Source organism: Tachyglossus aculeatus, chromosome 1 (assembly GCF_015852505.1).
Source record: "Tachyglossus aculeatus isolate mTacAcu1 chromosome 1, mTacAcu1.pri, whole genome shotgun sequence".
In the NCBI taxonomy this organism is placed as follows: Eukaryota; Metazoa; Chordata; class Mammalia; order Monotremata; family Tachyglossidae; genus Tachyglossus; species Tachyglossus aculeatus.
Genome location: NC_052066.1, coordinates 156,973,367 through 157,034,314, shown reverse-complemented (window position 1 = coordinate 157,034,314; position 60,948 = coordinate 156,973,367). Strand labels below are relative to the sequence as shown.

Genomic DNA, 60,948 nt, shown 5'->3' with positions numbered 1-60,948 from the left:
GCACAGCACTGTTCTGAGCACTGGGGAGGTTGCAGGGTGATCAGGTTGTCCCACGGGGGGCTCACAGTCTTAATCCCCATTTTACAGATGAGGTAACTGAGGCCCAGAGAGGTGGAGTGACTTGCCCAGGGTCACACGGATGACAACTGGCGGAGCCGGGATTTGAACACACGACCTCCCTCCCTCTGCCCATCCGCCCTCCCTCTGCACATCCGCCAAGCTAGCTCTCTTCCTCCCTTCAAGGCCCTGCTGAGAGCTCACCTCCTCCAGGAGGCCTTCCCAGACTGAGCCCCTTCCTTCCTCTCCCCCTCGTCCCCCTCTCCATCCCCCCCTTCTTACCTCCTTCCCTTCCCCACAGCATCTGTATATATGTCTATATGTTTGTACATATTTATTACTCTATTTATTTATTTTATTTGTACATATCTATTCTATTTATTTCAGTTTGTTAGTATGTTTGGTTTTGTTCTCTGTCTCCCCCTTTTAGACTGTGAGCCCACTGTTGGGTAGGGACTGTCTCTATATGTTGCCAATTTGTGCTTCCCAAGTGCTTAGTACAGTGCTCTGCACATAGTAAGCGCTCAATAAATACGATTGATTGATTGATTGACCTCTGACTCCAAGGCCCGGGCTCTTTCCGCTGGGCCACACTGTGGCCTTCCCAGACTGAGACACCTCCTTCCTCTCCCCCGCCTTACCTCCTTCCCCTCCCCACAGCACCTGTATGTATGTTTGCTTGTATTTATCGCTCTACTTATTTTACTTGTACATCTTTACTATTCTATTTATTTTATTTTGTTAATATGCTTTGTTTTGTTGTGTGTCTCCCCCTTCTAGACTGTTAGCCCGCTGTAGGGTAGGGACCATCTCTATATGTTGCCAAGTTGTACTTCCCAAGCGCTTAGTACAGTGCTCTGCACACAGTAAGCGCTCAATAAATACGACTGAATGAATGAATGAATGAATGAAAGAGGGCGGTCGGCGGGCCGCTCACTGAGGAGCCGCCTTCTCTCCCGATTGTAGCCCTTCTCGCTTAGGAAAAGTCAAAGACCATTATCTGTCGTCGTCCCAGAACGCGGTGACGGTTAGAAGCCCGTCCTTAAACGGCCCGAGTTCCCCCCCGCCGGCCCTGTCAGATGGTAGCGCCCTGGTTTCCCCGCCTCCGTCCCCCTCAGGCCGGGCCAAGATGGCGGCCGGCGGGACGCTGAGGCGATTCTATAACGCGGCCGGGCTCGCGCGAAGATGGCGGAAGGGAGCGACTGAGGAGAAGGCGGAGCGGTGAGGGCGGCCCGACACGGTGGGTCATGGCGGCGGCGGCGGCCCTCTCAGCCCCACCGCCCGCCCTCCTCTCCTCCTTTGGGGGCCGACCCCTGGACGTCGTAATCATCACCACCATAATAATAATGATGGCATTTGTTAAGCGCTTACTACGTGCCAAGCACTGTTCTAAGCGCCGGGGAGGATACAAGGTCATGGGTTCGAATCCCAGCTCCGCCACGTGTCTGCTGTGTGACCTTGGGCAAGTCACTTCTCGGAGCCTCAGTTCCCTCATCTGTAAAATGGGGATCAAGACTGTGAGCCCCACATGGGACAACCTGATCACCATGTATCCCCCCCATCATCATCAATCGTATTTCTTGAGCGCCTACTATGTGCCAGCGCTTAGAACAGTGCTTTGCACATAGTAAGCGCTTAACAAATGCCATTGTTATTATTATTATCAGGCCGTCCCACGTGGGGCTCACGGTCTTCATCCCCATTTTGCAGATGAGGTCACTGAGGCCCAGAGAAGTGACTTGCCTAAAGTCACCCAGCTGACAGTCGGTGGAGCCGGGATTTGAACCCATGACCTTGACTCCAAAGCCCGGGCTCTTACCACTGAGCCATGCTGCTTCTAGTAATAATCATAATAAGAATGGTATGGGGTAATGTTGGTATTCAATCAATCAATCGTATTTATTGAGCGCTTACTGTGTGCAGAGCACTGTACTAAGCGCTTGGGAATAATAATAATAATAATAATGGCATTTATTAAGCGCTTACTATGTGCCAAGCGCTGGGGAGGATATGAGGTGATCAGTTGTCCCACAATGGGGCTCACAGTCTTCATCCCCATTTTGCAGACAAGGTCACTGAGGCCCAGAGAAGTGACTCGCCTAACGTCATCCAGCTGACAGTCGGTGGAGCCGGAATTTGAACCCATGACCTCTGACTCCAAAGCCCGGGCTCTTACCACTGAGCCACGCTGCTTCTAGTAATAATCATAATAAGAATGACATTGGTTAATGTTGGTATTCAATCAATCAATTGTATTTATTGAGCGCTTACTGTGTGCAGAGCACTGTACTAAGCACTTGGGAATCATAATAATAATGATGGCATTTATTAAGGGCTTACTATGTGCAAAGCACTGTTCTAAGCGCTGGGGAGGATACGAGGTGATCAGTTGTCCCACAGGGGGGCTCACAGTCTTAATCCCCATTTTACAGATGAGGTCACTGAGGCCCAGAGAAGTGACTCGCCCAAAGTCACCCAGCTGACAATCGGTGGAGCTGGGATTTGAACCCATGACCTCTGACTCCAAAGCCCGGGCTCCTTACCACTGAGCCACGCTGCCTCTAGTAATAATCATAATAAGAATGGCATTGGTTAATGTTGGTATTCAGTCAATCATATTTATTGAGCGCTTACTGTGTGCAGAGCACTGTACTAAGCGCTTGGGAAGTCCAAGTTGGTAACATATAGAGACAGTCCCTACCCAACAGTGGGCTCACAGTCTAAAATATTCATTCAGCACTTACTAGGTGCCAAATATGTATATATGTTTGCATATATTTATTACTCTATTTCTTGTACATGTTTATTCTGTTTATTTTATTTGGTGTATGCGTCTTGTTTTGTTCTCTGTCTCCCCCTTCTAGACTGCGAGCCCGCTGTTGGGTAGGGGCCGGCTGTAGATGTTGCCGACTTGTTTATTCATTCAGTCGTATTTATTGTACTTCCCAAGCGCTTAGTACAGTGCTCTTCACACAGTAAGCGCTCAATAATAATAATAATAATGGATTTGTTAAGCGCTTGCTATGTGCAAAGCACTGTTCTAAGCGCTGGGGGGGATACAAGGTGATCAGGTTGTCCGGCGTGGGGCTCACAGTCATCATCCCCATTTTACAGATGAGGTAACTGGGGCTCCGAGAAGTTAAGTGACTTGCCCAAGGTCACACAGGAGACACGTGGAGAATCCAGGATTCGAACCCGTGACCTCTGACTCCAAAGCCCGGGCTCTGTCCACTGAGCCACGCTACTTCTCTAGCTCAATAAATACAATTGAATGAATGTCCTAAGCACTGGGGTAGATACAAGCGGCGTGACTCAGTACGTATTTATTACTCTATTCATTTTACTTGTACATATTCTATTTATTTTATTTTGTTAATATGTTTTGTTTTGTTCTCTGTCTCCCCCTTCTAGACTGTGAGGCCGCTGTTGGTTAGGGACCGTCTCTGTATGTCGCCAACTTGTACTTCCCAAGCGCTTAGTACAGTGCTCTGCACACAGTAAGAGCTCAGTAAATACGATTGAATGAATGTCCTAAGCGCTGGGGTAGATACAAGCAGCGTGACTCAGTACGTATTTATTACTCTATTTATTTAATTTACTTATACATATCCTATTTACTTTATTAATTTGTTTTGTTTTGTTGTCTGTCTCCCCCTTCTAGACTGTGAGCCCGCTGTTGGGTAGAGACCGTCTCAAGATGTTGCCAGCATGTACTTCCCAAGCGCGTAGTACAGTGCTCTGCACACAGTAAGCGCTTAATAAATACGATTGAATGAATGTCCTAAACGCTGGGGTAGATACAAGCAGCGTGACTCAGTACGTATTTATTACTCTATTTTACTTGTACATATTCTGTTTATTTTGTTAATATGTTTTGTTTTGTTCTCTGTCTCTCCCTTCTAGACTGTGAGCCCACTGTTGGGTAGGGACCGTCTCTAGATGTTGCCAACTTGTACTTCCCAAGCGCTTAGTTCAGTGCTCTGCACACAGTAAGCGCTCAATAAATACCATTGAATGAATGAATGAATGAATGGAAAGAGCCCGAGCTTTGGAGTCAGAGGTCATGGGTTTGAATCCCGGGTCTGCCAATTGTCAGCTGGGTGACTTTGGACAAGTCACTTCACTTCTCTGGGCCTCAGTTCCCTCATCTGTAAAATGGGGGTGAAGACTGTGAGCCACCCGTGGGACACCCTGATCACCTCGTATCCTCCCAGTGTTTAGAACAGTGCTTTGCACATAGTAAGCGCTTAACAAATACCATCATTATTATTATTATAACGTCATCCCCATTGGACAGATGAGGGAACTGAGGTCCAGAGACTGTGAGCCCGCTGTTGGGTAGGGACTGTTTCTATATGTTGCCAACTTGTACTTCCCAAGCGCTTAGTACAGTGCTCTGCACACAGTAAGCGCTCAATAAATGCAATTGATTGATTGTACTTCTGAAGTGCTTAGTACAGTGCTCTGTACACAGTAAGCGCTCAGTTAATACGATTGAGTGAATAATAATGATGGCGTTTACTAAGCGCTTACTGTGTGCCGACCACTGTCCTAAGCACTGGGGGGGATACAAAGTGATCAGGTTGTCCCACGTGGGGCTCACGGTTTTCATCCCCATTTTCCAGATGAGAGAACTGAGGCTCAGAGAACTCAAGTGACTTGCCCAAAGTCACACGGCTGACGTAGCGGAGTCGGGATTAGAACCCACGGCCTCTGTTAAGCACCTAACTGCGTGCCAGGCACTGTATTAAGCACTGGGGTAGATAAGAATAACGATAATGGTATTTGTTAAGTGCTTCACTGTGCGCCAAAGCACTGTGTTAAGCGCTGGGGTAGATAATAATAATGATAAGAGTATTTGTTAAGCCCTTAACTGTGCACCAATCAATCGTATTTCAATCAATCGTATTGAAATACACCAGGCTCTGTATTAAGCGCTGGGGTAGATAATAACGTGGCTCAGTGGCAAGAGCCCAGGCTTGGGAGTCAGAGGTCATGGGTTCTAATCCCGGATCGGCCACTTGTCAGCTGTGTGACTTTGGGCAAGTCCCTTCACTTCTCTGGGCCTCAGTGACCTCATCTATAAAATGGGGATGAAGACTGTGAGCCCCACGAGGGACAACCTGATTATTTTGTATGTACCCCAGCGCTCAGAACATTGCTTCATACATAGCGCTTAACAAATGCCATTATTATTATTGTTATTATTTGTTAAGCGCTGACTAGCCCCTTCCTTCCTCTCCGCCTCGCCCCCCTCTCCATCCCCCCATCTTACCTCCTTCCCTTCCCCACTGCACCTGTATATATGTATATATGTTTGTACATATTTATTACTCTATTTATTTAACTTGTACATATCCTATTTATTTTATTTTGTTAGTATGTTTGGTTTTGTTCTCTGTCTCCCCCTTTGAGACTGTGAGCCCACTGTTGGGTAGGGACTGTCTCTATAAGTTGCCAACTTGGACTTCCCAAATGCTTAGTACAGTGCTCTGCACACAGTAAGCGCTCAATGAATACGATTGATTGATTGATTGATTGATTGATTATGTGCCGAGCACTTTCTAAGCACTGGAGTAGATACAAGGTAAGCAGGTTGTCCCACGTGGAGCTCACAGTCTTAATGCCCATTTTCCAGATGAGGGAACTGAGTAGTAGAGAGTAGTACAGTGCTCTACACACAGTAAGCGCTCAATAAATACGATTGACTGATTGATTGAGGCTCAGAGAACTCAAGCGACTTGCCCAAAGTCACCCAGCCGACAAGTGGCGGAGCCGGGATTAGAACCCACGACCTCTGACTCCCAAGCCCGGGCTCTTGCCACTCGTTCATTTAGTCGTATTTATTGAGCGCTTACTGTGTGCAGAGCACTGTACTAAGCGCTTGGGAAGTACAAGTTGGCAACATATAGAGACGGTCCCTACCTAACAACGGGTTCACTGAGCCACGCTGCTAATCAGGTTGGTTACAGGCCCTGTCCCTCGTGGGGCTCTCACAGTCTTAATCCCCATTTCCCAGATGAGGTAACTGAGGCCCATCATCATCATCATCAATCGTATTTATTGAGCGCTTACTATGTGCAGAGCACTGTACTAAGCGCTTGGGAAGTGACTTTTCCAAGGTCACACATTAGAACCAGTGACCTAACTTGGACTCCAGGAGGTTACCTAACCCTCCTTCCCAAGAAGGAGTCTCCCTAGCCTCTCTCTCGAGCCCCAGGCTGGCCTCTCAATTTGGTCCTCTTTTTTTTTTTTTTACCGTCGTCGAAATGCTTAATGTTTCTTAATATTCTTAATATAATGTTCTTAAGCCGTTTGCGAAGCACCGCGCTTTCCCGGGTACACGGCAGCATGGCTCATGCTGCCTTGACAGAAACTTTTGTCCTCTGCTCTTTGACGAGACCTTTTGCTCTCCACTGGTTGCTTTTCTACCGTTTCATGATGGGACTGCCATGTCCACGTGAGCGTGTCCCGTCAGGGGTAGATACATGCTAATAATAATAATAATAATAATAATAATAGCATTTGTTAAGCGCTTACTATGTGCATGGCACTGTTCTAAGCGCTGGGGGGGGGATACAGGGTGATCAAGTCGCCCCACGTGGGGCTCACAGTCTTAATCCCCATTTTCCAGATGAGGTAACTGAGGCATAGAGAAGTGACTTGCCCAAGGCCACACAGCAGACATGTGGCAGAGTCGGGACTTGAACCCGTGACCTCTGACTCCAAAGCCCGGGCATCTTCCACTGAGCCACGCTGCTTCTCTAATGCTAATCAGGTTGGACACGGACCATGACCCACGTGGGGCTCACAGTCCCCATCTTACAGGTGAGGTAGCAGGCACAGAGAAGTTAAGGGACTTGTCCAAGATCACACGAAAGAGAAGTGGCGGAGGCAGGATTAGAACTCAGAACTCAGAAGGAGTGTGGTCTAGTGGCAAGCCCTACTGAGAGCACACCTCCTCCAGGAATTTATTTATTTATTTTACTTGCACATATTTACAACTCTTTTGTATTAATGATGTGCATATAGGTATAATTCTATTTATTCTGATGGTTTTTGACACCTGTCTACATGTTTTGTTTTGTTGTCTGTCTCCCCCTTCTAGACTGTGAGCCCATTGTTGGGTAGGGACCACCTATATGTTGCCGACTTGTACTTCCCAAGCGCTTAGTGCAGTGCTCTGCACACAGTAAGCGCTCAATAAGTACGATTGAATGAATGGAAGAGCATTGGCTTGGGAGTCAGAGGATGTGGGTTTTAATCCCAGCTCCACTACTTTTTTTTTTTTTTAAATGGCATTTCTTAAGCGCTTACTATGTGCAAAGCACTGTTCTAAGCGCTGGGGAGGTTACAAGTTGATCAGGTTGTCCCACGGGGGGCTCACAGTCTTAATCCCCATTTTACAGATGAGGGAACTGAGGCCGAGAGAAGTTAAGTGACTTGCCCAGAGTCACCCAGCTGACAATTGGCGGAGCCGGGATTTGAACCCATGACCTCTGAAGCCACGCTGCTTCAGACTACTTGTCTGCTGTGTGACCTTGGGCAAGTCACTTCACTTCTCTGTGCCTCAGTTACCTCATCTGGAAAACAGGGATATGAAGCCTGTGAGCCCTACATGGGACAACTTGACGACCTTGTGTCTACCCCAGTGCTTAGAGCAGTGCTCGGCACATAGTAAGCGCTTATCAAATACCATAAAAAGAAAACCTCAGGTCCTTCTGATTCCCAGACCATGCTGTATCCACTACGCTACAAAGACTGTGTGTCCATACTCACTCTCTGTCTCTCCCTCTCTCTGCCCCCCTTCCTTCCCCCACCCCATTGCTCCTTCTTTATCTCTCCTACTTTGCAGTCCCTAATTACCGTCTGAAAGTCACCATTTACTAAAAATTTTAAGACTCTTGTTTTTTGTGTAGATCGCTGGAAAGCTTTTCGTTAGTGAGATCAAGGCAGTTCATTTACCCAAGTAAAGGGCTTCTTTAAGTATGGGAGATTCAGTTGGAGACTCATTCACTGCCATATGGCTGGTGGCACTTGTAACAGTATTACTTCTATTTAACTCCTTTTCATCTGATGATCACCAAGCCGTTTACAAGCAATGCTCATTTTTTACTAGTGTCCTTTGATGAAGGTGCCGAGTACAGTGCTTTGCGCACAGTAAGCACTCAATAAATACAATTGAAGGTGCTGGTTAGTAACATCACCAAGCCATTTACAAGCATTACTCATTTCTCCCCAGTGTTCTTTGAAGAAGATGCCTTGTTAGGAACATTGTGCTTATTTTGATCACAGGGGCAGACTTGAGGGAGAGCTTCAGTAGTACGTGGTATCAAGGGGGGCTGAAGACCCCTTTGCCCGTCAGGGAAAGAGAGAAGCCCTTGCCCTGACCCCGAAGCCCAGAATGAACATGAAAGGACAATCAATCAATCAATCAATCGTATTTATTGAGCGCTTACTGTGTGCAGAGCACTGTACTAAGCGCTTGGGAAGTACAAGTCGGCAACACATAGAGACGGTCCTTACCCAACAGCGGGCTCACGGTCTAGAAGGGGGAGACAGAGAACAAAACCAAACATGCTAACAAAATAAAATAAATAGAATAGATGTCAATCAATCAATTGTATTTGTTGAGCGCTGACTGTGTACAGAACACTGTACTAAGCGCTTGGGAAGTACAAGTCGGCAACACACAGAGACAGTCCCTACCCAACAGTGGGCTCACAGTCTAGAAGGGGGAGACAGAGAACAAAACCAAACATACTAACAAAATAAAATAAATGGAATAGATATCAATCAATCAATCGATTGTATTTATTGAGCGCTTACTGTGTGCAGAGTACTGTACTAAGCGCTTGGGAAGTACAAGTTGGCAACATATAGAGACAGTCTCTACCCAACAGTGGGCTCACAGTCTAGAAGGGGGAGACAGAACAAAACCAAACATACTGACAAAATAAAGTCATCAATCGTATTTATGAAAATAAATTTTCATAGCACACATTTCCAAATTAAACAAAACTATAGATATATACACTATATATAATAAAATAAATAAAATAGATATGTACAAGTAAGATAAATAAATAAATAGGGTAATAAAAGTAGAACTCAGTGGATACAGTGAGGGCGGGAGCTCGTTGGGTGTGAGAGATGCCCCCCATTGCCCTCAGAGGCTCTGCCAAATTCTGGAACTGAGCTGTAAGCTCGTGGGCAGGGAGCGTGTCTACCTACTCTGTGCTTAGTACACTGCTCTCTGCACACAAGTGCTCAATAAATATAATGGATTGATTAATTGGAGGGAAAAAAGCCCTCCGTTTTTCCCCAGAGCCTTCGGGCTGAGCCATATTAATAATACTAATGCTGGTATTTGATAAGCACTCCGTGCCAGGCACTGTTCTAAGCCCTGGGGTAGATACAAGGTTATCAGGTTGGACACAACCCCTGTCCCACATGGGACTCACAGTCTTCATCCCCATTTTACAGATGAGGTAACTGAGGCCCAGAGAAGTGAGTGACTTGCCCAAGGTCACACAGCAGACAGGTGGTGGAGCTGGGATTAGAACTCAGGACCTAATGTCTCCCAGGCCTGTGCTGTACCTTCTGCTGAGTTCCCAGTCCGTGATTAGCCTGCTGCTGAGTGAGTGCTGCTGCTGCTCTCATTCATTCATCATTCATTCATCATTCATTCATTCAGTTGCATTCATTCATTCAGCTGTAATGCTTGTACATTCAATTGTATTTATTGAGCACTTACTGTGTGCAGAGCACTGTACTAAGCGCTTGATGATATTAACAAGACAACTTCAGTCGTATTTATCGAGTGCTTACTCTGTGCAGAGCACTGTACAGAGCACTTGGCAAAGTACAATACAACAATAAACAGACACATTCCCTGCCCACAATGAGCTTACAGTCTAGAGCTGGGGGAGACAGACATTAATATAAATAAATTAATTATAGATATGTACATAAGTGCTGTGGGGCTGGGAGAGGGGAAGAACAAAAGGAGCAAGTGAGGGCAACGCAGAAGGGAACAGGAGAAAAGGAAAGGGGGGTGAAGTCAGGGAAGGCCTCTTGGAGGAGATGAGCCTTCAATAAGGCTCTGAAGCGGGGGAGAGTAATTGTCAGATTTGAGGTGGGAGGGCGTTCCAGGCCAGAGGCAGGATGGGACTCTCTCTATATGTTGCCAATTTGTACTTCCCAAGCGCTTAGTACAGTGCTCTGCACATAGTAAGCGCTCAATAAATACAATTGATGATGATTGGCTGTGTAATGCTGTCGTAATGATAGCAGAGGATGACTGCCCCAGTTCTGACCACACTGGCCAGTCAATCAATCAATCAATCAATCAATCGTATTTATTGAGTGCTTACTGTGTGCAGAGCACTGTACTAAGCGCTTGGGAAGTTCAATCAATCAATTGTATTTATCGAGCACTTACTGTGTGCAGAGCACTGTACTAAGCGCTTGGGAAGTACAAGTTGGCAACATATAGAGACGGTCCCTACCCAACATCATCATCATCAATCGTATTTATTGAGCGCTTACTGTGTGCAGAGCACTGTACTAAGCGCTTGGGAAGTTCAATCAATCAATCAATTGTATTTATCGAGCACTTACTGTGTGCAGAACACTGTACTAAGCGCTTGGGAAGTACAAGTTGGCAACATATAGAAACGGTCCCTACCCAACATCATCATCATCAATCGTATTTATTGAGCGCTTACTATGTGCAGAGCACTGTACTAAGCGCTTGGGAAGTACAAATTGGCAACACATAGAGACAGTCCCTACCCAACAGTGGGCTCACAGTCTAAAAGGGGGAGACAGAGAACAGAACCAAACATACCAACAAAATAAAATAAATAGAATAGATATGTACAAATAAAATAAATAAATAAATAGAGTAAAAAATATATACAAACATATATACATATATACAGGTGCTGTGGGGAAGGGAAGGAGGTAAGATGGGGGGATGGAGAGGGGGACGAGGGGGAGAGGAAGGAAGGGGCTCAGTCTGGGAAGGCCTCCTGGAGGAGGTGGCAAATTGGCAACACAAATTGGCAACACATAGAGACAATGTGGCAACACATAGAGACAGTCCCTACCCAACAGTGGGCTCACAGTCTAGAAGGGGGAGACAGAGAACAAATCAAAGCATATTAACAAAATAAAATAAATAGAATAGATATGTACAAGTAAAATAAATAAATAAATAGAGTAATAAATACGTACAAACATATATACATATATACAGGTGCTGTGAGGAAGGGAAGGAGGCAAGGCGGGGGGGATGGAGGGGGGAGTGCTCATTTATTGAGCACTTACTGTGTGCAGTGCACTGTACTAAACACTTGGGAGAGTATGATATCCGACGCATTCTCCGCCCGACGCAGTCTAGAAGACGCAAGCTGGTCCCTTATGAGCAAGAGACTGTCTGCAGACCTGCCCAAGCAAGTTCTGCCGAACTACAGCAGTGACTTCTAGAGAGTGCTGCCCAGGTAGGCTGGAGGGGAAAGAAGTCTCAGGCCTGACAGTGGAGCCCAGCAGCAATGAGAAACCCTACTTGCTTTCGGGGCCAGGACAGGGGGACCATGATCAGCCAATATTTTAGCCCCACTTCTAGTCCCCATCCAGTACCCAGTGGTCGGAGTGAAGTAGCTACAGGTGCCCACACTACCCACAGAGCTTTTGGGGCCTTGCAAATGGATAATTTCATAGAGGTAATTTTCCCTTTGGCTTTCCCCAGGGAATTGAGTTTCTGGGGCCATCACTGTCCTACTGCAGCTAGACGTGGCAAGAAATCCCCGGTTAGGTTTTGTGGTGACCTGTATCCTGGACACTATTAACGTCGTCTGGGGGAGTTTATCAAGTTTGTTTTAATTTTCTTTTTTAGATTGGGCTGCTATGAGAGTGGTTCTTCAAGTGCCTTTTTCAAGTGCTGAAGTCAGCAAAGAGGTGTGTGTTCCTTTGAATTCATTTAGGAGTAATTCAATCAATCAGTCGTATTGAGCGCTTACTGTGTGCAGAGCACTGTACTATAAGCGCTTGGGAAGTACAAGTTGGCAACATATAGAGACAGTCCCTACCCAACATTGGGCTCACAGTCTAGAAGGGGGAGACAGAGGACCAAACCAAACATATTAACAAAATAAAATAAATAGAATAGATATGTACAAGTAAAATAAATAGAGTAATAAATATGTACAAACATATATACAGGTGCTGGGGAAGGGAAGGAGGTAAGATGGGGAGGATGGAGAGGGGAACGAGGGGGAGAGGAAGGAGGGGGCTCAGTCTGGGAAGGCCTCCTGGAGGAGGTGAGCTCTCAGTAGGTCCTTGAAGTAATTGAAATGAATAGGTAATATCTGTTTAAAAATGAATAATTGGAGGAAGCCTCAAGAAAGTTGGAATTATTAAAATGCAAAAGGTGGTAGGGTACATTAATTTGGATGTGTTTACCACCTTTATGAGTATCTTGTGTGTTTGTGAATTTACTTTCATTCGTAATACTGTTTTCATTTCTGTTAGTTATTCTGATTGCTGACCCTGGGCAGAAAAATGACGTCTATCATCAAGCTAACAACGCTTTCCGGAGTGCAGGAGGAGTCTGCTCTGTGCTACCTGCTACAAGTAGATGAGTTTCGATTTTTATTGGACTGTGGCTGGGATGAGCACTTTTCCATGGATATCATAGATTCCCTTAAAAAGTAAGTGCTAAATGACCCCATTTGTGTGTTCATGATAAATATTTGCTATTTGATGCATTGTGATTACTTTTATAAAGCATAAACTCTCCACGATCAGAAGGAAGAGATACTGAAGGTCTGTAAGGATTAATTTCATAGCACATATAGTTGAGGAGCCTTTTCATCCAGTGTGCCCATTGAAGTAAATTCTGTTTACAGTGACAATGGAACTCGGAGTAGACAAGTGCCTCTCAAAACAAGTGAGGCCAAATCCACTGAAAACATAGGAACACTAGAAGATGTGGGCTTAATCACATTTAGGGGCAGAGTAATTCAGAACTGAGGGCCTCCCTCCCATCTCAGAAACATCCTGCCCTGCTCTTCAGATTATTTTTTCATATACACCAAGCACTATGTAGTATGTCAATTTTACAGCTCTAGCCACCGACTCCTAAATTTTCCTTAGTAATAGGTGGGGGAGGAGGCTACGGATCGGATGAATAAGTCAAATCCACTGCTTAGAACAGTGCTTTGCACATAGTAAGCGTTTAATAAATGCCATCATTATTATTGTCCCTAGATGATATCCTAGAGAGGTGTTAGCCACACCTCTCAACATTCTTTCCCTCAAAATCTATACTAGAACTATTTAACAAGGAACAAAAATTTGTTCACCTTTCTCTGATCCTGCCAACTTTTTTTTTTGAATACTAGTAAATGGCTCAGAATGGAACAGCCAAGGTGAGCGAAGAAGGGGATAAACTAGATTATGAGACCTGAGTAGTGCAGCATCTGTCCCATCTCAGAATCTTGTATTTAGCACACAGTAGACAATAAATGCTGTAATTAGTCAAGAAAGTAAAAAATTGCTTCAGTTGTAGCTTTTGTATCTCAGCGTAGTCCTCCAGATGTTATTCTTCCAATTGGACAGTCCGAGGCAACTATGTAAAAACGTCTTATCGACCATTTGCCCCCAAAACGTACATGAGCTATTGACAGCTGGGGTGGAGAGCAGGCCCGCAAAATCCCAGTTTGATTATGTCTGCGGCTGCTTGTAGATAAAAGGGATGATGGGCTCCTTGGAAAAGCAGAGCTGGCCTTTTCCTCCAGGCTGGTCTTTTCTGCTTCTGCCACTTACTTTGGGGGCATTTCACCCAGCCTTCAAGTTCTGATTAAGGAGGCTGCATAGGGAACTTCAATCTCAAGGGAAATTTTTATGTTCTTTCGAGGTGCCTTCCTGCCATCAATCAAAAGGCAGTGCTATTTGGAGGGACAGGGGAATTGATTCTTCTCTCCTCTTCCTGCTGTACTGTCTAGGTTCTTGTTCCCACTAATGAAGAAATGGAAATAAAATACAATACAGAATGTGTAGCTCTTAATAGGTATCTGTTTTCATTTTGAATGTGTTTCCCAGGCATGTTCATCAGGTCGACGCAGTGCTACTCTCTCACCCAGATCCTCTCCATCTTGGGGCCCTCCCTTATGCAGTTGGAAAGTTGGGTCTGAACTGTGCAATATACGCAACCATTCCTGTCTATAAAATGGGGCAGATGTTCATGTATGATCTTTATCAGGTAACCAGGTGATGTTTTCTATTCCTTTAAATCAGTGAGATCCTTCGTGTATGTATGACCATTTTGTATGTGCTTGTCGCTCTTTAGTCTCGACACAATACAGAAGATTTCACACTCTTTACATTGGATGATGTGGACGCAGCTTTTGATAAAATTCAGCAGCTGAAATTCTCGCAGATTGTGAATTTGAAAGGTAAAAACACACCACCCAAAATTGCCAGAGGCCTGATTGGATTTGGAGTCCTTAGCGTCTTCAGGACTACTTGAAAGTAATTTAGGAGAGTTCATCAGGGAACTAACCATCGCATAATGAGAACTGCAAAGTTGATGCACTCTTCGGTTGATAGTGAACTTTGAGCTTTTCCCTAAATGAAGGCAGAATATTTCCAAATGAGTATTGGTAAAATCAGTACTATACCGAGTCCAGTATCGATAGCCAAATATTGGTTTCAAAGTGCTGCCCCGGAATCCTGGTGCTAGGAAATTCAGTCTGCCTCATTGGAGAAAAATAAGTCAGTCAAATATCTAAGCAACTTCAGAGGTGCTTAGTTCTTAGTGCTTAGACCTAGTCCAGCTCTAGTTTCCAGCCATCATCCTTGGCTGTTGCCGCTGTCCTTGGTTTCACCGCCATGTCTCTATATGTTGCCAATTTGTACTTCCCAAGCGCTTAGTACAGTGCTCTGCACACAGTAAGCGCTCAATAAATACGATTGATGATGATGATGATCTTGCCTGAATCATGTGCTCGAGTTGTTGAAGCCGGGGAGAACAGCTTAAGCATCCTGGGGTGAGGTAGCATACGCAAAGAGTTTTTGCCTGTGGTGTTTTTTGGAAAATTTCAACACTGATGGGTCAAGATCATCAGGGTTTACAGTGTTCGATTTATAGCGGGACTGATAATTGAATTGCAGATTTGCCTATCATTACAGCTGGCTGAATGAATGGGTGGAACTTCGAAAGACTTTGTTCTGCCTCCTCAAAATCCTGATTCATATTCGTACACGATCTGAAAGTTAATGTCTTGTCTTTACATATAGGCAAAGGACATGGTTTGTCGATCACACCTCTGCCCGCTGGTCACATGATAGGTGGGACCATATGGAAAATTGTCAAAGATGGTGAAGAAGAAATCGTTTATGCTGTTGACTTTAACCACAAGAGGGAAATGTACGTATAGCAATGGGTATTGGAAATCCCAATGTTGTGTTTCAAACAGCCAGGTTTGTGATGGTGGAGTTAAAAGGAAATTATATGAGCGGAGGTATTACAATTCTTTTCTCAGATTTCTGAGTCCTGATTAATGCTAAAACATTAAGTGTCTATTGTCTCCGCAGAAAGGAAACTTTATTTCGTGATGATGGGTTTAGTGGGTCTGAAACCTTGTTTCTTCCACATAGGGACACGATGAAGTTAAGGCTTAAACAGGAGGAAGCTCGGGTTGAGAAAATGAAAGTTTAACCAGCTAATCTTTTCAGCACGGAGGACTTGTGGCATTTTAGTCATTCGACAACATTCTTGCAATACTCATTACCGCATTCTTAGAGATTCTTTTAACACTTTTTTTTGGCATATGCTGTTTGGGATACTGTTTTCTTTTTGGCATAAGTCTATATCTACTGGGTAGTCCTAAAAAAATTGTTTCAATTAATGAGAAATTAAATTTAACTGGGTCTGCAGTGCCAGTTTTTTGTTTTGTTAGTTGTTTTTTCCTGTAGGGTCCCTTCAGTCAAACTACTAAATATATATTTTTTAAATTGCAGTCACTTAAATGGATGTTCCCTGGAAATGCTAAACAGACCGTCACTGCTTATCACAGATTCCTTTAATGCTACTTATGTGCAGCCTAGAAGAAAGCAAAGAGATGAACAGCTTCTGAGTATGTGTTTTACCATGTCCTATTTAAAGACATAGCAGAAAAGGATGGTGCTATAAAGTGTTTGTCCTCGTATGCCGTTTCCAGTTAACACTCACTCTTGCAGATTGACTGACTGAAAGAAAAAATTGATTTATGTATTTTTCTTCACTAATTAGTCTAAAAATCAACTTTCTTCAAGAAAAACCAGTTCACATGCACGCTTTCTAGTATACACTTGACACCAGAAACCAAGATGTGGTTTTTATTATTATTATTATCAGTAATAATAATAATAATCGCATTTAAGTGCTTACTATGTGCAAAGCACTGTTTTATTATTATTATTATTATTATTATTCTAAACCCTGGGATAAATACAGGGTAATCAGGGTGTCCCACGTAGGGCTCACAGGCTTCATCCCCATTTTACAGATGAGGTAACAGAGGCCCAGAGAAGTGAAGTGACTTGCCCAAAGTCACACAGCCGACAAGTGGCGGAGCTGGGATTAGAACCCACGACCTCTGACTCCCAAACCCGGGCTCCTTCCACTAAGCCAAGCTGCTTCTAGGTTTGCTATCCCAGCCAAATCTCTCCTTTTGAAATGAGCCCGTAGTTTCTGATTTGACCCAGTAGCTATGAATACAGTTCACTGGGGTAGAGGATTGAATTCTCTCTCTCTCACTGTGAATCCCAGTGTTCACGCCCACTCTCTAAACATTTTTTGTTGTGTCTTTTAGCAAATGTCTTGGAAACCCTACGAGGTGATGGGAATGTGTTAATAGCAGTGGACACAGCAGGCAGAGTTTTGGAACTTGCTCAACTTCTTGATCAGATTTGGAGAACTAAAGATGCAGGATTAGGCGTTTACTCATTAGCACTCCTGAATAACGTCAGTTACAATGTAGTGGAGTTCTCTAAATCCCAGGTTTGTTTTAAGGGTGCATATGAACCATAGGGAATTGACAGCAATTTTTTGTGTGTTTATTTTCTTACCGTTGATTAGACTTAGATTAGCATGTCCCAAAATGTTTTTATCTTGTTCCGAGCAATTCCAAACTGTACCACGTTTGGAATTTCATTTCAGTTTGACGGTGGGCCGGGAATGGGTCTATCAACTCTGTTTTGTACTCTCCCGGGCACTTAGTAGAGTGCTCTGCACACAGTAAACGCTCAATAAGTGGCATTGATTGATGCTCTTATTAGCTTGGTTCGCCCTCACTTTTGAGGTCACTCCTAGTCTAATTCTTTTCCCCTCGGTTTGAATGTGAAAAATGGGTTTTGATACCTTCATTCCTGAGGGAGGGAGACCATTTAGAATAACAAATGGTGGACAATGCAGTTATTTGAAACTTAATACCAAGACTTGATACATTCAGCTATGAAAGCTGTAATCAGGGTTGGGGTTAGAATATGGACGACCCAAGGCGATCCCTCAAGGTGTGAACTCGCCAAGGCTCTGGGAGTTCAGACCAGAAAGGGCAACTCTGTAAAACCGGCTGCCTTAATCCACTGCCCAGCCTACCGCCTCCAAATTCAGCTCGGCTGATAGTGTGGCAAGACAGAGACTTTAAGCAGTATGTTTCCCGATAAGTGTGCCACTTCCTTTCCCCGCGGCTCCTTAAATCATATAGTTTCTGACCTACTTTTTTTTATATTTTTTTTCTGCTAGGTGGAATGGATGAGTGACAAATTGATGAGGTGTTTTGAAGACAAAAGAAATAATCCATTTCAATTCCGCCACCTCTCTCTATGTCATGGTCTGTCTGATTTGGCTCGAGTGCCTAGCCCCAAAGTTGTTCTCGCCAGTCAGCCTGACTTGGAATGTGGGTTTTCGAGAGATCTCTTTATTCAATGGTGCCAGGACTCTAAAAACTCCATCATCTTGACTTATAGAACCACCCCTGGGACATTAGCGCGTTTCCTGATTGATAACCCTTCTGAAAAAATCACGGAAATAGAGGTAACATTTTTAAGTATTTTGAAACACGTTTTAGATGCTAGCAGTTGTGCCAGAAGAAGACCTGAAAAACCCATTTTCGTTGTGATGGGGATTGGCGGGATTTGCAGTTTGTAACAAAAATGCACAGTGGGGTTTTAAATAATTTGAGTGACCGCTTCTAAGATAAAATTCGTTTTCTTGATGGTTAGCCCTAAGAAACCCTCCGACACCTCAAATTTAACATGCCCAGAACAGAACTCCTTACCTTCCCATCCAAATCCTGTTCTCCCTGTGACTTTCCCGTCACTACAGACAGTACTCCGTGCTCCTTATCTCACAAGCCTGTAACCTTGGCCGTCATCTTTGACTCATCGCTCTCATTCAACCCACATACACAATCTATCACCGGATCCTTCACAACACCTCTAGACAGTGAGCTCCTTGTAGGCAGGAATGTGTCCTTTGTTGTATTTTACTCTCCCAAGTTCTCAGTTCATTGCTTTGCACACAGTAAGCACTCAGTAAATATGAATGAATCACCAAAATCTGCCCTTTCCTCTCCATCCAAACCATGTTAATCCAAGCAGTTATCCTATCCCACTTTGATTACTTTATCAGCCTCCTTGCTGACCTCCCTGCCTCCTGTGTCTCCCCACTCCAGTCCACATTTCACTCTACTGCCCGGGTCATTTTTCTTCAAAAACATTCAGTGTGTGTTTCCCTACTCCTCAAGAACCTCCAGTGGTTGCCCATCCACCTCCACATCCAAAAGACACCCCTTGCCATCGGCTTTAAATTGCTCAAACACCTTGCCCTCTCCTCCCATGCATCAGTGCTCTCCTACTACTCCCCAGCCTGCACTCTTCACTCCTCTACTGCCAACCTGCTCACTGTACCTCTGCCTTGTCTGCCTCACCTCTGACCTCTCAACTATGCACTGCCTCTGGCCAGGAAGGCCTTTGCTCTTTATATCCAACAGACGATCACTCTCCCCACCTTCAAAACCTTATTAAAAGCACATCTCCTCCAAGAGGCCTTCCCTGATAAGCCCTAATTTCTTCTTCTCTCACTGCCTTCTACATCCCCCTTGCCCTTGGATTTATACCCTTTATTCACCCCTCCCTCGTTCCCATAGCACTTACGAACATATCCACAATGTATTTGTGTATATTACTGTCTGTCACCCCCTCTAGACCTTAAGCTCATTGTGGGCAGGGAATGTGTCTACCAACTCTGTTTTATTGTACTCTCCCAAGTGCTTAGTACAGTGCTCTGCACACAGTAAACACTCAGTGAATACGATCGATTGATTAGTAATGCAAGTTCTCTTGTAGGTTCTTTATAGGAACAGGGCATTATAGGAGAATTAACTAGTTGGTGTTCTTTAAAAATGGAAATTTAAAATTTCTTTTTCCTCTGTTTTCTCTCTTAGTTGCGGAAACGTGTGAAACTTGAAGGCAAAGAACTTGAAGAATATGTAGAAAAGGAAAAATTGAAGAAGGAAGCTGCCAAAAAGTTAGAACAGTCAAAAGAGTAAGTATCTTAAAGGTTTAAAAGATACTTACTTGAAAGATCATGTAGGGAGCCTGGAAAAAGAATCTTCTTTCCGGGGGTTAAAATCAGTTCTGAAGAGGGCTTTGCTTCTGGTCTGAATTCAAGATTCTTTGGGTGTGGTGCATTCTTCCTTGCCCCTCTAGACTGTAAGGGTGCTGTGGGCAGGTAATGTGTCTGTTTATTGTTGTATTGTACTCTCCCAAGCACTTAGTACAGTGCTCTGCACACAGAAAGTGCTCAATAAATATGATTCAATGAATGAATGAATAAAATGAATGTTATTACAAAATTTTTATAGAATGTTATTGAGGAATGGGTAATGCTCTTCCCCATTTTGTCATATCCTACCTTGACTACTGCATCGACCTCCTTGCTGGCCTCCAGCCTCTCCCCCCTCTGTTCTATATTTCACTCTGCTTCCCTGTTCATTTTTCTAAAAAATCATTCTACGCACATCAATTTCATAAATAACAGCGTACTACATTAATTGGAATTTAAAAGTCAAAATTATGAGCCTCATTAGGGCGTTAAAATCTCACATGTACTTTTCTTTGCTCTCTTAGAGCAGATATAGATTCAAGTGATGAGAGTGATGTTGAAGAGGATATAGACCAGCCATCCGCACATAAAACTAAGCATGACCTGATGATGAAAGGCGAAGGTAGCCGGAAAGGCAGTTTCTTTAAACAGGCTAAGAAGTCTTACCCTATGTTCCCGGCCCCAGAAGAAAGAATTAAGTGGGATGAATATGGAGAGATCATTAAGTACGTGAGCCAAGTCAAGCTTTTTTTCATTAACGTATATTTTTGAAGATTTGAAAAAATCATGATTGATCAGTTGAACTTCCTTTTTGCATTTACGTAATACTTTTGCGTTTCTGAATTCTACAACTTGTAAAGAAAAAATTGGAAAGTGTTTGGAGGAAATCCATCAAGATGATCAGAATATTGAGGTTGAAGAAAAGGCTAAAGGAATTTAGTGAAGTAGAAGACAGGGCAGTGTCCAATAGTCTCCTAGTACAGTGCTCGGCACACAGGAAATACTCAATGAATACCACTGATGATGATGATAAGGGAAGCTGTGGAAATCTTTATAAATAGAGTAAATCCCTGTTTGTATTTAGCCTGGTTTTGCCAATAGTCCACCTAGGGGAATTTCTTGAAAGTCCTTCTATCCCTGTAGTGATGGTACTCAGGGACCATATCCGAACAGGGTCGGCATATATTTTGAAATGACGTGAAATTAAAGGAGAAATTCTGGATGTTGCCCAAGTGTTCACGAGGTAAACCTTGGCATAAACGGAGATGGAGCTGGGCAGGTAGGATTAACGTTTTCCAAAGGTGGTTACCACTAGACCTGCCTTCCAGCTCACCACTTTATTCCCTGTTGTTGATATTCCGCCTAATTGACAGGTGGCGTTTTGGACTTTCCCAGTTTCAGCCTTGTCTGCTGCCTCTCAGGGCAACCTCAGAGTTCACACTGTCTGACTACAGAGAAAAAGACAAATCACAGTTATCGTGCCTTTGGTCAGTGGTTGCTAGCAAGATCAATTCCCAAGCCAATCAGGAGGCCCATACAAGGACCATTTTATAGCAAATACTACGTTGATTGTTCCAATAGGCTGAATTTTGACAAAAAGGAGTAGTATCAAAAACTATTAGCATCGAATTCAGCGAAAGTTAAGCTGACTCTTGAAATTTAGGGTCATTAACTCATTTTTGTCCCCCTGTTAAGTCTGTCCTGCGGCTCTGCCTTTGCTAAACTCTCTCAGAAAACATGAAAATTTTAAGTAAAACTATTACTGTTATATCAGCAGTCATATCACATTTATTTATAAGAAACTTAAAGCGGGTTGAATTTTAAGAGAAAGCAGGTGTCTAGATACTTGCCGATTACAAGGTAGTAATTTAATATGTAATGGATATTAATAGTAGTAACAACTGAATTTATTACGTAGGCCTGAGGATTTCCTAGTTCCTGAACTTCAAGCAGCAGAAGAAGAAAAGAGCAAACTGGAATCTGGCCTGACAAATGGAGATGAACCTATGGATCAGGATTTATCTGATGTTCCTACTAAATGTATTTCTACAACAGAGTCTTTAGAAATAAAGTAAGTGCCTAGGTTGTATTTTGACCAAGATATGTGAGGGGAAAACTCAGCATTTGAGATATGAAATCTGCATTGAGTGATATTAATTCAAAGTGAAACTTCACGGTGCTGAAAATCTGTAAGTTCTTTAGCATTACTGATTAATTATTTCTTCTATTTCACCTCATTCTATAGTTGCATTCTGAAGGCCAAAGAAACTGTATTGGGAATGATTAAAATCCTGGCTGTCAGTGCCTAGGCAGAGGTGTGAGAAAGATCCTTATATATAATGAATCATATTCTCCAAGATTTGCTTCCATTCCCATGTTTCCCACGTGACAACAATTATAATTATAAGAGTAACAGCCGTGTTTGTTAAGCACTGCACTAAACAGTTGGGTAAATTCAAATTCACTTTTGCCCTTCAAGCAGTCATTTCCTTGTTAGTGTTAACCCAGAAGGAGTGATGCCCTTTCAAAAAGTAATTTACTTTGATCAAACCAGTGTGTATGTGCCTACGCCAAGAAAATCATTGGCAAGATGAAAGATATGAAGTTTCCACCTGCTTCTCCAAAAATGCTAATATAACCTGACTCAAGCTAGCTAGCAATAGAGGTTTTGGAAACAGTGGCAATTTAGTCCAGTAGGCCTGTTGAAGCCGGTTTGACTCAGGCAATCGAGGCAGAAATGACGTGGGACTGCCTCCCAATTTTCCTGGAGGACTGCACAATTGGAAGTGCTTTAGGTCCAGTGGTTTTGAAGCACTCAATCACCTTTCCCCCTCCTACCTCACCTCGCTACTCTCCTACTACAACCTTTCCGCATTCTTCACTCCTCTAATGCTAGCCTTTTTACTGTACCTTGATCTCCTCTATCTCACCGCCTGCCCCTCGCCCACATCCTGCCTCTGACCGACAATGACTCTCCCTTCCTTCAAAGCCTTATTGAAGGCACATCTCCTCCGAGAGGCCTTCTCTGACTTAGCCCTCTTTTCTTTTTCTTCAACTCTCCCTGACTTGCTCCCTTTTCTCACCCCCACTTCCCAGCCCCACAGCACTTAGGTGCACGTCTTTAATTTATTTACATTAATGTGTGTACCCCTTTGTAGACTGCAAGCCCGTTGTGGGCACGGAATTTGTCTGTTTTATTGTACTCTCCCAAGCTCTTACTACAGCGCTCTGAACACAGTAGCACTCAGTAAGAACTGTTGACTGACTGCCTGAGAGTGCCCCCGCCATCCCTGGCCTGGCTGAATTCTGGAAGCAGCCTTGGAGCTACTAGACTCGTCAGTGGGATGGGGGATAGAGAAGAGTAGGAAAGTCAGGTATGCTGCTCATCAGTCAGTCATTGATTATTTGAACACTTAACTGTCTGCAGAGCACAGTACTAAGCACTCGGCAAAGTATAGTGCAACCAAATTGGTAGACGTGATCTTGCCCACAAAGCTTACCATCTACAGTCAGTCAGGGAGATCTGACAGGCTCAAAAGTGGGAGTGGTGTATGATTCCACAGACTCGTTTATTTTCACGGCGTGGCATGCTAACAGTAGGTACTTAAAATGAGGCATTCGCTGAGTTAAATTGCTCACTTTATGAAAGAGGATTGATTCTTTGTACTGCCTAAGGTCCAACTTAGTAAAACAGTGTACTCATGCTGTTTAGTATATGTAATGCACCTAAGATCTGTGAAATCGTAATGGTGGTATTTGTTAAGCACTTCCTACCTATCAGGCACTGTTCTAAGCTGTGGGGAAGGTAAAAGGTAATCAGGTCAGACACAGTCCCTGTCCCACAGAGGGTTCACAATCTAAATAGAAAGAAGAAAAGGTATTGAATCCTCATGTTACAGATGAGGTAACTGAAGCACAGAGAAGTTAAGTGACTTGCCAAAGGTCACACAGCAGGCACGTAACAAAGCCAAGATTAGAACCCAGGTCCTCTGATTCCCAAGCCTATGCTCTTTCCACTAGGCCATGCTGCTCCTACATACATGTGCAAAATGCATATTGTTATTTTTTTTACTTTTTTTAATGTCTTTGGTCCTATAAATATGTTCGAGTGAAAAAACCTGAACCATGACTTTGAAATTTTGAAAATTTAATAACTTTTGCACATCAAATATGTTCTTTCGTGCTTGTGTGCTTTATTTAATTTATAGTGTATATGCTGAACTCAGATCTGAGCCTTGATATTTTTTGCCATTTTCCATAAACAAAATCATTGCTGTGTTCAATTATGAATGTTTTGCTCATGTATCTGTAATTCCTAGGAACCTACTTAAACATAATACAAGTCAAGGAAAAATCGATATTAGGGGGAAATAAACATCCCTAATATGTGTATTAACAGGGCCAGGGTTACCTACATAGACTATGAAGGACGTTCTGATGGCGACTCCATTAAAAAGATCATTAATCAGATGAAGCCGCGACAGTTGATCATCGTTCATGGGCCTCCCGAGGCTAGTCAAGACCTTGCAGAGTGTTGCCGGGCTTTTGGAGGGAAGGATATAAAAGTGTATATGCCAAAACTGCATGAGACAGTAGATGCCACTAGTGAAACTCACATCTATCAGGTAAATTGAAGTTAACCTATTGCCTGAGTGATGTAGAAGGGGAGGAGTGGGGGCCGTATAGGGTCAGATGAAGTTCTGAAGCCATTTGCCTTGGTTTTTACTGGGGAGGAGAATGAGGTTCCTCGGGTAGTTTTTTTTAAATCATTGACTTTAGGTTTGGTATAAGTGAGTGCTTGTGTCTGTGGATTTTGGGGGCAGGGGGCAGGGAAGCAGAGAGTACAAAGAGAGCTAACCAAAAACCTTTTGCAATCTGTCCCAGTACTGCTCTGACACAAATCCAGATGATATTTCTTGGCAAGGAAATGGCACTGTGGGTGTGGGTGTTAGCTCAACTAAAAAGGATGGGAAAATGTTAGCGTTCACCACTGCTTATCAAAACAAACTGCCGAACAGCCTTAAAAGAACCCTGTCACAAATTTCAAGCTGTTTATAAACTCTCAATTTTATGCGATACAATTCACAGTTGGCTTGTTATGCTACGTCGTTGTGCTTGGCTTGCCTTTATTTCCCGACTCATTTTTCACTCCAGTGTACTGTGGACATTTTTAGGTCAGGCTAAAAGATTCATTGGTCAGCTCCCTTCAGTTTTGTAAAGCAAAAGACGCTGAATTGGCCTGGATAGATGGTGTCCTAGACATGCGGGTCTCTAAAGTGGACACAGGAGTTATTTTAGAAGAAGGAGAACTGAAGGATGATGGAGAAGAGTCAGAAATGCAAGTGGATCCTCCTTCAGACTCCAGCACCTTAGCCCAACAGAAGGCAATAAAGAGCCTATTTGGCGATGACGATAAAGAAACAGGTGAAGAGAGTGAGATCATTCCTACATTGGAGCCATTGCCCCCACATGAGGTAGGAGAGCTTCTGCTTTTATTTCCTTTTCTTCCTTTTTCCCCCAGTTACCCGCTTTTTTTAAATTGTTAATAAGGGTGGCTGCATGAAACGTAGTAATAGTAATAGCTCTTGGGAAAGGAGAACAGAATCAGAAACATCCCCTGCTTACTCTCTAACAGGGAGCTTACTTTCTAATAGGGGAGGCAGACTTTAATATATTTACAGATAGGGTAAGAAGAGTGAATAGTTGACGATACAGTTGATTAGGCATATGAACACAGATGCCAAAGAATTGGCTGAGAGTTCATCTGGGAAGACTTAGATTTTAGGAGGGCTTTAAATGTGAGGAAAACTGTGTCTACCACATTAGGTGTAGAGGAGCGGTCCTGGCTGGGCAACAGCCTGAGTGAGGGCATGCTGGTGGGAGAGTCATTCATTCAATCGTATTTATCGAGCGCTTACTGTGTGCCAAGCACTGTACTAAGTGTTTGGGAGAGTACAATGAGTCGAGGTACAGTTAGAAGCCAAACCTGAGGGGAGTGAAGAGAATGAGCTGAAGGGAGTGTGACTGAAGGGAGCTAATATGAAGGCAGTATGGCCTGGTGGAAAAGGCCTAGTCCCGTGGAGCCAGAGAACTGGATTCTCATCCCAGCTCTGACTCTAGCCTACTGTGTGACCGTGAGGGAATCACTTCTCTGCGCCTCCGTTTCGTCATCTGTAAAATGGAGATAAAATACCTGTTCTCCCTCCATCTTACACCGTGTGTCCTGTGTGGCACAGGGACTGGTCCAATCTGATAACTTCAGTCTACTCCAGTGTTTAACACAGTGCTTGAATAAATGCCATCATCCTCATCATTATTAGGTAAGATGGGAAGAGTTGTTGTAGTAGTGAGTGTTAGTAGTTATTAAGTGCTTACTGTGGCTACAGCACTCTAGTAAGTGCTGGGAGAGACCAGACAGGTGAAAATTAAATAAGATCCCTGTCCTTCATGGGACTCACAATCTAAAATCAATCAATCAATCAATCGTATTTATTGAGCGCTTACTATGTGCAGAGCATTGTACTAAGCGCTTGGGAAGTACAAATTGGCATCACATAGAGACAGTCCCTACCCAACAGTGGGCTCACAGTCTAAAAGGCGGAGACAGAGAACAGAACCAAACATACCAACAAAATAAAATAAGTAGGATAGAAATGTACAGGTAAAATAAATAAATAAATAGAGTAATAAATATGTACAACCATATATACATATATACAGGTGCTGTGGGGAAGGGAGGGAGGAAAGACGGGGGGATGGAGAGGGGGACGAGGGGGAGAGGAAAGAAGGGGCTCAGTCTGGGAAGGCCTCCTGGAGGAGGTGAGCTCTCAGCAGGGCCTTGAAGGGAGGAAGAGAGCTAGCTTGGCGGATGGGCAGAGGGAGGGCATTCCAGGCCCGGGGGATGACGTGGGCCGGGGGTCGATGGCGGGACAGGCGAGAGCGAGGTACGGTGAGGAGATTAGTGGTGGAGGAGCGGAGGGTGCGGGCTGGGCAGTAGAAGGAGAGAAGGGAGGTGAGGTAGGAGGGGGCGAGGTGATGGACAGCCTTGAAGCCCAGGGTGAGGAGTTTCTGCCTGATGCGCAGATTGATTGGTAGCCATTGGAGGTTTTTGAGGAGGGGAGTAATATGTCCAGAGCGTTTCTGGACACAAAGATAATCCGGGCAGCAGCATGAAGTATGGATTGAAGTGGAGAGAGATACGAGGATGGGAGATCAGAGAGAAGGCTAGTGCAGTAGTCCAGACGGGATAGGATGAGAGCTTGAATGAGCAGGGTAGCGGTTTGGATGGAGAGGAAAGGGCGGATCTTGGCAATGTTGCGGAGCTGAGACCGGCAGGTTTTGGTGACGACTTGGATGTGAGGGGTGAATGAGAGAGCGGAGTCGAGGATGACACCAAGGTTGCGGGCTTGTGAGACGGGAAGGATGGTAGTGCCGTCAACAGAGATGGGAAAGTCAGGGAGAGGACAAGGTTTGGGAGGGAAGACAAGGAGCTCAGTCTTCGACATGTTGAGCTTTAGGTGGCGGGCGGACATCCAGATGGAGATGTCCTGAAGGCAGGAGGAGATGCGAGCCTGGAGGGAGGGGGAGAGAGCAGGGGTAGAGATGTAGATCTGGGTGTCATCAGCGTAGAGATGATAGTTGAAGCCGTGGGAGCGAATGAGGTCACCAAGGGAGTGAGTGTAGATTGAGAACAGAAGGGGACCAAGCACTGAACCTTGGGGAACCCCACAGTAAGAGGATGGGAGGGGGAGGAGGAGCCTGCAAAAGAGACTGAGAAAGAACGACCAGAGAGATAAGAGGAGAACCAGGAGAGGACGGAGTCTATGAAGCCAAGGTCAGATAACGTGTTGAGGAGAAGGGGGTGGTCCACAGTGTCAAAGGCAGCTGAGAGGTCGAGGAGGATTAGGACAGAGTATGAGCCGTTGGATTTGGCAAGCAGGAGGTCATTGGTGACCTTTGAGAGGGCAGTTTCCGTGGAATGAAGGGGACGGAAGCCAGACTGGAGGGGGTCGAGGAGAGAGTTGTTGTTGAGGAATTCTAGGCAGCGCGTGTAGACAACTCGTTCAAGGAGTTTGGAAAGGAATGGTAGGAGGGATATGGGACGATAACTAGAAGGTGAGGTGGGGTCAAGAGAGGGTTTTTTTAGGATGGGAGAGACATGGGCATGTTTGAAGGCAGAGGGGAAGGAACCAGTGGAGAGTGAGCGGTTGAAGATGGAAGTTAAGGAGGGGAGAAGGGATGGAGCGAGAGATTTCATAAGATGAGAGGGAATGGGGTCAGAAGCACAGGTGGCCGGAGTAGCACTTGAGAGGAGGGAGGAGAGTTCCTCTGAGGATACCGCTGGGAAGGATGGGAGAGTAGCAGAGAGTGTTGAGAGCCGGGGGGTTGGAGAAAGGGGGGAAGAGACTTTGGGGAGGTCGGACCTGATGGATTTAATTTTGTTAATGAAGTAGGAGGCCAGATCGTTGGGGGTGAGGGAAGGAGGAGGCGGAGGAACCGGGGGCCTGAGAAGGGAGTTGAGTGTACGGAAGAGCTGGCGGGGGTGATGGGCATGGGTGTCAATAAGGGAGGAGAAATAGTTTTGTCTGGCAGAAGAGAGGGCTGAGTTAAGACAGGAGAGGATAAACTTGAAGTGAACGAGGTTGGCATGGTGTTTAGACTTTCGCCAGCAGCGTTCGGCAGCTCGAGCATAAGAGCGAAGGAGGCGGACAGTGGCAGTGATCCAGGGCTGTGGGTTAGTGGTGCGAGAGCGGCGAAGGGAAAGGGGAGCGAACGAGTCTAGCTGAGTAGAAAGGGTAGAGTTGAGAGCAGTAATCTGATCATCAAGACTGGGTAGAGAGGAGAGGGCGGCGAGGTGGGGTGTGAGGCGCTCCGAAAGATGGGTGGGGTTCAGAGAGCGGAGATCTCTGTGAGGGAGTAATACGGATTTACAGGGGAAAGGAGTGTGAGTGAGGAGGCAGGTGAGAAGATTATGATCAGAGAGAGGGATCACAGAGTTGGTGAGGGTGGACACAGTGCAGCGGTAGGAGATGATGAGGTCGAGGGTATGACCAAGTTGGTGAGTGGGTGAGGTGGGGTGGAGGAAGAGGTTGGCAGCATCAAGGAGCGATAGAAGGCGGGCGGCAGAGGAGTCGTTAGGAAACGTCGTTTCATCCTGGAAAAGGTCCAGGATGAAAGGGATCTTACTTAAAACGGAGCGGGGGTTCCAGAGGCCACACTTGGCATCAGCTGTCGAGGGAGGGGAGGGAGGGGGAAGGGTGCGAGGGGTGGGGAGGGTTTGGATTGGGATGAGTTGGCGGGGGCCTGGGCGGGGAGAGTGGGAAGGGGGGGTGGCGATGGGAAAGGAGAACTGGGATGGGGTGGGGGCGGGGAGGAGGGGAGGGGGGGGCCGGGAGGGAGAAGCGGAGGACCTGCGCTGGTACAGAGGAATCCTTGGTAGGGGGTGAGGGGGAGCGGTCTTGGTGGGTGAGAGGGAGGGAAACAGCTGGGTGGGAGAGGGGAAGGGGAAGGTGAGGAATGGGAATGGCAGTTGGGAGCAAGGGAACTGAAAGCTCCGCAACATTGCCAAGATCCGCCCTTTCCTCTCCATCCAAACTGCTACCCTGCTAATTCAAGCTCTCATCCTATCCCGTCTGGACTACTGCACTAGCCTTCTCTCTGATCTCCCATCCTCGTGTCTCTCTCCACTTCAATCCATACTTCATGCTGCTGCCCGGATTATCTTTGTCCAGAAACGCTCTGGACATATTACTCCCCTCCTCAAAAACCTCCAATGGCTACCGATCAATCTGCGCATCAGGCAGAAACTCCTCACCCTGGGCTTCAAGGCTGTCCATCCCCTAGCCCCCTCCTACCTCACCTCCCTTCTCTCCTTCTACTGCCCAGCCCGCACCCTCCGCTCCTCCACCACTAATCTCCTCACCGTACCTCGCTCTCGCCTGTCCCGCCATCGACCCCCGGCCCACGTCATCCCCCGGGCCTGGAATGCCCTCCCTCTGCCCATCCGCCAAGCTAGCTCTCTTCCTCCCTTCAAGGCCCTGCTGAGAGCTCACCTTCTCCAAGAGGCCTTCCCAGACTGAGCCCCTTCTTTCCTCTCCCCCTCGTCCCCCTCTCCATCCCCCCGTCTTACCTCCTTCCCTTCCCCACAGCACCTGTATATATGTATATATGGTTGTACATATTTATTACTCTATATTTATTTATTTATTTATTTATTTTACTTGTACAATTCTATCCTACTTATTTTATTTTGTTGGTATGTTTGGTTCTGTTCTCTGTCTCCCCCTTTTAGACTGTGAGCCCACTGTTGGGTAGGGACTGTCTCTATGTGATGCCAATTTGTACTTCCCAAGCGCTTAGTACAGTGCTCTGCACATAGTAAGCGCTCAATAAATACGATTGATTGATTGATTGATTGAAAGTTCATGGTGAGGTCAGCAGGGCGAGTGACAGTACCGCGGGGGGGGTTAACAATTGAGATGCAGAAGCAATAAAACAGTAGCAATGATAAAAGTAGGCGATGGCATCACAGGATGTAGTTGAGCAATCAATATGCTATGGCAATAATAGAATTGGCAGACAATGATGCCACAGAGAGCAGATACAAACTATTAAGAGCTGGAGTAGGGTGGGCCAGTTAAGGGGGGTCAGGGAGCAGAGATACCTGGGGAGGGGAGCAAACAGTCAACTAGCATGGGAGGGCTGAGGAGGTGTGAATGAGGTTGTCGTTAATGTAACATGTAACATGGTGCTAACATGGTGCTAACAAGGTGCTAACAAGGGCTTTTTACCTGGGGGCGGGCGGGGGGAGAGTCAGTCAGGACCGGACCGGGAAGGGCGGGGGATGAGGGGCACTTTACGGAAGGCCTCCTAAGTGGGGGGGTGGAAGCAGGGGGGGGCGTCCGTGGGGGCGCTGAGATGGCGGGAGGGTGGGCGGCCGGGCCTCTCGGGAACGGAGTCCCGGGCGTCTCGCGGTGTGATGGCGGGCCTCTCGGGAACAGAGTCCCGGGCGTCAATGGCGGCGCTAGAAAGAGCGAGGAGGCGATCCAGAGATTGGAGACAGACACATCAGGAGTGATGAAACATTAAAACACAACACAGACAGAATAGGCTCAAAGTGTCAGCAGTGATGGAGGAGTTGATTTCAAATTCCTGAGGAGTTTTTGCATGTTGCAGTGCGATGTGGGAAGCCAGTCAGAGGGATTGGAGGAAAGGGGAGAACGTGTGCTGAGGGACCCTTCAAGAAAATGATCTTTACAGCAATGTAAAGTCCATATTGGAGCCGGGCAGAGGCTGGAGGCAGGGAGCCCGCTGAGGAGACTGACCAAATAGTCTCGCTGCGATATGACCAGGCTGGGCCAACAAAAGAGTGAGAACTAGCAGGAAAAAGTCACATAGGCCAGGGTTACAAAATGGACAGTTCAGGAAAAGGGACCACACACCAAATTGTGAGTTCACTGCAGAGCCTCTGGGAGGTTTCAGCTAGTTCTAATATTTGTGCCAAAGCTGTAGGCTTAAGTGTGGAAGGATTGTCAAGGTACTCTTAGCATTTCCACGTGAACTTTTTGTTCCCGAAACCCACTGCAATACATTTACCACCCTTTTCGTTTCCTCACCATTCTGTCCGGCCTAAGATATTTCACTAGAGGGGAGAGAATGCATATTATGAACTGCTCACTGGTTCAAGCCCAAAGTTTCAGCTGTGCTGAACTCCTTACTTATGCTCTGCAGGACTCACTAGTACAGCTGCTCGGTGAGAATGGAACTTGTAAGGCATGAGACATTTCTAACTCAGTGGTGGCATTGTGAGCAGGAGGGTGCCCTCTGCCTCTGCTCCTGACCAACCTGCTGATGATACTCGTTGTGGGGTTAGAGACGGGAGAAGATGAGGGGCAGAGGGGCTCTTCACCCTACTGCCAGTGCTGTGGTTTAGCTTTCCCACCCATGAGTGGTGTCAGAGGGAGCTTCCATGTCATCAGCGTTGGTATTTATTGAGTGCATACCATTTGCAGGGCAGTGTACTAAGCACTGCAGAGATTATGACACAGTAGGGTTGGCAGACATGTTCTCTGTCCATGTCTAGCTTATATTCTTGCTCTCATATTAGACTGTAAGCTCATTAGTCAGGGACCGTGTCGGCTATTCCTGTTGGATTGTGCTCTCCCAAGCACTTAGTAATGCTCAGCATGAAGTAACTGCTCAATATTTAAAAGTTCATCGATTAATTGATTCTGGAGTTGAGGCACTGACGCCGCACATCTCCTGGCAGATTCAAGCGCTTAGTACAGTGCTTTGCACCCAGTAAGCACACAATAAATACGAGTGAATGAATGAATGAATGTTCAGATTCCACCGAAAGTGGGGAGAGAGTGGCAGGTGGTAAAGGATATTGTGGTACTTTGGACCTAGTGAAGGCTGGACATTCAGACCTGTGAATACTAATTCCAAATCTGCACCACCAACACACTGGACAACCTTTGGAAGGAAGCGGGCAATTTACAGTCTGAGCCCATTTCCTAAACTGTTCTCACAGGGTTTTTGTGAGGTGTGACTAATCAAATTGATTGGAAGCACTTGAGAATACTAGTTTATTGGTGAGTGGGGGGAACCTGGAGAAACTGTTGGGTCAGGGGCTTCAGGAGGCAGGGGACAGAAAAGACACTAGGAGTAGAGAGGTAGTCTAATGGGATTTATAGTGTATTTTTTACTTACCTGTGGGGCTAGACTGTATTGTCAGAACTGGTTCTGAAATTCATTCATTCATTCAATCGTATTTATTGAGCGCTTACTGTCTGCAGAGCACAGTACTAAGCGCTTGGGAAGTACAAGTTGGCAACATGTAGAGACAGTCCCTACTCAACAATGGGCTCAATGGAACCTAACCAGTTCAGTAAAGGCATTCCAAGATAAACCATTCATGACATTGCTACTCTGTGGGGTAAACCTCTATCATCTCTTTCTTATTTTTTTTATTTTTACCTTCATAAGGTTCCTGGGCATCAGTCGGTATTTATGAATGAGCCAAGACTGTCTGATTTTAAACAAGTTCTTTTACGAGAAGGAATTCAAGCTGAATTTGTAGGAGGCGTGCTTGTTTGCAACAGTCTAGTAGCTGTTCGAAGGGTGAGTGTGGCCTTTGTACATTTAAAAGCTTATGGTATTTGGGGTATTTACAAATATGTTTGTGTTTCTGATTTTATCCACCCACATTTCTTTCCTCTTGAACAGGTAATGAAACTTTTTTTCTTTATGTCTTCTTCTCTCCCCGCTGTTGTGTAGACTGAAACTGGACGCATCGGATTGGAAGGCTGTCTCTGTCAAGACTTTTATAGAATCAGAGACCTTTTATATGAACAATATGCCATTGTATAAAGGATGTATCATGTGTGGTCAAGAGAAGCACTCTGACATCTTGAGGACTCGGACCAGATTTTATGTTGTTTTGCTTTTTGTATCTTTCCAACTTGTACAGATAGAAATCCCCAGGAAAATTGCATGTATCCAATCCAAAGGATTATTCAAAACCAATAAATAATGGAGACCAGTTTCTTTAAATCTTCTGGAACCTTCCTCTCCTTTTGGCTTTCAAATGCCCTGCATTTGAGGCAGTTGGTTTATTTTATAAACCTCTCAGTATACAAATGCAACTTCTTAAGTCAATTATTGAGCTAGGAAAGGCACATTTGAGTGCATAAAAGCTATTTTTTTGTAAGAGTATGAAAAAATCAATTACTAATGTTTGAGAAATGATATTAATACTTCTGACTTTTGGGATGGTTAGGAAAGAATTGTTCTAAAACTCTGGAAGCAACTTTGTTTTGAAAAAAAATGGACTTTTATAGGTTATTGAAGATTAAAAACTTGCTACTGTGTATGTACTGTAACTTTTCCTTGGATCTCTTAAAACACATTCACGTTCACATCCCATTTCTGCTGTTCTTTTGATTCAGCATATACTATGAGGTATTAGATTTTTCGTTTTTTCCACTTCCTCCTTCTGTCAAAACTCTTGATAATGCTAACATGAGATTGTAGTTTTGCTGCGATTATGAATAGTTTCAAAAAGCTGCTTATATGGGTTCAATATCTTAAAAATTGGCCCTGCCCGCATTTTGAGTGTTATGATGGATTAATCATCACTTCATTTCAGGAGCTCCGATTTTAGAGTTTTGATGTTCCATGAAAACAGAAGTTGAAAAGCAGATTTTAATTTTAAGTAATGCAATTTGGTTAATGAAAATATTTTCCTTTGGAGCTTCTTGCTTCTGGAAGTGTGCGGCAATGTACCTTCATTCCACTGACTCACAGTGGTAAATAGAAGGAGCCTGTCTTTTTCCATATACCTTGGTTTGTGTGGGCTAGCTACAGAGCACCCAAAAATAAGAGGACTTCGTAATTCACATTAAACTACATTGCATGGGGGCAGTGTCGTGGCACAGGTTCAGGCCCTGACTATGAGCAGCACTGGAGGGAGACCACCCTTGCAGCCTAGAAGGAAAATTGCTCAGGACCCACACAAACCGCTCCTGCACTTCCGAGACTCTGAGCATGGCAGCAGCCCTGGTCTACGCCCCCTTCCAGTCTATAATTTTGCTCCCTAAACGTCTATCAAGCAGGCCAAGCCCAACTCCTTCATGTGAAAGCAGCGTTGGAAAAGAGGATTCCTTGTAGCTGCACAAGCTAGCCCCCAGCTGCTAAAATGGTAAAATAGAAGCGGGAATGTTGAAGACCCGACCCATCCAGGTCATTTCATCAAGGCAGGCGGTCAAGCCAGATCATTCAGGCATCAAAAAAAGCCACTTGGATCCATTGGGTGACTTGACACCTCATTCTGTGCCGGGCATACACACAGTCTGTTAGAGTTCTTCGCACCCTGACGTGTGCCTTTCTGGTTTCCCAAAACCACCCCAAAAAAGCCCACAAATGAGCTCGCTCTCATTCTAGTTCCTCTTCCCAGCCACAGAGGCGGAAGCAGACTTGGGCCGTGCAGATCAGTGGTAGAGGTTTGTGACTCTCCTACTTCAACGGGAATCCCCAAAATGTGTGGGCCTAGAACACCGTGCCCTTTCGCCTTTTCAAGTTGAGCCCTTTATATGTTGAACCATTGAGACTCAATGACTTTGCCCCCTCCTATTTTATCATGCTGATCTCCTCCTACAACCTAACTCTCCACCTTCAAAGCCGTACTGAAGGCACATCTCCCCTAAGAGGCCTTCCCTGACTAAGCCCTCATTTCCCCTTCTCTGTATTCCCTTCTGTGTCAACCTTGCACTTAGAGCTGCACACTTTATTCACTCTGTAATACCTGTAATTTACTTATATTAATATCTGTCAGCACCTCTGGACTCTTAATCAATCAATCGTATTTATTGAGCGCTTACTATGTGCAGAGCACTGTACTAAGCGCTTGGGAAGTACAAATTGGCAACACATAGAGACAGTCCCTACCCAACAGTGGGCTCACAGTCTAAAAGTCTTAAGTTCATCGTGGGCAGGGAACATATCTAACCAACCCTATATTGTTACATGTACTCTCCCAAGAGGTTAGTACAAGGCTGTGCACACAGTAATCGCTCAATAAATACTATTGATATTTGAGCTTTGAAACATCTAAACGATTTCTAATAATAGAACTGGTTTTCAAACTTATTTTCAAGTGCTTAAGATGTAGAGGTTTACAGAATCACACAAACTATGCTGGTAATTTAAAGGTTTGACTAGTACAGTAATAGTAATAAACTTCTGATAGTAGAACCCAAATATAGAGAAAATCATCCAGCGCCTAGAACAGTGCTTGGTACATAGTAAGCACTTAACAAATACCATCATTATTATTATATGTTATGATAAAAGGTAGGTGCACTGATAATTATACTCCATGGAGTCCCCACTCAATACTATTTTTATTTTTCCTGCCATGCTATTACAGATTACAAAATTTTCAGGTCCCTTTTGGCATTCTAAAAAATGCTGTTTCTGTAATAGTGTGTTTTGATGTTTTGGTTTCAGCCAGCTTACTCTTTCATTGCAGTGGAATTGATAAAAATAGTGGTGCAATTTAAGTGCTTGTACTAAGCACTGGGGCAGATACAAGCTAATCAGATTGGACACAGTCCCTGTCCCACATGGGGTTTACAGTCTTAATCCTCATCTGTAACTGAGGCACAGAGATGTTAAGTGACTTGCCCAAGGGCACAGAGCAAACAAGTGGCAGAGCTGGGATTAGAACCCAGGTCCTTCTAACTTCCAGGCCTAGTCACGCTAAGTATTCATTGAGTGCTTGCTGTGTTCAAAGCCCTTGGGAGAGTATAATAGTGTAAGTAGACCCAATCCCTTTCCCCAAGGAGCTTAAATCTAGCAAAATGAAGACTTTATGGTGCTGAAAGTTACTCTAATTGTAAAAGTGAATTTTCCCGTGCCTGGCAAGCTAATGAAATTTCTAAAATGAAATCATGTCTATTTCATTAGGGCTTTATTCTTGTCCATTAACCCATATTTATTTTCTCAAGTCTTATGCTCTTCTTCCATTTCCCAAGCTGAAAAAAGAGTCCTAAAAGCTAGGAAAAAGATGGTTATAGCCTAAAAAACCTTTTGGGCTACAAGTGTCTTTTCTTCCCCTACCCCTTTATATAAAGTAGGTGGTTTCAGGAAAGTCATACACCCTGATGCCTAAGCTTTCCTGATTATCCCAGTTACTATCTATGTTAAATTTTCTTTAATTTTGTTAATTGAAGAAAATATTTCTCTTTGCCTATTTAAAATTAAATTTGCATACCAAGGATTTAAAACTGATCACCATCTAAGATTTATGGCATAGCTTTTATTCAAGCTTGGGTTCTGGCTGTAGTTTTTGATTGGTAAGTATTCCTGAAATCTCTCCAGATCCAGTTCCTTAACCATTTAGTTCTTTCCAAAGTGCTGGGCTTTTACTCAGGATATCTTCCCTGAATTTCTTTCAAAGAAAGAAATAGCATCGAAAAATCTTGTTAGAATTCTCATTTTTCATGATCTCTCTAAGGCATTGACACGTGCTTATTGAAAAGTTTAGGCAACATCTTTCCAAAGTTTCCAACTCTTGTAATTCTTGCAGTTAACTCAGCCAAGCCTGATTCCTCAGTGTCACTAATAATAATAATGGTATTAATAATAATAATGATGGTATTTGTTAATCGCTTACTATGTGCCAGGCACTGTACTAAGCACTGAGGTGGATATAAGCAAATGGGGTCTGTCCCACGTAGGGCTCAGAGTCAACATAAATCTTTATTTCGGTTGTTTCTAACAAAAAAAAACATGAATCCATGGGAATTTTAATAAAATAGCTAGGAAATTTTAATCCTTACTTTTCTGACTCTTAATCTTATTCACTGAATTCTCAGGGTGCTAAGAAGCAGCCGTACCTCAATCTGAAATAATCTCTAAGTGCAAACATATTAAAAGCAATCAATCCTATTCATTCATTCAAATCATATGTATTGAGTGCTTACGGTATGAAAGCAATGTATTAAGCATTTGGGAAAGTACAACAACAAGCAGACACGTTCACTGCCCACAGTGATCTCACAGTCTACTCGTTATGTGCAGGGAATGTGCGTATTTGTGCTGTATATAGTTATATTGTTCTCGCCCAAGTGCTTAGTACAGTGCTTTGCACACAAGTGCTCAGTAAATATGAATGAATGAAAGAAAGGACTATTAAACTCAGCAGAGAGGAGTCTAACATCCCTGACCTACTGTTCTTTTAGTTTTATTGTTGTTCTTGTCTCATATTTTTGTTTTCATAATAATAATGGTGGAATTTGTTAAGCACTTACTATGTGCCAAGCACCGTTCTAAGCACTGCTGTAGACAAAAGTTAGGTTGGACACAGTCCTTGGCCCAAATGGGGCTTACACTCTTTATCCCCTTTTACAGATGAGGTAACTGAGGCACAGAGAAGTGAAGTGACTTGCCCAAGGTCACACAGCAGACAAATGGCAGAGTTGGGATTAGAAACCAGGCCCTTTAGACTCCCAGGACCATGCTCTGTCCACTAAGCCTTATATATCTTTCAGCAACCTGCTCCCTGCCACTTTTAGATTGTCAGTCTCTTGGAGATCAAAGATTACAGCTATATCTCATCATTGTACTTTTTCCCCAGTGCTTAGTTTTCAGGGCTTTGAACAGAGCAAGAACTTAATAAATACTAGTACTAGTTCCACTCCGGGCAAAGTGGTTCATCTTGAAGTGAGTGTTCATGTAGTTTTGCATCTGCCATTGCAGAATAGAGAAGCAGTGCAGTTTAGTGGATAGAGCATGGGCCCGGGAGTCAGAAGGACCTGGGTTCTAATCCCTGCTCCTCCATTTGCCTATTGTGAGACCTTAGGCAAGTCATTTCCCTTCTCTGTGTCTAGGTAAACTCATCCTTAAAATGGGGATTAAGACCGTGAGCCCCATGTCAGATATGGACAGAGTTCAGCTTGATTAACTTGTATCTGCCCCAGCGCTTAGTACTATGCCTGGCGCATAGGAAGCATTTAACTAATGCCATTAAAAAGGACTTCATATTTGCTGTTAAAATTAATCAATTTTAAAAGGGCCATTTATTAGCAATTTCCTCAGTCTTAGTACAGGATCTAAATTCTGTCTCGGTGTCTTGCATCCAAGTATCACTAAACTGAGTTGCGTGCTCTTTTTCATTCTCTAAAAATTAGTCTTAAGAGGAGAAAAAATTGCTAGAAAGGGTTTGGCTGTAGCTAACCTCAGGATAGAACTCAATTATTTAGCAAGAAATGACATTTGGGTGCTGAATTCTTATGCCAGGATTTGATATTGATATGTAGGTTATTTCATTTTTAAAGCCCTTTTGTGAATATATACAAAATAAGGAATGGCCATGATACTTTAATATTTGATCAGCCTATCTGTCGAGGCTGTGAGCCCACTTCTAGACTGTGAGCCCACTGTTGGGTAGGCACCGTCTCTATATGTTGCCAACTTGTACTTCCCAAGCGCTTAGTACAGTGCTCTGCACACAGTAAGCGCTCAATAAATACGATTGATTGATTGAGAGAAGAAATGTTCTACATCTTACAAACTTCCTTAAAATCCAGGCAACTCTTGCAGAAAATATCCTAATGGGATGCGGAAGCATTTATTCTTGGAGAACTGAAAGCCAAGAGAAGCAGCGTGGCTCATTGGAAAGAGCACGGGCTTTGGAGTCAGAGGTCGTGGGTTCAAATTCCGGCTCCGCCACATGTCTGCTGTGTGACCTTGGGCAAGTCACTTAACTTCTCTGAGCCTCAGTTCCCTCTTCTGTAAAATGGGAATTAAGACTGTGAGCCCCACGTGGGACAACTTGATCACCTTGTATCCCCCCCAGCGCTTCGAACAGTGCTCTGCACATAGTAAGCGCTTAACAAATGCCATCATTATTATTATTATTATTACATTTCAGCAAGCGGACTGGTCATGATCAGGTAATAATAATTATGGTATTTGTTAAGCGCTTACTCTGTGCCAAGCACTGTTCTAAGTGCTGAAGATGTTCTATTTCTTTGCCCCTTATTTGTCCAGATAAAATGCTTGTTTTTTCATATCAGTTCTTCTGGAATACTGCTGGTCTCCACCAGCCTGGTGTGATATCGTGTTTCCCCAAACCTATAATTAGAAAAGCTACAGTCTTCCCTCCAGTCCTTGGAACATTTATACCGGAATAAGCCTTCTAAGCCTCTGGGTTGGGACTGGCCCCAACAAATCATATTTTGTTGGCCCAGTAAGGAAATCTGCAAGTTGGAGTCCTGTCATTTTACCCACCCACCCAACAGTTGTGAGAGCCAGCCTGGCTTCTTGGGGGGAGCTGCCCCCAGCAGAACTAGACAAGACCCTCACACCTGGCAGCTCCTGGAAGCTGGCCCTGGGAATATCTCCAGGATGCCTTCTTGTGGCCTCTGCTCCAGCTTCTCCCCTTGTTGAGGCCTTGATTGATTAATTGATATTATTTATTGAGCCCCTCCTGTGTGCACACCAGTGAGCTAAGCACTTAGCAGAGTGTAGTAGTGTCAGATGTAGCTACAGTTGGGAAGGCAGACAGTCAATCTAATTGAGCACTTAATGTGTGCAGAGCTTGGGAGATTGGGAGTGCTATAGAATATATAGGGATGATCCTTGCCCTCAGGAAGCTTACAATCCATCAGGATGACAGGCATTAAAATAAATATAGTAATAATAAATATAAATAGCAATTAAAAATTAAATTAAATAAGGGAAGCAACTGAGCCACTCCTCAAGAACCTCCATTGGATGTCCATCCATCTGTGCAACAAACAGAAACTCCTTATCGAAGGCTTTAAAGCACTCAATCACCTTGTCCCCTCCTCCCTTACTTCACTGATCTCCTACTACAACCCTGTCTGCTCACTTAACTCCTCGAACACCAACCAGCTGAATTGACAGTATTCAGGGAGTACCTGGGAAAGTACACTACTACAACTGAATTTATTATTATTATTATTGTTATTGTAACAATAGTTGTGGCATTTAAGTACGTACTATGTGCCAGGCACTCTACTAAGCACTGGGGTGGGTACAAGCAAATAGGCTCACAATCTCAATCCCCATTTTACCGATGAGATAACTGAGGCACAAAGAATAATTTAATTGTAGTATTTCTTAAGTGCTTACTATGTGTACTGTTTTGGCACTGTACTAAGCGTTGGGGTGGATACAAACAAATCAATCAGGTTGGACACAGTCCTTGTCCCATGTGGGGTGCACAGTCTCAATCCCCATTTCACAGATGAGGTAACTGAGGCCCAGAGAAGTGAAGTGACTTGTCCAAGGTCACACAGCAGACAAGTGGTAGGACTAGGATTAGAACCCATGACTTTCTGATTCCCAGGCCCATGCTCTATCCACTACACCATGCTGTTTCCGTAAAAGGTCCACTAAACCATCTGTAAAAAGTACATTTTACAGTTGAGGATGATAATAATAATAATGATGGCATTTGTTAGGTGCTTACTATGTGCGCCGGGGTAGATACAAGGTAATCAGGTTGTCCCATTTGGGGCTCCCAGACTTAATCCCCATTTTACAGATGAGGTAACTGAGGCACAGAGAAGTTAAGTGACTTGGCCAAAGTCACAGCGCTGATAAGTGGCAGAGCTGGGATTCAAACCCACGACCTCTGACTCCCAAGCCCATGCTCTTTCATTCATTCATTCATTCATTCAATCGTATTTATTGAGCGCTTACTGTGTGCAGGGCACTGTACTAAGCGCTTGGGAAGTACAAGTTGGCAACATCTAGAGACGGTCCCTACCCAACAGTGGGCTCACAGTCTAGAAGGGGGAGACAGAGAACAAAACATATTAACAAAACAAGATAAGTAGAATAAATATGTACAAGTAAAATAAATAAATAGAGTAATAAATACGTACAAACACCCCAGTGCTTTGTACAGTGCCTGGCACACAGTAAGCACTTAACAAATACTACTACTATTATTATTATTATTACTACATGCCAAGCACGGGAATAAGAGGGCAGGAGAATGGGTATTTCATCCCCATTTTATTGATGAGGAAACTGATGCCCGGAGAAGTTTAAGTGACTTGCCTAGGGTCACATTAGAACTAAGCCTCCATGCTGCTTCTGAGACCCAGAAGTGACTTGACTGTGAGCCCGCTGTTGGGTAGGGACTGTCTCTATATGTCGCCAATTTGTACCTCCCAAGCGCTCAGTCCAGTGCTCTGCACACAGTAAGCACTCAATAAAAATGAATGAATGAATGAATGGCAAGTGGTGGAGCAGAATTAGAACCCACATCCTGTGATTTCCAGGTCCGTGCTCTTTCTACTAGGGCACGCTACTTAAGGAAATACAGTGGTAAACGCTTAGTACAGTGCTCTGCACACAGTAAGCGCTCAATAAATACGATTGAATGAATGAATGAAATACAAAATTTGAGAGTCAATTCCATACGAAGGGGACTCAACCTACATGTAACAAGAACATCAGTTATTGCTCTAGCTCCCTGCCGCATTTAACTGCAGAAGTAGCTTTAGTTGTCTGCCACATTTGAACCTCTTTCGGCCACAATCCCCAGCAACCTCAACAGACCGGAACAAATGCAATACCGCAGACAATCAGGGCGTCACAGCTGATACCAACCTGCAGAGAAGGGGGTTTGACTTTTCTTGGCTTTTGAATGGACTTTTCACAGCCGCAAGTGCCATGGGCAAAAAGAAAAACACTATAGAAAAAAATAATGCGTATATTTAACAACCTTCACAGTCATAAACTCACGTCTGCTAATTTTGTTGTACTCTCTCAAGCACTTAATATAGCAGCGTGGCTCAGTGGAAAGAGCACAGGCTTTGGAGTCAGAGGTCATGGGTTCAAATAGCGGCTCCGCCAACTGTCAGCTGTATGACTTTGGGCAAGTCACTTAACTTCTCTGGGCCTCAGTTACCTCATCTGTAAAATGGAGATTAAAACTGTGAGCCCCCCCGGTGGGACAACCAGATCACCTTGTAACCTCCCCAGCACTTAGAACAGTGCTTTGCACATAGTAAGCACTTAACAAATACCATTATTATTATTATTATTATTATTACTCTGCACATATTAAGTGCTCAGTAAATACCATTGGAGGATTGGGGAATTGGGGAAGACTGAATCTGAGTTGCAATTTGGACAGATTCCTTTTGGATGGTAGATTCTAGAGGATCGGTAGCCAAACTCAGAAGTTAGGAGATGAAATGTGATTTGATGGCCTTTAACTACTATCAATCAATCATATTTATTGAGCGCTTACTGTGTGCAAGGCACTGTACTAAGTGCTTGGGAAGTACAAGTTGGCAACATCTAGAGACGGTCCCTACCCAACAGTGGGCTCACAGTCTAGAAGGGGGAGACAGAGAACAAAACAAAACATATTAACAAAATAAAATAAATAGAATAGATATGTACAAGTAAAATAAATAGAGTAATAAATATGTACAAACATATATACATGTATACAGGTGCTGTGGGGAAGGGAAGGAGGTAAGACGGGGGGATGGAGAGGGGGACGAGGGGGAGGAAGGAGGGGGCTCAGTCTGGGAAGGCCTCCTGGAGGAGGTGAGCTACGTTCCAGAATCCTAGCCGACTTTGGTAAAACGAACACTTCAAAACTGCATATCAAACCTTTCCCACTTGATAACGGTTATGGGAAGGTAATAGCTTTAATGCAGATAGACTTAAAAGCTACTCTCAAAAAGCAAAGATACCAAATCAGTAATTAGTATTGACTTTGTGATTTGCGTGGGTAAGTCCATGTTTCATTTGTCAAGGCTAACGTTTTTTCAGGATACTTGTTCATTTTGTAAATCCTTGCTCTGGTTATAAGGCCACAGGGGGGCATATCCCTGCCTGTAAATATTGCTTGGAAAAAATGTCAGTATTTCAGAAACTCTGGCTTGGCCAAATAGAAAGCTTTGTAGCAGGAGAGGTATTGTGGACAAGTATGGCTATGCCCTCTATCTTGTTATTTTTCTGGTTTCATGATGTAATGCTTCATGATATAATATACCTCAACTTTCTCTTTTGTAAGGTTATAATTATTTATTTATATCAATCTCTGGCTCCCCCTCTAGTCTGCAATCTCATTATAGGAAGGGAATATGTCTGCTAATTCTGTTGCATTGTACTCTCCCAAGCTCTTAGTACAGTGCTCTGCACACAGTAAGCACTCAATAAAAATGATTGATTGATCACTTCTGCAAAGCAATTATGAATAATAATAATAATCGTAGTATTTGTTAAGCACTTACTATGTAGCGGGCCCTGTACTAAACGCTGGGGGGAATACAAGCAAATTGGGTTGAACACAGTCCCTGTCCCACACTGGGCTCACAGTCTTAATCCCTGTTTTACTGATGAAGTAACTGAGGCATAGAGAAGTGAAGTGACATGCCTAAGGTCACACAGCAGACAAATGGCAGAGCCGGGATTAGAACCCATGGCCTTCTGGCCCGTGCTCTATCCACTAGACTATGAAGAGTCTGAAAATGCAAAACTAGATTTTGCAATCAAATTTTTATTGGAAAAATGTAAAATCCACTTCTGAATTTAGTTTTTGTGATGTTAGTGGTTTTCAGGCAGCCTATTGAAATGGATACCTAAGAAACCACACTGGGATATTTGTAGGTAATGCATATGTTAAATATATTTATTCCTTTAGAAAAGTTTTATTAACATTGCCTCCATTTGCTTGAGTCTTATGGATTTTCTACACTTCTGAAAGAGTAAGTTGGAATAGCTCTGCTTTAGCTTGGTTATTGCTTTCTTTTTTCCGTTTTTCTCTTTTAGGGAAGTCTACGTGAAAGTTTGCATTCTTCAGCTTGGTCCAATAGAAAAAGCATGAGACTGAGAGACAGGAGACCCGAGTTCTAGCCTCAGTAATATACTAGACTGCTGTGAAACCTTGGACAGATTACTCATTATCTGTGGCCCTCATTTTCCTTATCTATAAAATGGGGATAGGATAAGTTGTGAGTGACAGCGCCTGATCTGATAACCTTGAATCTACTCTAGCTCTTATGATTTATAGTAAATAGTATAACTATAAAAAATGATAAATATTGCATTCAAATGTTATATAGGGACTCCACTCAGAAACTCACTAAATCCTTTCTGGTAATTGGTAATGGCTTTGGGGTTAGAACAGTGCAATGGCTAATGAGCAAGCAGCAATACTACAATAGGAATAGTAATAATAACAATGATATTTTTAAGTGCTTACTCTGTATCAAGTACTATTCTAAGCTCTGGGAAAGATACAAGATAATCAGGTCATAGTTCATAGTCCCACATGGAGTTCACAGTCAAAGGGGAAGGGACAACAGGTATTTTATCCCCATTACACAGATGAGGAAATTGAGCCTCAGAGAAGTTAAATGATTTGCCCGAAGTCACAAAGTAGCCAAGTGGCAGAACCAGGATGAAAACCCAGGTCCTCTGATGCCCGGACCGATGCTCTTTCCACCAGACCATACTGCTTAGAAAATACTATTACCATTACTGCCAGCACTACTACTCTCTGAAGAACGATTGCCTTAGTCACGCTGAACTTGTCCTAAGAGTCATTGCCAAATATTTCTGACTGCAGAGCATATTTCCAATTCAGGCTGTATTTAAGCATTTTGTCTTCAATACTATTAACTGAAATGCTGGCCCAGGTTGAATTGAGAAATAGACCCATTCAGCAATCTGGGAGAGAAATACAGCTATCACGATCTTTCCACTCTAAGTTAACAGATCTTTTCTGAAAAGTCACGCTTGTTGGAGAAGCAGATCCTACTCATGGAAAAACTGCAGAAGGGGATGTTAACAACTGATCATGCTTCATGCCATTGTTCTCTGAAAAAACATCATGATCTGAATAAGACTGCTCCTCATTGTCTTTTTGCTGGGTAGATAAATGATCATAGTGCTAGGAAGAATCTGGTGGAAGAAGATTTCAACCGTGAATTTCTAGATTAGTTATCCATGTCAAGACTGGTCAATTTATTTTACACCCTTCCCCCATGCCTCAAGTCTTACTTACCCTCATCAATTATATTAAAATTCCCTGAAGGAGTTGAATTGGGAAGTTGACTGTGTAGAGGTGTGTGATAAAGTAAGGACCTCTGCTCAGCCAGAGATAGGTGTGCGGCTGGTCCAGGGTATGTGAAGAGTCTAAATTAAAATTATGTCTGGTGTCTATCGTAAGTAGAAGCATGGCCCTTATTGAGTCTTAAAATAACATAGATAGGAAGGAAATTTTCTAGGGCGTTGGTTTGTGGTTGGTTTCTTATAACGCAAAGAGATCTCGTCCCCTTCCAAGCCCAGCTGCCTTAATTCTAAATTCCTCTAAGGTTCAACAGCTTCGTATTCAGCATCTAGTGTAGAGGAAAACGGTTAATAGAAGTCAGCAAAACACAATTATGCTTTTAGAGAGGCAGTGTGGTCTAGTGGAAAAAGCACAGCCCAAGAATCAGGAGATCTGGGCTCTAACCACTTCCTGGTGTTTGGCCTAGAGTCACTGCCTCAGTTTCCTCATTTGTAAAGTGGGGATAAAATATACCTACCTGTTTTCCCTCCCTTTTAGACTGAGCCCCATGTAGGCCAGGGACTCTGATCTGTTAGCCCTGTAAGTACCCCAGTTCTTGGCACATAGTAAGCACTTAATGAATGCCACTGGAAAGTCCTAAAACAAGTTACAGGAAGCAGAGGTAGAGGAAGCAGGTAATCAGTCAATCAATCAATCGTATTTATTGAGCGCTTACTGTGTGCAGAGCACTGTACTAAGCACTTGGGAAGTACAAGTTGGCAACATATAGAGACAGTCCCTACCCAACAGTGGGCTCACAGTCTAGAACCCCAGAGAAGTTAAGTGTCTTGCCTAAGGTCACACAGCAGACAAGTGGTAGAGAAGGGATTAGAACCTAGGGCCTTACGACTCGCAGGCTCATGCTCTATCCACAAGGCCACAGTGGTTCTCTTTGATTATTGTAATATTATGTTATAACCTCACTTCCCACTGGAGGAGAAATGAGGCCCTGAGAGGTAAAGGGTCTTGTTCCTTATCACACTTAGGGCACAGTAGCCCCCACTCCGTAGGAGTGTGTGCAAGGCCTGAAACAACCCATTGAAGAGGGGAAAGGAGGGAGGGGTGGAGTGGGAGTGTTAAATATCTCTCTTTCTCCCCGCCACGCCCTTTCCTGGGACTGACTCCAGACAGCCCAGTAGCCTGCGGAGTCCTATCTTTCTGGGAGAGCAGGATCCATCCAGGAGAGCCATTGCTGCTTAAGATGATGGGAGAAACAGAGGTTATTGGCCAGGCTACCAGTGATTTGGTAGAGTGACCACTCTGTACTTCCGGCTTATGCTCTTTGTAGGGGCAGCCTGCTCGCTGAAATGAATGGACGGCTCTGGCAGAGTTAGAAATAACACTCATTGTTTCCATACTCAGAAACTCATGATTGGGAGGCCACAAATTAGCCAAGCATTTTCTTGTCAGTACTGTGTTCTTGGGTTTCCTATGTGAGGCTCTCTCCAAGAATCACTGAGCAGCTCGGTTTGAGGTGGATCACTTAAGAATTCTGGCTTCGATTCTGACTTTTCCCTTGATTTACTACTATATGATGGTCACTTAACTGCTGTAGGCCTCAGTTTTTCCCCCTTTGGGCCCTTGGATGCTCATTCATTTTTTAGTAGTACATCAATCGATCGATCGTATTTATTGAGTACATACTGTATGCAGAGCACCATACTAGGCACTTGGAAGAGTACAATCTTTGATTTACTACTATATGATGGTCACTTAACTGCTGTAGGCCTCAGTTTTTCCCCCTTTGGGCCCTTGGATGCTCATTCATTTTTTAATAGTACATCAATCGATCGATCGTATTTATTGAGTACTTACTGTTTGCAGAGCACCGTACTAGGCACTTGGAAGAGTACAATATAACAGTTGGAAGACACATTCCCTGTCCACAACGAGCTTGTCTTCAACCCTTATTCTTGACAATCAGTGAAGTGACATTGATACACTCCATTGAGATGTGTAGTAGGAATTTCTGGTTTGACCATGAGCTGAGATTTTTATATAATTGTATCCACAGATGGCTAGGCTGTCTTTCCCAGTTTCTTTGCAATGCTCACTATGAGGTTTTTGGTAGTGCTTAGGCAATCTTAGCTAGGATGGCCTCTGACAGCCCTCGTAAACTCCAGACAAGGAGAACTGGGTTCTAAATCCTGGCTCCACTACTTGCCTGCTGTCCAGCCTTGGTGCAAGTCACTTTTTTTTTTTTGTATTTGGTAAGCACTTACTGTGTGTCAAGCTCTGTTCTAAGTGCTGAGGTATATACAAATTCATCAGGTCAGACACAGTCCCAGTCCCACAGGAAGCTCACAGTCTGTCTGAGGGAGAGCAGATTTTGAACTTAACTTCTCTGGGCCTCATTTTCCTCATCTGTAAAATCATGTGGGCCTTTTTGCGGAAATACTCTGATTGTTTGCAATCTTAGAGCATTTCTACTGGTCGGGGGAGAGAAGAGTGGCTCTGATCCCCACAATGGCACCAGAGCTGGTGCGTTCCCTTCTTAGGTACATGGAAACCTGGATGCTGTTCCCATCTCTAAAATTCACTATCGGGAACCCAGACATGGAGGCTGAACCCTGAAAACATCCAGGATGCAAATGTTTCCAAAACTGTATCTGAACCAGGCAGCCTTGATCCCCTTGGTGAAATTCTAGAAAACTGACTTCATGGACTGTCCAAAATCTAGCTTGTAAAATATCAAGTGGCTTCAGAAGGCAATCCCAGGGCATCCAGCCTAGAGAGAGTCACTAAACCTCTTGGGAGTCAGAGGTAATAATAGCTAACCCCTGGAGGGCTGAGTGAATTTATTAATTATTGTTGTAATTCTCCTTGAGATTTATGAAAGGTACTACAAGAGGCAAATGCGTAAAACCAGTGAAAATCTCCACCATGTGCCTCCTGCCCTGACCATCCTTCCAGCTCAAGTCAATTAGTGAGAAGCAGCGTGGCTCAGTGAAAGAGCCCAGGCTTTGGAGTCAGAGTTCATGGGTTCAAATCCAGGCTCCGCCAGTTGTCAGCTGTGTGACTTTGGGCACATCACTTAACTTCTCTGGGCCTCCGTTGCCTCATCTGTAAAATAGAGATTGACTGTGAGCCCCCCGTTGGACAACCTGAGCACCTTGTAACCTCCCCATTGCTTAGAACAGTGCTTTGCACATAGTAAGTGCTTAATAAATGCCATTATTATTACAGAGCACATACTAAGTGCTTGGGAGAGTACACTTACAACAGAATTAGGAGATTCCCTGCCTGAAAGGCGTTTACAGTCTGCTCTCCCTTGGAGAGGATGTCAATTGGTCCATTAAAATGCATATTATCCATTGCTAATAGCACTGATCTCAGGCATTATCTCCTTCTAAGCACTTAGTTACCTCTTTCCATAACCACTTCCCCATCACTTACATACATATTCTTATGCTCAGTTATTTCCCCTACCTGTAATTTATTTTAATGTCTGTCTCCCCCATTAGACTGTAATCTCCTTGAGAACAGGGCTAATATTTTACTGTCCCAAGCATTTAGGACAAGGCTCTGCACACAGTAAGCACTCATAAAGTACCATTGATTGATTAAATGATTGCTCTGGCCCAGGATAAATCAACAGTCTTTTTGCCAGACAGACACATCTATGGTACTATTAGTACATAGATCAGAATTAGCAATAAAGTTGTATTTTTTATCATAAGATAAGTGGCTTGGTGGAATTGGGATGGGGGAAGACCATCTACACTACCCAGAATACAAGAGTTGTTTTCAGTCTAGATAAGCCTTGCGAGACAAATGCAGACCAGGACAGACTGCAGGCTGCAAAACAGTGAATATTGTTGTAATTCTCCTCAATCTGGTGACAAGTGTGTCAGAAAGAAGAGAGGAACTAAAGAGCTTCATTACAGGAGGTTGAAAGGCAAGAAATTAAAAAGACAAGCAAATGTCCCAAATGAGCCTTGGTCTTTCAGGAAAACAAAAATAATGTCTATTACACTGTTAGCTGAACTGTAACTCAGGCCTTCATTTTATTTCCAATGCCATTTCCTAAAAACGTGTGCTTTATTCTCCTTTCAAAATATCAGAAGCAACCTTCTTGGTTAGAGCTGGCATTTAATACCAAGATAGCATGGCTTTTGTCCCCTGGCTAAATTTCTTGGCAGTGTGTAAGCAATATTCACATACACCACCACAGCATCTTTCTCATACTGATAGTATAGCTACTTCCAGGGAGCATATATCAAAACCCCTCAAGTTCCTTCCGAAAAGAGGCAGGGAAGACATCACATTAAATATAAGGCTATGTATATACCTGTCCTTTTCCTCTGCAGGTGTACATTCTTAGCCTCTGAATTTATATTTAATGTGCTCCTTGCCTTATTCAGAAATAACTTGAAGGGTTTTGATATATGCTCCCTGGGATTAGCTATGCACCTGCTGCATGAGCTGCTATACTCGGCTCCCTAATAGTTCTTTTTTTTATTATTGTTGTATGGTATAAGCCCAGCACTGACCTAAGCGCTGGAGTAGATACAAGATAATCAAGTCCCTGTCCCACATGGGGCTCACAGTCTTAATCCCCATTTTACAGGTGAGGTAACTGAGTCCCAGAGAAGTTAAGTGACTTGCCAAGACCACACAGCGGATGAGAGGCAGAGCTGGGATTAGAACCTATGTCCTTTGACTCCCAAGCCTGTGCTCTTTCCACTAGACCACACTGCTTTTTCTGTAGTTGATGGGCAGACAGAGTAATTAATAGTACAGGCCAGACTCTTTCCATCCTCCTGTGGGTCTGGAACGGAGGACCTTCTCCTTCAATTAGCACTGACGAATTGATGGGACTTAGAGTGTTCCTCCTTGGGCAATCTTAGTCTGCAATTGCTGCTCCTCTTCCCGAATCAGCTCAGTTTGGGGGGCTGGGGATGGATAGGAGAGGACAGGAGAGTGGGGTGATCCACTGGTCTCTCATAGGAAAGAGTTTGGGGTGCTGGGGATGGACAGGAGATGGGGGGGGGATTCACAGCCAAGAGTTTTGGGGTTTGGGGACGGCCGGAGAGGACAGGAAAGGGTGTGATCCACTGCCCTCACTGCTCTCCCGGCAGATCTGGAGGGTCTCTCTCTTTCCCAACTGAGACTGAGCCAGGGTCTTCTGAGCTGTGGTGGCTGAGGCCGCAGCTCTCGTGCAGCTCTTGCCTACCGGGGACTGCAGCTCCTGTGAAGCTGGGACCTGTGCCTTCTTCATATGTTCTGAAGACTGGCCCTGGCAACAGGCCAGAGCTGCAAGGAGGAGAGGAGCTTCCACCCCTGGAAGGGAAGTTACTGGTGAAAGCTGGCTCCATCTAGCTCCACTTGTTCAATAGCTTTTATTTGGGGCAGATCTTTTTTTTTTTTATGGAATTTAATCGCTTACTGTATGTCAGCCACTGTACTAAGCACTGGTATCCTCTGCCCCCCTCCCCCCAGCCCTACCTCCTTCTCCTCCCCACAGCACCTGCATATGTCTGTACAGATTTATTACTCTATTTTACTTGTACATATTTACTATTCTATTTATTTTGTTAATTGTTTTGTTTTGTTGTCTGTCACCCCACTCTAGACTGTGAGCCCATTGTTGGGTAGGGACCGTCTCTATATATTGCCAATTTGTACTTCCCAAGTGCTTAGTACAGTGCTCTGCACACAGTAAGTGCTCAATAAATACGATTGAATGAATGGATGAATAATAATAGTATTTATTAAGCACTTACTATGTCCCAAGTACTGTTCTAAGCCCTGGGAGGGAATGCAAGGTAATCAGGTTGTCCCACATGGGGCTTACAGTCTTAATCCCCATTTTGTTCATTCAATTCATTCAATCGTATTTCTTGAGCGCTTACTGTGTGCAGAGCACTGAACTAAGCGCTTGGGAAGTACAATTCAGCAACAGATAGATACAATCCTTACCCAACAACAGGCTCACAGTCTAGAAGATATCTAGAAGATATGATATTCCTCACACCCTTGGGTTCTGTGATTAAGGCCTTTCACATTCTCCAAGCAGTGAAACCCCAGTTTTTAATCTTGCTTCTAATCTTTCTTTCATTTAACCTTAAAATGTTATTTTAAACATTTCTATGGTTCTCTTTTGGTTCCTTTAAATTCTCCATACCGTGCTTCAGCTTTGGGGTTCCTCAGAGAACTATGTTCCCAGGTAGAGGTCTGATCGATGCCGATTATAAAGGGGGAAGGAAGATTAGCAGGAGAAGCAGCATGGCCTAGTCCATAGAGCTCAGGCCTGGGAATCAGAAGGACCTGGGTTCTAAACCTGGCTCGGCTACTTGTCTGCTGAATGACCTTAGGCAAATCACTTCTCTGGGCCTCAGTGACCTCATCTGTAAAATGGGGATTAAAACAGTGAGCTGTGGAAGCACAGTGGTCAAGGTCATGTTTTGGTCCACCCTTCTCTCTGACCTTTCCCTCTGCCTAGACCCGCTTCACCACACTGGGTGCGGCTGACGGTTTGATTGACTCCAGGCTTGGTTAATTGATTCAACCCAGTAGACTATAGATTAACTCTAACCACCTGGTTACTTGATTTACTCAAAGCCAAGCCCAATCATTTGATTGACTCAACTTGGCCATTTGATTGACTCAAATAGCTTGGTTTCAGGATTCACTCAAATTGAGGAGCCAAGCTTGATCTGAGCCAAGCACATTACTAGGTAAGGGAACTGAAGCAGGTTGGCCTAATGGATACAGCACGAGCCTGGGTGTCAGAAGGACCTGGGTTCCAATCCCAACTTTGCCACTTGTCTGCTGTGTGAGCTTGGGTGAGTCACTTCAGTTCCCTCATCTGGAAAACGGGGATGAAGACTGAGTGCTTCATGTGGGACAAGGGACTGTGTCCAACCTGACAACAGTGCATCTACCCCAGCGTAAGCGCTTAACAAATACCATAATTACTATTATTATTATTACAGTGCCTGGCACATAATGAGTGCCTTAACAAATGCCATTAGAAAAGGGAAGTGACTTGCCCAAATTCCCCTTCGTGGCAGAGTTGGGATTAGAATCCAGCTCTTTCCGACTCCCAGTCCCGAGCTCTATCCGCTAGGCCGTGCTGACTCCTCCAACTCTCTCCAAGCCCTCCTTGAGTGGGAGTGAGAGGATCAGCTGCACGCACTTCGTTCCCATTGCTTCCCCCCAACCCCCTGCACACTCAGGAAAATACCCTCTCTCCTCACTGCCACCAGGGAGCCAGGGAGTGCCAGTGATTTAAGGGCACGTCCATTCCTGCAGGCAGAGGAGGAGAGGCACAATTTTGGTCACCCTGAGACTCCCACAGGCTTTCGATCTGGAGCAAGGAACAAGAGAAGTGGCCCCGGTTCCGGAATGTTCTTTTTTATGGTATTTGTTCTTCGCTAACTGTATGTTAAAAATTATTATAAGTACTGGGGTTGGTGCAGGTCAATTAAGTCGGACGCAGTCCCTGTCCCTCATGGGTCTCATGGTCTAAGTAGGAGGGAGAACAGTTATCGAATCCCCATTTCGCAATTTAAGAAACTGAGGCCCAGAGAAGTCAAGCGATCACCCAAGGTCACACAGCGAGCAAGTGGCAGAGCCAGAATTAGAACCCAGGCCCTCTGACTTCATGGCCCAGGTTCTTTCCACTAGCTTCTGTGGGATCGCTGGAAATTTCACAGCAGTTTGAAGATCAGTCTGCCGATATTTAGGGAATTTCGTGTGAGTCGACCTCCGTGTGGCCAGCCGAGGAAGGGTCTAACCGCCCAGTCTTCCATGGTCTGGACTGGACTTCCAGGTAGGACCCAACCCATCCAAAATGTTCTCGGTCTGGCCAGATTCCTCATCATCTGGGAAGGTTCGTGGGTTCGGGTTTTGATGACACTTGTTTTGATGACATTGTCTCCCCCTTTAGTTTCAGGCCGTTAATGTATGTGCCCTTCCCTGGGGATTGTCTCCCCTTCCAATTCAGGTGCTCAAGGTAGGACCCTGTCAAAGGGGAATTGTTTCCCCTTCAGTTTGAGGCACTCAGAAACAAGTTCAAAAGTGAAACCAAGCCACCAAAGTATGCAGCAGAACAGTGTATCCCATGCTTAGCCTAATTAAAAGGGGGGTAGATGCCTACAGACACTCACACATACGCAATTAAGGCAAAAAATTGCTACCAATCTGATAGCTTCCCCAAGTTTCTTGAAGATAGTCCCACGTCAAAGGAGTTTCAAGGAAGCCAGAGGAGGTAACGGAGGCCCAGAGAAGTTAAATGACTTGCCCAAAGTCACACAGCTGATAAGTGGTATTGCTGGGATTAGAACCCATGACCTCTGACTCCTAAACCACTCTTTCCACTGAGCTATGTTGCTTCACAATCTAGAAACAAGCTAAGCTAGTTGGACACAGTCCATGTCCCACTTGGGGCTCACAGTCTTAATCCCCATTTTACAGATGTATATGGAGATTGTAGAGGTTTTCCTCTTAATCTTAATGGTATAAGCCCTTACTCTGTGTCATACACTGTTCCCAGTGCTAGGGTAGATACAAGTTAATCCAGTTAGACAGTCCAAGTTCCTCAAGGGGCTCACAGTCTTAATCCCCATTTTACAGATAAGGGAAATAAGGCCCAGAGAAGTGAAGTGACTTGCCCAAAGTCATCCAGCACACAGTGGCAGAGACAGGATTAGAACCCGGGCAGGTCCTTCTGACTCCCAGACATGTGCTCTGCTCTATCCGCTAGGCCACTCTATTTCCCAGCAGTGGTGGTGTTGTGGTGTTTCGTCAGGGGAGCCCTTTGCTCAGCCCCATGAGCCCCTACATTAATTCAGCCCTGAACCCTGGGACTAGTTTTGGAGCAAATTTTCCAAAGCAGATGCCTTTGAATTGACTCTCTAAGGGCCTAAAGGACAAAGGATTGAATTGGAAGTTGGATGTCTTATGTTCTGATCCCAGCTCTTCCAGGAATTTGCATTATGTTGGAAGGCAAGTCCTTTTCTCTCTGAATGGCTCTGTTTCAACTTTTTTTAAAAATGGGATTTGTTGAGTGCTTACTATGTGTCAGGCTGTGAATAAAGCACTGGGATAGATACAAATTAATCAGGTAGGACATAGTCCTTCTCCCACATGGGGCTCACAATGTTAATCCCCATTTTCCAAATGAGGTAACTGAAGCCCAGAGAAGTTGTGACCTTGCCCAAGGTCATAGACAAGTGATGGAGTTGGGATTAGAACCCAGGTTAATAATTAAGATCATAAGGTATTTGTTCAGTGCTTACTATGTGCCAAGCACTGTTCTAAATGCTGGGGTAGATACAAGGTAATCAGGTTGGACACAGTCCCTGTCCCACACGGGGCTCACAGTCTCAATCCCCATTTGGCAGATGAGGTAACTGAGGCCCAGAGAAGTGAAGTGACTTGCCCAGGGTCACACAGCAGACAAAGGGTGGAGCCAAGATTAGAACCCTCAACCTTTGACTCCCAAGCCCAGGCTCTTGCTCCTAGGCCATGCTGCTTATAGGTTCTTTCTATAATGTCCATAAACATGCTTGAGAGTCTGTGATCCAAGGCAGCATTATATAAGAAGCTCAGTGAGCCAATCTGGAAAAAGGGACAGATGCTTCTGAGACAATGGGAATGCATAGTCAATCCTCCTTAACAGAGGATGCCCAGGGCTTCCTTGCCTGCCATCAGAGGCAGACCCATCCCTGTGTCTTTCTTCTCATGGCCTTCCAAGCTCTGCTGTAAAGGTGATTGACTCACTAATTCCGACTTATTTTCTACAAAAGGGAGAACTGCTGGTGAGCACTGATGGCTCCTTTCAGATGCTCTTTTTCCTGGAATGAAATGGAAGTTCCAGAGCATCAACTCAGATAAGATCTTTCGGTACAAATGGCACATCCCCGGTGCCATTTTTACAGTAAAACTGCATTTACTTCTTAACAAAGCAGCTTTTCTTAGTAGCCTTAAATGGCAGTAAACTTAAAAGCATCTCTCCTGACATGTAATCTTGAAAGGGTAATTAGGTGGGTTTATTAAAAAAATCACCGTCCTACCAGATTTTGACATCTCTTGCATAGCTGCAGGAAACATTAATTCCCTTTTTAAAATGTTCTTGTGCATAATAACCTTAGCAAATGAGCTATCGCTTTGGAAAGAGGAGACCTATAAAAAGAGCTTGAAGTAATAAATCTTTTTTATGTACAGATAGTCCAGCTCACTATTCTCGGAGTAAAAAAAAAGAGAACCTATAAAAATTACATGGAATGAAAGATATGTGATATTTTCTATGTTCTTCTGCCCTACAAACATATTTATGTATATGTTTTCACCTCTGTGTATATGGAGATTGTAGAGGTTTTCCTCCTAATCTTAATGGTATAAGCCCTTACTCTGTGTCAAACACTGTTCTAAGTGCTAGGGTAGATACAAATTAATCCTGTCCTTATGGGGATCACAGTGTAAGTAGGAGGGAGTAGGATTTAATCTTCATTTTACAGATGAGAAATCAGAGGCACAGAGAATATAAGTGCTTTGCCCAAGGTCACACAGCAACCAAGTGGCAGAATGGAATTAGAACCCAGGTCCTCTGATTCCCTGACTCATGTTCTTTCCACTAGGCCATGCTGCTTCTTTGATTTCCAGTTGCAGACTGATGAATAGTTAGAAGATTTGCCTGGGGTGAACAAAGGGTAGGGGGTGTCTGTTCAATCCGCTTTACACCAGACAGTCCAGTTTTAGGTGGTCTGTCCCTGCCTGGAATGGATAGGGCACTGGCCACTTTCATAACCTGTATTTTTATTTTAAGCATCCCTCTACCCTCTGTTTTAACTCTTGCTGCAAAATTCTGCGGCTTCGTGGCAGTGTCCGGTGCCACAGGAAACTTGGAGAGAAATGCGATGGCTCTGGAGTGAGGGAAGAGCTCAGCGTTTCCCCAGGAGAAATGTTCTAACTCCTGGAGACTTCCACAGATGTGACATAACAATGTCCTCCAGGTCTCCTCCTGGAGGAGAAGGCCTCCTCCAGGAGGCCTTCCCAGACTGAGCCCCTTCCTTCCTCTCCCCCTCGTCCCCCTCTCCATCCCCCCCATCTTACCTCCTTCCCTTCCCCACAGCACCTGTATATATGTATATATGTTTGTACATATTTATTACTCTATTTATTTATTTATTTATTTTACTTGTACATAGCTATTCTATTCATTTTATTTTGTTAGTATGTTTGGTTTTGTTCTCTGTCTCCCCCTTTTAGACTGTGAGCCCACTGTTGGGTAGGGACTGTCTCTATATGTTGCCAATTTGTACTTCCCAAGCACTTAGTACAGTGCTCTGCACACAGTAAACGCTCAATAAATACGATTGATGATGATGATGATAACAATGTTGCAGATCTGAGGTAATGCACATAAGGCCCACTATGGCCTTTCACTTTTGGAATGGCAAAAGCACATCCAGTGTTTGTGAGTGCTGTCGTTAGCCATCCTAGCAGAGAACACCATCTAGGATGAGGTGGGAGGAGAGAGCAGGTCTAGGCAATGGTAATGTTTGACCTCTATATTTTGCCTAGCAGCCTAAACCACTATAATGTGGTCTATATTATATATGACGGTATATAATCAACCATCCATCAATCGATGATATTAATTGAGTGTCTTCTGGGTGCTGAGAGGACTGTACTAAGTGCTTGGTTAGCAGGTGTCCAGAGCCACCAGCCCTGGCTAATTCAGCTTCACTCCTACTGCAGTCCTGTGTTGGAGAAACAGTGTGGTTTTGTGGAAAGAGCATGGGTTTGGGAGTCAGAGGTCATGGGTTCTAATCCCGGCTCCGCCGCTTATCAGCTGTGTGACTTTGAGCAAGTCACTTAACTTCTCTGTGCCTCAGTTACCTCATCTGTAAAATGGAGATTAAGACTGGGAGCCCCACGTGGGACAATCTGATTACCTTGTATCTACACCAGTGCTTAGAATAGTGCTTGGCACATAGTAAGTGCTTAACAAATACCACAAAGAAGAAGAGTGGGATCCAAAAATATTTCCTTCTCCCCTCCTTCCAACATGACCACATTCCCTAGACTTAACCTAGTGGCTCTGAGGGCCCTTCCATTCTGGGAGACTACAAGCATGGGAAATATTCTATTTCCATCCCCACTGACACTTGGAGGTCTTCCCTGACTAAATCCTCATTTCTTTTTCTCTCACTCTCTTCCCTGTCACCTTTGCATTTGAATTTTCTCCCTTTATTCACCGCTCCCTCAGCCCCACGGCAGTTACGTAGATATCCATAATTTACTTATACTAATATCTGTCTCCCCTTCTAGATTGTAAACTCATTGTGGGTAGGGAATGTGCTACCAACTCTTGTTACATTGTACTCTTCCAAGTGCTTAGTACTGCACTCTGCACATAGTAAGCGCTCAATAAATATGATCAATTGATTGATTGATTGAGGAGCATCATTCCAGGACAGCCCCCAAGAGCAGGGCAGTGATCTAGGGGAGTCTCGGGGACCTCAGAGCCTGTAGATGGAAAATCTGGCTCCAATGAAGGCAGAGGTCCCTTATCATCCCAGCAAACAGCGGCTAGCTCAGGATTTGGTTTCCTCTCCTCCCCAAGCTGGGGATCTTGACCGACACAATTTTTCCTCATTTCCACTTTTCCTCTTCTCCCACTCCTTTTTGCATTTGCCCTGACTTGTTCCCTTTGCTCTTCCCTGCTCCCAGCCCCAAACCACTTACGTTCATACCAGTAATTTTATTTATCCCTTTGCTCTTCCCCCGACCCAGCCCCAAAGCACTTCTGTACATATCTGTAATTTTATTTGTATTGATGCCTGTCTCCCCCACTGTAGACTGTGAGTTTCTTGTGGGCAGGGAATGTCACTGTTTATTGTTGTATTGTACTTTCCCAAGTACTTAGTACAGTGCTCTGCACACAGTAAGTGCTCAATAAACACGACTGAATCAATGAAAGAACAAAATTGGTCAGAAGTAAAGATCCAACCCTATCTCATGGGCCCAGACAGAGAGCTGGAGGTGGCTATGGGGAATAAATGAGTGTTTCAGGCTAGGCCTTGACCAGTGTTGGGGAATGGCCACTGCCTGCAGAATCCTGGGAGCTGCGAAACAGATTAGACATGATTCTGGGCTGTTCAGGGCTGTGCCCGCCCATGGCCTGAATTACAGTCAGTCAATCACATTTATTGTGTGATTACTGTGTGCAGGGCACTGTACTAAGAGCTTGGGACAACACAATTTAGCAGTATAACAGATACATTTCCTGCCCACAAGCTTACAGTCTAGAGGGGGAGACAGACATTAAATAAAATAGATGAAATTACAGATATGTACATAAGTACTGTGAGGGAGGATAAAGGGAGCAAGTTGAAGTGGCACAGAAGGGAGTGAAAGCAAGGGTGTAGTCAGGGAAGGAGTCTTGGAGAAGATGGGCCTTCAATAAGGCTTTGAAGGTGGGGAGAGTAATGGTCTAGCGAATATGAAGAGGGAGGGCGTTCCAGGCCAGAGGCAGGATGTGGGCGAGAGGTTGGCAGCAAGATAGATGAGATCAAGGTATAGTGAGAAGGTTGGCATTAGAGTGAAGTGGTTATGCTGGGTTGTAGTAGGAGAGTAGCAAGGTGAGCTAGGAGGGGGCAAGGTGATTCAGTACCCTGGGCAGAGCACTCTACTAAGTGCTTGGGAGGGTACAACATAACAGATACATTCTCACAATGAGCTTACAGTTTAGAGTATGATCTTACAGTCTAGAGGAGACAGTCTACAGCTGACGGTCATTCTTGGAGAAGCAGCAGAGAATAATTATTGCCCTGTCCCTTCAAACAGCTGATTTGGGTTTGAAAGCCCCATCACAAGAACCTGCAAGTCCGTGGTCCAACTAGCCCAGGATGAAAACAGAGCAAGGACAGTAAATACTCGTTATCATCTAAAGGTGGCACCAGGCTTTTGCAGATGGGAACAGCCAAGCAAATACTTAAAGAGGCCTCAACTAATCCAGCTCTTCCCCTTCTAATCCCAAACAATCAGTAGATCCTACTTAGTCTGTGATGGATGGAAAATTATGTAACCTTCATTTTTATTAATATTTGAGGCTGTTCTGAGTTTTGAAGTATGCATCCGGAATGCTGAAATTGTACTTTGACCAGATTTTGGTAAAATGTATGGCAAAAATGATATCCCAAATGCTTAAGCTTTCTGTTAATGCTCACACGACATAATATTCAGACATCAGTTAATGATATTAAATGCCATCAAGAGACATGGTTCCTGAGGATGTACTAATGAGAGCCCATCCTGCTGCCACCTATAATGACTATATGTTTATTTTTCTCTAAATGACAGGCAGATTGGAACGAGGCCTGTTCAGCTCCTTCAGCTGCCTAATTGGGAAAAAGGCATGGTGGTTGAATGTCAGACTCATTTCAGCACACATTCTCACCCACTCACTCACAAACCCTTTTACGGTGGCCGGGACCCACCCCAGACCCACACCCACTCGAAGAACTGACAACTCACAAGCAACTGGTGGGGATCAGGCTCACGAAAGAAGGAACGAAAAAAAGGCTTGCAGGTGATTGGATTGGGCTAATGGAATGGGCTTATTTAGGGAAGAGCCTTGGGGGTGTGTCACCAGATTTACCAGCTCCTATAAGAAATGGTTAAAAATAGCAAGCACACATGTACACACACACATACACCCCCACACACCCCATCCCCCCAACATCTACCCACCCACCCACCCACTGCACCCCCTCCTCCACAACCAGATATCCCGAATAGAAATGGCAAGCCATATGCTCCTTCTGGCTGTTAATTCTGTTCCTCTAAAGTCTTGGGAATGCCTATATTTTGGACACCTAACTGGGAAGGCAGGGAAGCAGTGGCAATGGGAATAAGCTTGATATTAGATATTTTAAAATGATCTTTGTGGTGACAAGTGGATTATTTTTGTTGCTGGGTTCAGGCTATGTTTGGTGGGAAGAGTCATAAACTTTGACTTTCCAAATCTCTCTTCATGCTATCTCACCAAACTCTTTTCTCCACTTATGTCAGCACTTTCCCTCCAGTGCTAATAGGCAGTGCTGATAAGCATGGATGTGCTAATCAAAGCATTACAGAGAAAGGTGCAGTAGTGGAGGACATTTGCAATGTCAGTGGCTGAGGACAAAAGGGATAAATGATACCATTTGTCTCAGTGCTCCTGAGCAGCATGCCCAGTTAGAAGTGAGCCTGTGTTACCCTACAGTGTCTAGACCTCCCAGTTTTTCTTTGTTTGCTTTTTTATGGTATTTGTTAAGTGCTTACTATGTGCCAGGCATTGTACTAAGTGCTGGGGTAGATACAAGCTAATCAGATTGGACATAGTCCATGTCCCTCATGTGTCTCACAGTCCTAATCCCCGTTTTACAGATGTGGTAACTGAGGCCCAGAGAAGTGAAGTGACTTGCCAAGGTCACACAACAGATGAGTGGTGGAGCCAGAACTAGAACGCAGGTTCTCCTGATTCTCAGGGCTGTATCCTATCCACTAGGTCACTTTGCTTCTCTGTTGAAAGAACTTCAGTTGGGATGGTACCCCTTTAAAAGGGGGAATAGTTTTAGAAGCATATAGGAAGTACGGCAGTGGAGAGCAAAGAGAAGCAGCA

At 44.3% G+C, this 60,948-nt stretch overlaps 1 protein-coding gene across 5 annotated transcripts; it reads left to right on the top strand.

Moving 5' to 3' along the window:
* Positions 1 to 1,177: 1,177 nt before the first annotated feature.
* Positions 1,178 to 33,585, top strand: CPSF2 (cleavage and polyadenylation specific factor 2). 5 transcript variants are annotated; one of them, XM_038747652.1, is made up of 16 exons: positions 1,178 to 1,297; positions 11,960 to 12,021; positions 12,621 to 12,773; positions 14,167 to 14,326; positions 14,414 to 14,519; positions 15,364 to 15,493; positions 16,087 to 16,202; positions 16,920 to 17,107; positions 17,852 to 18,142; positions 19,554 to 19,654; positions 20,239 to 20,439; positions 21,633 to 21,785; positions 24,114 to 24,339; positions 24,889 to 25,188; positions 32,702 to 32,836; positions 32,993 to 33,585. In XM_038747652.1, exons 3-16 carry the CDS (start codon positions 12,625 to 12,627, stop codon positions 33,083 to 33,085), a joined length of 2,349 nt encoding a protein of 782 aa, XP_038603580.1. In that variant the 5' UTR covers positions 1,178 to 1,297; positions 11,960 to 12,021; positions 12,621 to 12,624; the 3' UTR covers positions 33,086 to 33,585. The 5 variants fall into 5 exon arrangements, with proteins under 5 accessions (XP_038603580.1, XP_038603556.1, XP_038603569.1 ...); XM_038747628.1 differs by having other exon boundaries at positions 12,595 to 12,773; XM_038747641.1 differs by lacking the exon at positions 1,178 to 1,297 and adding an exon at positions 3,606 to 3,623 and having other exon boundaries at positions 12,595 to 12,773.
* The last annotated feature ends 27,363 nt before the right edge of the window (positions 33,586 to 60,948 follow it).

What these genes read in the sequence shown, in the direction of transcription:
- CPSF2 (XM_038747652.1), top strand. Translation starts at nt 12,625, where the DNA reads ATGACGTCTATCATCAAGCTAACAACGCTTTCCGGAGTGCAGGAGGAG. An exon ending in ATCATAGATTCCCTTAAAAA is followed by an intron (nt 12,774 to 14,166) that starts GTAAGTGCTAAA and finishes TGTGTTTCCCAG; the next exon opens with GCATGTTCATCAGGTCGACG. An exon ending in ACAGAGTCTTTAGAAATAAA is followed by an intron (nt 21,786 to 24,113) that starts GTAAGTGCCTAG and finishes GTGTATTAACAG; the next exon opens with GGCCAGGGTTACCTACATAG.